This window comes from Hylobates moloch, unplaced genomic scaffold, assembly GCF_009828535.3.
Source record: "Hylobates moloch isolate HMO894 unplaced genomic scaffold, HMol_V3 SCAFFOLD_18, whole genome shotgun sequence".
In the NCBI taxonomy this organism is placed as follows: domain Eukaryota; kingdom Metazoa; phylum Chordata; class Mammalia; order Primates; family Hylobatidae; genus Hylobates; species Hylobates moloch.
The window spans coordinates 16,001,531-16,073,619 of record NW_026652293.1 but is presented as its reverse complement, the minus strand read 5'-3'; the positions used below and the strand labels follow the sequence as shown (position 1 = coordinate 16,073,619).

Below are 72,089 nucleotides of genomic sequence, written 5' to 3'. Positions count from 1 at the left end.
TTTTTTAATGTTTTGAGACTTAAATGTTGTATGTGGTTTGTAAAGAATATATATTCTGCAGCTTTGGGGTACAGTGTTCTAAATATATGTCCATGATCAAATACGATGACTGTGTTGTTGACATCTTCTATTACTGAATTTGCATCTGCTTGACATAATTCAGTTAATGGGAGAAATGAGTTTAAATATCCTAACATGATGGTAGATTTTTCTATTTCAGCCTATAGTTCTTTCAGGTTCTACCTTACACAGTTTGGGGCTGTGTAATAATATACACATCAGTTTATAATTTCTATATCTACCTAATAAATACAACCATTCATCATTATGTTGTTACTTTCTTTACCTCCAGTCGTACTTTTGCCTTAGATTCTAAACAGTTTTCTTCTGAATAGTATTTGTCTGATGTTAGGATATCTCTTTTCATCCTTTTACATTCAAACTTTCTAAACCATCATGTTTCAAATTTATCTAAAATTTTTAGTCTTGGTTTTTAATCTAGTCTGATCATCTTTGGCTCTTACATCAAACCCCTAGACAATTTGCATTTATTAAAACTGTTGATAAATTTAGGCTGGGTGCAGTGGCTCACGCCTGTAATCCCATCACTTTGGGAGGCTAAGGCGGGTAGATTAGTTGAGGCTGGAGTTCAAGCCTGGCTAACTTGGTGAAACCCTGTCTGCTAAAAATACAAAAATTAGCTGGGTATAGTGGGTGGTGCAAGCCTGTAGTCCCAGATAATGAGGAGGCTGAGGCTTCAGAATCACTTGAACCTGGGAGGCAGAGCTTGCAGTGAGCCAAGATCATGCCACTGCATTGCAGCCTGGTTGACAGAGTGAGACACTGTCTAAAAAAAAAAAAAAAGAGAGAGAAAGAGAGAGAAAAATGCTGATAAATTTAAATTTAAATCTATTTCTGCCATCTAATTTTGTACTTCCCGTTTGTTTCTTCTGATCTGTTTTTTTCTTTCACTTTTGCATTCTTTAGGATTACTATTTATGCTTTCATTTCTGCCCCCACCTCTTCTAGTTTGGAAGTTATTTACTCTGTTTCTATTCATTTAGGAGTTATCCTAGAAATTTTAATAGGTACATTTTAACTGATTAAAGCCAGAGTTCACAAGTGTATCCACCCTCTCTCAAACAATACAAGGACCTCTAAAACCCCCTTCAAAACTAAAATCCTCTCCAAAAATGCATTATGAATGTTGTTTTATACAGTCCATGTTTGTTTAGATTTACTCAGAACTTTACTATTCTTTTGTATTTTCATCTTAGATCTTCCATGTAGGATCACTTTCCTTCTGCCTAAAATTCTTTCCCTTTTTGTTTGAGTTGGAATGTATTTATTTATCTCTCATTCTTGAAAAATATTTTCACTGATGAACAATTCAAGTTTACTATTATTTCTTTCCACATATTATCAATATCATTACACTGTCTTCTAAGTTCCCTAGTAACAATTGGAACTTTGAAAGTAATCTTAAAATGTCATGTTTTTTCTCTCTGACTGCATTTATGATTTTTCTTTTTTGTCTTTAGTTTTCTGTAGTTTCACTGTAAAGTATCTAGGTGTAGATTTTTATTCATCCATCTTTCTTGGTTTCTTTAATTTTCTTGTCTCTGGATTGGTGACTTTCATCAGTTCTGGAAAATTCTGGACTCCTTTCTTTCCATTCCTTCTGGGACTCTGATAACACATGTGTTATTCTACCCTCCATGTTTGTCAAACATCTCTTTTATAGTATGACTCTCTTTATCTGTCTATGCTGTATTCTGGAAAATTTCAAAAATATTATCCTGTTCACTAATTCTTTCTTCAGCTTTGTCTCATTTTCTGTCAAAGTCATCCATTTCGTTTTTAATTTATATTATTTTTATTTCTAAAGTTCTGTTTGGTTATTTTCCAAATCTGTATTCTCTTAACTCATATTTTCAGCCTCTCTTTAATTTATTAAAAATATTTAATATACATACTTTAAATTCTATTTCTAAAAATTCCAATATCTGAAGCATTTGTGGGTCGCTTCTACTAACTGATCTTTTTTCTACTTGTTCTTACTTATGGTCTCTTGATTTCTTCTATGTATGTGATTTCTTTTTATGTTATGTGATCCTTAGAACTTTATATATAGAAATTGAGTGACAGCTGAAATGAAAATGAGTTCTCTGGAGAAGATATTAATTTACTGCTGGTAGATGCTTGGGATCACTAGCAATTCAGAAACGTAAATACTAAATTCTCAGCTTGAAATTCTTCAGACCATTCATGTGAGACCTGGTTTGTAGCTATGAATCCTCTGGGAAGCTTTTTTCCCCTTAACTCTGCTCCATTGTTTGAGACAATTGTCCTTGAATACCTTTGGGGTGTATCAGCTTTATGAAGAGTATCCTGTTGGATTTCCCACATTAGGAAGGGTCTGAAGCCCCATAAGACCGTGATAACAGTTCATGGTCTTCCAGTTCATCCAGCTTAGGAAAAACCCTAAAGATGAAGATCAAAGGTGGCTTTTTTTTTTTTTTTTTGAGACGGAGTCTCGCTCTGTCACCAGGCTGGAGTGCAGTGGCACGATCTTGGCTCACTGCAACCTCCACCTCCTGGGTTCAAGCGATTCTCCTGCCGCAGCCTCCTGAGTAGCTGGGACTACAGGCACCTGCCATCATGCCTAGCTAATTTTTGTATGTTTAGTAGAGACAGGGTTTCACCATGTTGGCCAGGATGGTCTCCATCTCTTGACCTCGTGATCCACCCACCTAGGCCTCCCAAAGTGCTGGGATTACAGAGAAAGGTGGCTCTTGTAGCTACTTTTATTTGTCCCCCATCCTCTACCCCTAAGTATTCCCACTTGATTGCCTGCTCTTTAATGCACTGTAAACTTTTAAAAATACTTAATTCTGAATTTTCAGTTGATTTTCATGAAAGTTTTGATCAGACTATAATAAATAATTACTTAGTTCTGACTATAGTGTCATGTAAAATGGACGAATTGCAACTTTTTATCCACCTAATAACGTCCACCTTCCTCAAACCATGTCCAAAAGGTCCCCAACTTACATATCCTTATATATTAGTGGTGTAGAGAAACCCAAGTTCAGGGCTTTTAGTGAGCCAACTGCCCTGATTTCCAGTATACTATGACAACTAGAAAGGTAACTCCTGACTTCCCAACCCCAACCATGTATTCATTGAATCCGTGTAGTAATATGCCTTAAACAAAAGTGAAGAGTTATTGATACCCAGGACTACTAAAGTTGACAGCTCCTTTCCCTTCTGAATGTGAAATAATAAACACTATTATAAATTCTAGAATGGTATTTTTAAAAATAATACTATTAATAATGCTTCAGGTTCAATATAAATTAACTAGACTCATAAGCCTCACCAATATATATGAAGATTTTGAGTTCCAAACAATTAACTTAGAAATGAATTTTTTGAGGCAAGCATCTCATGAGTTATAGCTAACATGTATCCAAAGCAGGCATTTCCTAGACTATAACTCTGCACAACCTCTTATTACTATTCTTAGGTGAAATTTATTAATAGTATTACCACCTTCATTTATTATAGAAGAAAAGTTATAAAGTATTTAACAAACCAAATTTACTGAAGCTCTTAGGAAACTATCTTTAAATTATTTTATCAGGACCTGCCTTTTAATATTGACTGAGATAGTGTTGTTAAGGAAAACATCCTCCTGGCCTCTTGTCCTTTTTATACTTAGCAGCAATATCATGAATTTGAATCTGAAGGTAAAACCTCCCTCAACAAGACATGTGAAATACTTTTAAAATAAAGAGAAGATGGAAGTGAGGATTTGGGAGCAATATCTTCCCTGAAAGTATGCCTTTCTGAGTTGTTTCACACCTCATAGCTCATAGAGTTAGCATTCTATGTTGATTTAAAATCCAATTTAATAAAAATGTTGTCTTCCAGTTTGTGGATAAGAGAACTCAGATAAATTTTGACATCTTTACTACCAAATCTGAACATATCCAAATATTTCTAAAATTCAAGGGGTCAATGATGATATTTGTATATCTTGCTGTTAAAACTTTTAGTAAGAAAATACAGTAAAATTCTCAAAAATAATACAGCACAGCAAAAGATCTTCTTCTGCCTTTTTCAGGTGATTTGCCAAAAATTGTAAATAAATTTTCTTACCTCTGACCAGTTTCTGCTTGTTCTCCCTTATCTTTGTTCCTCAATCTGCCAGACATTGTAGAACTTAAAACAGTCCTTGGAGTTCAGAACAAAGAATAATTGAAGCAGAGTGTCACCAACAGATGGTAATCAGTGGAGTCAAATTTTCTTCAGAGATTCTTTGAGGATTCTCATTTGGACTTCAAGAAAGAGTGCTGTGTTTGTGTAACCCTCTGGCATTGCATGGGAAATAATTTCCCAATCCCACCTACAAGATACTCCACATAAATACAGTCTTCCTTGTATGGCAGCTCTACTCCCACCCATTTAATACTCTCAGGAGAATGAGTAATCACATCCAATGAGCAATGTCATTAGAACTTACTGGAAGGAAATATAAATGATCATCTAACATGATGATAATAGTTCAACAAAATCAGAAGCCCCTATAAGCAACTCTAATCCTAATGTGAATAGAGAGATTATCAAAACAAATTGCTATGTGCCAAGTTCTGCTTTCTTAAAATATGAGAAAATAATTAGGCAAACATTACATGCATTTGTATATGATTGATTCTAGAAGGGGAAAAGTGCAACATTCCAGCAAATAGAATTCAGTCAAATACCAGCTCAAATGGTATAATTCCACAGCAGAAGTTCCTATGAATAATAAACAGAGACTTGTAACTCCAAAATAGATGACAAACTCTCCAGATCTCTTACTATTGCAAATTATAACAAGATAAAAATGAACAAGGACTGAGAGTTCTTCTAGGCTTCAAAAGTATGGACATCATCTTTCCCTTTGCTGTTGTTTCTGATGTCACAGACCCAAGTCTTAGGCAAGTAAGACTTGCCAAAAAATGGTCTGGTAAGACCATTTTTGCTTGTAATCTTCTCTGGGAAAGAAGGAACAGAAAGAAGGATCTGTGAAACTGATCAAGGTCTTCTTAGTTTGGTGAGAACTTATATGTTTCCTTTTAAAAAGGATGCAGTCTCACCTGACTTTCTTCATTCACGGTGCAAAATTCCAGAAGTTTCTTCCCTTCTTCTTGAGACTGCCAATCAGGACAGCTGGGCTTGGCTGGAATGAGAAGGAGGATTTTGGACCCATGATCCTGTCCGTTTGCCTGACCGTATGCATGTGACTTAATAAAATTAGTGCATCAGTGTGTAGTGACTTCTTTCTGCCTGCTGCACAGCTGTTTCCTGGGCCTTCCCTTCACTTCCCTCTTGGACTGAGTTGTGGATCAGGAACATATGACATTAGTATGTATACTGTGCATAGTAATTATACTGTGTTCTCCCTATGGTTACTTAATAAAACCACCAAATAGGTGTTGCTAATTCAGATTCTGTGATGATGTAGGTACAGCCATTGATTACTACACAACCCATTTATATGCCTATCTGATTTTTGACACAAACATGTTGTACTTCCTCTTTAAATAAGCAGGCATTAATTATTACATAATGCATGTGGGAATTCATGAGGAGAGGCTTAATATTAGAATTAGTAGGAAGGTTTTACATCAAGTGGCCTACTATTGAGCTAGAAACAACTCACTCCAGCAAACCAGCTGGCTTAACTACTCCCAGTTTGTGAAAGAAAAAAAAACTTTTAACATTTGAGTCAGTGTATCATTTCATGCACAAAGACTTCATGGGCATACCAGAAAGACAGGTTTTACCACATTTGCATTTATTCTTTTTTATAGTTGTGATTTTCCCAAGTGCTTTATGACCATTTTTTATTAGCTAGGCCTCTCAATAGTGCTGTGAGGTATAGATTAGTAGGTAAAACAGGTACTATAAATGATGAAGCAGGAAGCTAACTCTCCAGGGATATTTTATTACAAGAACACCTGTGTGGAAGAATGCACTTTCCCATGTCTACCAGAGGCACCAGGAAATAAAAGTCAGCCTGCATACTACTGAGTCATTTACAAAAGCCGTTTTCTTCATAAAACACATATGCATCTCTCCTCACTCACTCACTCTTGCTTTCTCTCTCTCAAATCAAAAGCGAGCAAAGCTCAAGTGAGTCTACATATCAATTCAGAAACGTTTATTATCATATGTCATCTCCCTTGTTAATATTGTATTTTTTTAAAATCCTCAGTCAAGGTGATACCTTGTTGATATCTTTAAATATGAATTATAAGCCACAGTAAACACTTCTGTAATCATACCTTTCTTTAATAGTTTTTTGTACAAGTTGCAGGATTAAAAAAGGAATTTATGGGCTGGGCATGGGGGCTCATGCCTGTAATCCCAACACTTTGGGAGGCTGAGGTGGGCAGATCACTTGAGGTCAGGAGTTCTAGACCAGCCTGGCCAACATAGTGAACTCCTACCTCTACTAAAAATACAAAACTTAGCCGGGCACGATGGCATGGGCCTGTAGTCCCAGCTACTCTGGAGGCTGAGGCAGGAGAATCGCTTGAACTTGGGAAGCGGAGGCTGCAGGAAGAAGAGATTGTGCCACTGTGCTCCAGCCTGGGAGCAGAGCAAGACTCTGTCTCAACAACAACAAAAAAGGCATTTATGAAAGCAACTGAAAGAGATATTTGTTTTTTTTAATTACTTGCTGTTACTCTCTAATTTTACAGATAATGAAAGCTTAATGTTGAAAGAAATTTTCTTAATGAAATTAGTCTATAGACAAACTCCATCTTTTAGAGAAATGCTTTGTCTAAAAACTGGATTTTATGATTCTTAAAGATGAAAATAAAAAACTAAAACTAAAGAATAATTCTCTATGGACATTTATACAAATTGAAAATAAATCTGTCATGATTCTGCTAATGAACCTATTGATTATTTTTCATTTTATATTCATTTTATTGGGTATTTGTGGTATGATACTTCACTTAACACACAGTTTTTAACCCTTATGTAAAAAATATATATGAAATAGGGTTTGTTCTTTAATGGAGCATGGGGGCCTAAAGGGAAAAAATGCCAATGAAGATAAGCTATGCACATAGTCAAGATGTATATTATTGAAATGGATTCTAGACCCAGCTGCTAGGGTGGAATTGATTTGGCATTATTTTATGATGGGCTCAATCACTTGCCCTGAATCAGTGTTCAAATCTCATGTTTTTTGGTTTGTTCATTGTGTTTTCTACTTCTTCTCCAAGTTGCCTTCTCTGGTTCTAGGCTATGCTACGTAGTTGCCCTTGACTCATCCAGATCTTGCCCTATTCCTTTGAAGGAACAAAGCCTTCAAAGATAGCTTCCTTTTCTTTTTCAGCTATCTTGCATTTTTTTCTGCATGCCTTCACCTCTCCCAGATGACCGTATGTGTCTTGGCTCCCAAAGCCAAGGAGTAGTTAATACATATTCTTTACATGGTTATAAAACTAATAAATACTCTTTGGTAAAGTTTGGCTTCTTTGCCTAAACTAGTATTATTTTTATCACTAGAGACCATATAGTTTCTGCCCTCATGGAGATTATAGCCTAGTTAATAAAGACCAAATATAGGCCGGGCATGCGGATCACGAGATCAGGAGATCAAGACCGTCCTGGCTAACATGGTGAAACCCCATCTCTACTAAAAATACAAAAAATTAGGCGGGTGTGGTTGCAGGCACCTGTAGTTCCAGCTACTCAGGAGGCTGAGGCAGGAGAATAGCCTGAACCAGGGAGGTGGAGCTTGCAGTGAGCCGAGATCGTGCCACTGCACTCCAGCCTGGGTGACAGAGCGAGACTCCATCTCAAAAAAAAAAAAAATATATATATATATATATATATAAGCATGTAAATATATAAATAATAAAATTTCTGAAAGTAATGAGTGCTAAAACAAAAAAAAAACAGAATAGTGAGATAGAGTGATGGGCAGAAAACTATTTTAGCTAGGATAGACAAAGCAGGCCTCTCTAAGATGAAGATATTTGAACTGCATCTGGAATGATGAGAAGACAGCAGTTGTGTAAGGATTCAGGGAATAAGCCTTCCTGGCAAAGAGAACAGGTTAATCCAAGTCCCTGAGGCTGAAACAAGCTTGGTACATTTAAGGAAAGCTATAGGGCGACAGGCAAAGGTAGTGGGAGATAAGGCCAGAGAGGCAGGCAGAGGCTAGATTGTGAAGAGTTTTTGCAAGCCATGGTGAAGACTCTATTTTATTCTACTTGCTATAGGGAGCTACTAGAAGGAATTAATCATGGGGCAAAGTCAGAGTTTAAGGAAGACTATGAGGCTGCTGCTGTGTAACTCAGGAGAAATAATGATGTTCTGGATTATAGTTGCAGTGCAAATGATAAGAAGTAGACAGATTTCAAATACATGTAGCAATCTACCCATCGGAATTACCAATGGATTGGATGTGGATAGAAGAAGGTGACTATTAGCTTTTGGGCCATTTGATAAGGAATAGAGGTATGGATAGATGTGTGGGTATCGGGTGAGAAAGGAACCAAAAGTTCTACTTTAAACATTAAAATGTGGAGATGTCTATTAGACACCAAAGTAAAGATGTGTCATAGACAGCCTCAGGGACTTGGATTAACCTGTTCCCTTTGCCGGGAAGCCTTATTCTCTGTCTTTAAGCATTAAAATGTTGAGACACCATTAGACACCAAAGTAAAGATGTGTCCTAGACAGTTGTCACTCAAGGAAATCACCCTGCATATTCCATCCTATGAACCTCAGCTAATAGCATTATAATTTTCAGGCATTGTAGGAAGACAACTGAAGTTTTTGAGGCATGCTTTTGGCTTACTGGTACACTAAGAGCCCATTGATTGGTAAGGCTTTCCAGACTCAGGTTATCAGAAAGACAGATGAAATTTTCAGACTTTATCCTCTTCTCTGGGCTTTCTTTAATGATTGACTGCCCCCAGGAGACCGTTTGCAAAAGTGAAAGATAGAACTCCATTATTTTGGTAATATGTACCAAAAAGCTTAAAACACATAGCAATAATAGCATCCATAAATTCAACCAAAAGAAGAGGAAAGTAGTGTCCTTGCACTCACCATGGAGGCATTAAGATGCTCTCTGATTGTCTCACATTCCATGACACTAATTCAGGGGTACTACGGGAGTTATGGGAGCAGGTAGGTGCTTGGCAGCTTAATAAAGCTTGGATAGGATCTATAGAATCACTAAAATGACTTGTAAGAGCACCTCAAAATGTCCTGAAATCAGGCCTTAAGTCCTGTAAACATAAGGGCAGAAGTCCCCCCAGCCAGACACACACACTGCAATGGGCACCTCTGGTTATAAACAGTTCCTATAAGAAGCACAGAGTAGATTAGCCATTGTTGATTCACTCTGCCCTGGGCTGTCCAGTCAGATTCAGGAATGTGCTAATTAGTATGATAGGACAGAAGCTTCTTGAGCTGAAATCTTCCATTTAGATCCTCCATTTAGTTTGCTTGGCAAGCACAGAATCAAGTTCAAGTGGTAAGTTTAAAAACACGATATTAAATGCTACCAAATACTAAGGCCAGCGTAGGTGAAACTCAAATCATCATGACAGAAGGCAGAAATATTTCTATGGAAACTTTACTGTGTCCCTACTCCCACCTTTTAACAAAGAAATCTAAAAAACAACAAAAAAGTGAAATAATAACGAAATGTCAAAAAGTCTCTAATAATTAAACTATTCCTATGTGTTACCTCACTACCTTATGCTACAATGCCCCTAGAAACCCCTCACAGCAAAGGCCCTCAAATGAGTTTACATCTATTGTGTCCCCAAAATTTAATCACTCTAGAATCTAAATATACAGAGATCTGGCCCTTTTATCCCCCAGTTACTGGTCTCCCTAATTTCACAGAGTAGCCAGAAAGTTTGCAAATAAAAAATATAATAGGGAGTGGCATCAGCAAGATGATAGAATAGGACTTTCCAGGGTTTATCCCCTCACAGAAATATCAATTTGAACAACCATACATGCAAGAAAATACCTTCACAAGAACTAAGGTGAGAGATTATGCCACCTGGGTGAAGCATGGAAATAAGATGCATTGAAGAGGGTAGGAAGGACAGTTTCATATTACACCCTTCCCCAAGCTCAGATAGAGCAGCTCAGAGAGAGATACCCTTCACATGAGGGAAGGAGAATGAAGTGAGCACCCAACTTTGCTGCACACCCCAGCACCAGGCCCACCTCAGTGAACCCCAGCACGAGGCTAGACCAAGCCACCAGCCTGGCACCTGCAGACCTGGGCTCCAGGCCCACTCCAGCACCAGGCTGGCCTCCGCTGTCCCAGGTTCCAAGACAGCCCTAGGTTGCAACATTGCAGCCCCTGCTGCCCCAGGCCCCAGGCTCCAGGCTCCAGGCTCACCCACCCCAGCTCCAGGCCAGCTTCTGCAGACTCCAGCTTCAGAACTTCCCTGCAGATATAATCTCCCAGCCTCTAGTCAGGCTCCAGGTCCATGCAGGCCAGGCCAGTCCCTGAAGCGCCAGGTTTCATGCCTGCCCCAGGTTCCAGACCAGCCCAGAGTCAGGTCAGCCCACACAGCCCCAGGCTTTAGGCAAGTCCCCTGGCCTCAGGCCCAAGGCCAGCACCCACTGATACAGGATCCAGGCTTGCCCAATACCAGGCCAGTCCCTGCAGCCCCATCTTCTAAGCTGGCCCCTACAGCCCTATACTACAGCATATCAATGGTCCAGGCTCTCCCAATATACCCTAGTACTGAGCTAGCCCCACAGACTCAGGATCCAGGACTGCCCCAGTGGATCCAAGCTCCAGGCCGGCTCCCATTGCCCCAGTATCCAGGCCAGATCTTGCACCTAACCTCCAGGCCAGCACCCAGACACCCAGACTCCAGGCTGGTCCCATAGCCCCAGGCTCCAGGTCAGCCCCCCATGGCTTCAGGCGTGAGGCCACTATCCACAGTCCTAGGCTCTTAACCAGTCTCACAAACCCAGGCTCCACACCTGCCCCAGCAGCAGGCCAGCCCAAGCTCCCTGACTGGTCCTTGTGGTACTGGGTTCCAGTAGACTCATGGTCAGGCCCGCTCCAGGGAGACTCAGTATCCAGGCCCACCACCATAGTATACCATGGTGCTAGACCAGTCCTGTAACTAACTCAGGACCAACCCCTTGCGGATCTTTTTTTCAAGCCAGCCCCTGTGGACCTAAGACTGGCCTGCCCTCTAAGAATTTAATCTCCAGGCATGCCTTAGCACCAGATAGTTTCCTGTGGGACTCAGGCTGCAGGACCATCCCAGTGGACCCAGATGCCAGGCCAATCCCAGTGCCTGAATGACCCCTGTGGACTCAGACTCAAGGCTCACCCCAGCACCAGGTTAGCTCCTATAGACCTAGGCTTCCAGGCTGAGTCACACATGTCTGGGCTCAGGCCTGCATTCACAGACCTAGACTCTAGGTGGACTCCATGGACTCAATCAACAGGTTCCACCCCAGTGAATTCATGTGCTATGGCCCAACTCCATGGACCTGGGTGCCAGGCCCACCTACCTGTTGGCAAGCACTAGGGCATCCTGCCTAAGAATGAACAGCAAGCCTACCCACAAACCATACCAGACAGCTTGCCAAGAATTTCTGCATAGGCTGGCTGGTGAGGGCTTTTCCCAAACCAAGTCAGTTTTACGAAGACTGGAATAAATCTCTACTTCAAATGTGCAGACACTAACAGCCACAGAGATCAAGCACAATCAAGGGAATTAGGACACCGCAAAGTAACAAATTAAAGCACAGTAACGAATCCTAAAGAAATGGAAATTTATGAACTCTCCAACAAGAATTCAAATTAATTGCCTTAAAGAAGCTCAGCAACTTTTAAGGTGTATAGCATGGTACTTTATTATACATATACATTGTAAAATAATCTACAAAAATCACACTAAATAACATATCCATCAGTTCAAACATTTGGTTTTGTTTGTGTGTCTGTGATACATATACTTAAGATCTATTCTCTTAGCAAATGTAAAGTATACATCACAGTATTATTAACTATAATCACCATGATATATATTAAATCCCTAGAATTTATTCATCTTATGATTGAAAGTTTGCGCTCTTGAAGCAACATTTCTCCATTTCTCCCACACTTCAAACTTTGGTAACAATCCTTTTACTCTCTGTTTATATGAGGTCAAATTTTTTAGATTCCACATATATGTGGGATCATGCAATGTATATTTTTCGGTGTCTAGTTTATTTCATTTAACATAATATGCTCCAGGTTCATTCATGTTATTTCAAATGGCAGAAATTCCTTAAAGCTAAATAATATCCCATTGTATATAAATACATGACTTTTTTTTTTTTTTTTTTTTTTTTTTTTTGAGACAGGGTCTGGCTCTGTTGCCCAGGCTGGAATGCAGTGTCATGATCTTGGCTCACTGCAACCTCTGCCTCCCAGGAACAAGTGATTCTCCCATGTCAATCTTCTGAGTCACTATGGCTACAGGCACGCGCCTGGCTAATTTTTGTTTGTTTGTTTGTTTATTTGTTTTGTAGAGATGCGGTTTCACCATGTTGCCCAGGCTGGTCTTGAACTCCTGAGCTCAAGTGATCTGCCCACCTCAGCCTCCCACAACGCTGGGATTACAGGCATGAGCCACCGCACCCAGCTGACATTTTTTTTTGTCCATTCATCTACTGATGGACACATAGATTGATTTCATATCTTGGCTATTGTGAACAATGCTGGAATGAACATAGAAGTGCAGACATCTCTTTGACATAATGATTTCATTTTCTTTGAATATATACCCAGTGGTGGAATTGTCAAATCATATGGTAGTTGTGATTTTTATTTATCTAGTTTTTTTTTTTTTTTTTTTTTTGAGATGGAGTCTCACTCTGTCACCCAGGCTGGAGTGCAGTGGCATGATCTCAGCTCACTGCAACCTCCACCTCCTGGGTTCATGCCATTCTCCTGCCTCAGCCTCCCAAGTAGCTGGAACTACAGGTGCCTGCCACCATGCCTGGCTAATTTTTTGTACTTTTAGTAGAGACAGGATTTCACCATGTTAGCCAGGATGGTCTCGATATCCTGACCTCGTGATCCACCCGCCTTGGCTTCCCAAAGTGCTGGGATTACAGGCGTGAGCCACCATGCCTGGCCATATTTTATTTTTTGAGGAAACTTCACACTGTTTTTCATAATGGCTATACCAATGTAAAATCCCCCTTCCCCCAATAGTGTACAAGGATTCCCTTCTCTCCACATTTTCACCAATACTTGTAATCTTCTGTCTTTTTGATAACAGCCATCCTAACATGTGTGAGGTGACACCTCATATTGGTTTTGATTTGTGTTTCCCTATTGATTAGTGATGTTGAGCCCTTTCTCATACACTTTTTGATCATTTATAAAAGTGTAGTTTTGTATGCAGTAGAAATTATGTTCTTATCAGCTTAAAATATACTTTTTTAAACTATGAGATATTTATGTAATCCTCATGGTAACCAAAAAGAAAAAAGCTGTAGTAGATACACAAAAGACAAATATAAAGGAATCAAAGCATACCATTAGGGAAAATCATTAAATCGCAAAGGAAGACAGTAAGAGGAGGAAAAGAACAACAAAGCAATACAAAAGCACCTAACAAAAATGCCAATAGCAAATTCTTACCTATCAATAATTATTTTAAATATAAGTAAATTAAATTATCTAATCAAAGATATATAATTCCTGAATGGATTATTAAAAACTATATCTGACCATATGCTGCCTATAAAAGACTCACTTAAGCTTTAAGGACCCACGTACACTGAAAATGATGGAATGGAAGAAAATACTTTAAGCAAATGATAACCAAAAGAGAGCATGGGTGTCTATAATTATACCTGACAATATAGACTTTGGCCGGGCGCAGTGGTTCACGCCTGTAATCCCACCTACTCGGGAGGCTGGAGAATTGCTTGAACCTGGGAGGCGGAGGTTGCAGTGAGCCGAGATTGTACCATTGCACTCCAGCCTAGGCAACAAGAGCGAAACTCCGTCTCAAAAAAAAAAAAAAAAAATAGACTTTAAGCAGAAAACTGTAATGAGACACAAAGAGGGTCATTATATAATGATAAAGGAATCAATTCATTAAGAGAACATAACAATTGTAAATACATATGTACCCAATATCAGAGCACCTAAATATATATAGTAATTAACAGAACTAAAGGGAGAAACAAAGAGCAATATAGTTGTAGTGAAGGATTTCAATATCTCACTTTCAACAATGGATAGAACATCCATACCAAAAAATAAAAATAAAAAATCAATAAGGAAAGAGTGGATGTGAACAACACTGTATACCAAATGGACCTAATGGATACATATAGAACATTCTATTCAACAGTAGCAGAATACACATTCATTTCTAGTGCACATGCAATATTCTGTAGCATAAATCATATGATAGATTACAAAACAAGTTTCAGCAAATTTGAGAAGATTGAAATCATATCAAATATCTTTTCTGACCACAATGATATAAAACTAGAAATCAATAGCATAGAAAATTGGAAAATTTACAAATATGTGGCCATTAACACATGTCTGAAAAGTCAAAGAGGAAATGAAAATAAATTTTAATTGTATTTATTTATTTATTCATTCATTCATTTCTTTTAACTTTTATTTTAGGTTTAGGGGTACATGTGCAGGTTTGTTGTATAGGTAAATTGCATGTTACAGGGATGTGGGATACAAATTATTTCACTACCCAGGTAATAAACATAGTACCCAATAGGTGTTTTTCCTGATCTTCTCTGTCCTCCAATCCTCTGCCCTCAAGTAGTCCCCAGTGTCTGTTGTTCCCCTCTTAGTGTCCATGTGTTCTTGTTGTATTACTCCCACTTACAAGTAAGAGGATGCAGTATTTGGTTTTCTGTTCCTGTGTTAGTTTGCCTAGGATAATGGCCTCCAGCTCCATCCATGTTGCTTCAAAGGACATTATCTCATTCTTTTTTATGACTGTGTAGTATTCCATGGTGTATTTGTAACATATTTTCTTTACACAATCTATTGTTGATGGTTATTTAGGTTGATTCCATGTATTTGCTGTTGTGAATAGTGCTGCAATCAACATATGCATGCATGCATTTTATAGTAGAATAATTTATATTATTTTGGGTATATACCCAGTAGTGGAATTGCCGGATAGAATGGTAATTCTGTTTTAAGTTTTTTGAGGATTGCAACTGTTGTTCACAATGGCTGAACTAATTTACACTCCCACCAGCAATTGATAAGCATTCCCTTTTCTCTGCAATCATGCCAGCATCTATAATTTTTCTTCTACTTTTTAATAACAGCCATTCTGACTGGTATGAGATGATATCTCATTGTGGTTTTGATTTGTACTTCTCTAATAATTAGTAATGTTGAGCATCTTTTCATATGCTTCTTGGCCACATATATGGTTTCTTCTGAAAAGTGTCTGTTGGCCAAGCACAGTGACTTATACCTATAATCCCAGCATTTTGCAGGACTGAGACAGGTGGATCATTTGACCATAGAAGTTTGAGATGAGCCTGGGCAACATGGCAAAACTCCATCTCCACCAAAATTACAAAAGTTAGCTCGGTGTGGTGGTATGTGCCTGTGATCCCAGCTACTCTGGAGGCTGAGATGGGAGGATGGCTTTAGCCCAGCAGGTGGAGATTTCAGTGAGCCAAGCTCCAGCCTGGGCAACAGAGCAAGAGCTTGCCTCAAAAAAAAAAAAAAAAAAAAGAGAGAGAGAGAGAGAGACAGACACAGAGACAGAGGCAGAGAAAGAGACAGAGACAAAGTGTCTGTTCATGTTCTTTGCTCACTTTTAATGGGGTTTTTTTTTGCTTGTAATGTTTAAGTTCCTTATAGATTCTAGACCTTTGCTGGATGCATAGTTGGCAAATACTTTCTCCCACTCTGTAGGTTGTCTATTTACTCTGTTGATAGTTTCTTCTGCTATGCAGAAGCTCTTTATTTTAATTAGATCCCATTTGTCAATTTTTCTATTTGTTGCAATTGCTTTTGGCATCTTCATCATGAAATCTTTCCCTGTACCTATGTTCAGAATGATATTTCCTAGGTTATCTTCCAGGGTTTTTATAGTTTTACATTTTATATTTAAGTATTTAATCCATCTTTCTTTTTTTTTTTTTTTTTTTTTTGAGACAGAGACTCACACTATTGCCCTGGCTGGAGTGCAATGGCGCGATCTCAGCTCACTGCAACCTCCACCTCTGGGGTTCAAGCGATTCTCCTGCCTCAGCCTCCAGCATAGCTGGGATTATAGGTGCCTGCCACCACACCTGGCTAATTTTTTGTATTTTTAGTAGGGACAGGGTTTTACTGTGTTGCCAGGCTGGTCTCAAACTCCTGATCTTGTGATCCGCCTGCCTCAGCTTCCCAAAGTGCTGGGATTATAGGCGTGAGCCACTATGCCTGGCGTAATCCATCTTAAGTTGATTTTTGTATACGGTATAAGGAAGGGGTCAAGTCTTGATCTTCTGCATATGGCTAGCCAGTTATCCCAGCACCAATTATTTAATAGGGAGTCCTTTTCCATTGCTTGTTTTTGTCAGCTTTGTTGAAGATCACATGTCTGTTGGTATGCAGCCTTATTTCTGGGCCCTCTATTCTGTTCCATTGGCCCATGTGTCTGTTTTTGTAGCAGTACCATGCTGTTTTGATTACTATAGCCCTGTAGTATAAATCTGAAGTCAGGTAACATGATGCCTTCAGCTTTATTCCTTTTACTTAGGATTGCCTTGGCTATTTGAGCTCTTTTTTCATTCCATATGAATTTTACAGTTGTTTTTTTCTAATTCTGTGAAGAATGTAATTGATAGGAATAGTACTGAATCTGTAAATTGCTTTGGACAGTATGGCCATTTTAATGACAGTGATTTTTCCTATCCATGAGCATAAAATGTTTTTCCATTTGTTTGTGTCATCACTGACTTTTTTAGCAGTGTTTTGTAATTCTCATTCTCATTTTGTCACCTCATTCTCAGGTGACAGTAGAAATTTGTCACCTCCCTGTTAGCTGTATTTCTAGATTTTTTTATTCTTTTTGTGGCAGCTGTAAATCGAACTGCATTCCTGATTTGATTCTCAGCTTGGATGTTGTTAAGTGTATAAAAACGGTACTAATTTTTGTACATTGATTTTGTACCCTGAAACATTGCTGAAGTTGTTTATTGCTCAAGGAAATTTTGTGCAGAGGCTATGGGGGTTTCTAGATATAGAATCATGTAGTCTACAAACAGAGATTGTTTTGAATTCCTTTCTTCTCATTTGGATGCCTGTCATTTCTTTCTCTTGCCTGATTGCTCTGGCCAGGACTTGCAATCCCATGTTGAACAGGAGTGGTGACCACGGGCATCCTTGTATTATGCCAGTTTTCAAGGGGAATGCTTCCAGCTATTGCCCATTCAGTATGATGTTGGCTACAGGTTTGTCATAGATGGCTCTTATTACTTTGAAGTATATTCCTTGAGTGCCTAGTTTATTGAGGATTTTTAATATGAATGGATGTTGTATTTTATAAAAAGTCTTTTCTGCATCTATTGAGATAATCATGTGGTTTTTGTCTATATAGTTCTGTTTATGTGATGAATCACATTTATGGTTTTGTGTATATTGAACCAACCTTTCATCCCAGGAGTAAAGCCTACTTGATCATGGTGGGTTCCCTTTTTGATGTGCTGCTGGATTCAGTTTGTTAATATTTTGTTGATGAATTTTGCATCAATGTTCATCAAGGATATTGGCCAGATGTTTTTATTTTTGTTGTTGCTTTTCTGTCTAGTTTTGGCATCAGGATGATGCTGGCCTTATAGAATGGGTTGGAGAGGAGTCCTTCCTCCTCGATTTTTTTGGAATAGTTTCAGCAGGAATAGTACCAGCTCCTCTTTATATATCTGGTAGAATTCAGCTGTGAATTCATCTGTTCCTGGACTTTTTTTGTTTGGTATGTGTTTTATTACTGATTCAATTTTTGAACTCTTTATTGGTCTGTTTGGGAATTCAGTTTCTTCCTGGATCAGTCTTGGGAGGTTGTATGTGTCTAGGAATTTATCAATTTCTTCTAGATTTTATAGTTTGTGTGCATAGAGGTTTTCATAGTGGTCTCTGATGGTTATTTGTATTTCTGTGGGGTTGGTAGAAATGTTCTCTTTGTCATTTCTAATTGTATTTATTTGAGTCTTCTCTTTTTTTCTTTATTAGTCTAGCTAATGGTATATCTATCTTTTTATTTTTTTCAAAAAAGCAACTCCTGGATTTATCTTTTGTATTATATTTTTGTGTCTTAATTTCCTTCAGTTCAGCTTTGCTTTTGCTTATTTCTTGTCTTATGCTAGCTTTGGGTTTGGTTTGCTCTTGCTTCTCTAGTTGTTCTAGTTTTGATGTTTAGTTGTTAATTTGGGATCTTTATAACTTTTTGATGTGGGAATTTAGTGCTATAAACTTCCCTCCAAACACTGCCTTCGCTGTGTCCCAGAGATTCTGGTATGTTGTATCTTTTTTCTCATTAGTTTCCAAGAATTTCTTGACTTCTGTCTTAATTCATTATTTATCCAAAAGTCATTCAAGTGCAGGTTGTTTAATTTCCATGTAATTGTATGGTTTAGAATGATTTTCTCAGTATTGATTTCTGTTTTTTGCCATGGTCCAAGAGTACGGTTGGTATGACTTGAGATTTTTTGAATTTGATGAGTATTGTTTTATGTCTGATTGTGTGGTTGATTTTAGAGTATGTGCCATTTGGCAATGAGAAGAAAGTATATTCTGTTGGTTTGGGGTGGAGAGTTCTGTAAATGTATTTTAGGTCCATTTGGTCAAGTGTTCAGGTCCTGGATATCTTGGTTAATTTTCTTACTCAATGATCTGTCTAATACTGTCAGTGGGATGCTGAAATCTCCCACTATTATTGCTTAGGAAACTAAGTTTCTTCATAGGTCTCTAAGAGCCTGCTTTATGAATCCGGGTTCTTCTGTGTGGGGTGCATATATTTAGAATAGTTAGGTCTTCTTGTTGAATTGAACCCTTTACCATTATGTAATGTCCTTCTTTGTCTTTTTTGATCTTTCATGGTTCAAAGTCTGTTTGGTTTGAAGTTTGGATTGCAACCCTTACTTTTTTCTGTTTTCCATTTGCTTGATAGATTTTTCTCCATCCGTTTAATTTGAGCCTATGTGTGTAATTGCATGTGAGATGGGTCTCTTGAAGACAGCATACCATTGGGTCCTCATTCTTTATCCAGCTTGCCACGCTACGCCTTTTCTTTTTTCCCTGAAATAGCCCTCAGGAGAACCTAAGAACATGTGCCCATCACTCTGTCTTTTAATTGGGGCATTTAGCCCATTCACATTCAAGATCAGTGTTGATATGTGTGGGTTTGATCCTGACATGTTGTTAGCTAGTTATTATGCAGCTTTGTTTGTATGGTTGCCTAGAGTGTCACTGGTCTATATACCTGTGTTTTTGTAGTTGCTAGTAACAGTCTTTCCTTTCCATATTTAGTGTTCTTTTAAGGAGCTCTTCTTTCATACATGTCTCACGGTAATGAATTCCCTCAGCATTTGCTTATCTGAAAAGGATCTTATTTCTTCTTCATTTATGAAGCTTATTTTGGCTGGATATGAAATTCTTGGTTGGAAATTTTTTTCCTTAACAACACTGAATATAGGTCTCCAATCTCTTCTGGGTTGTAGGGTTTCTGCTGAAAGATCCACTGCCAGTCTAATGGGGTTCCCTTTGTAGGTGACTTGTCCCTTGTCTCTAGCTGCCTTTAACATTTTTTCTTTCATTTTGACCTTGGAGGATCTTGAGGATGGTCTTCTTGGATAATATTTTGCAGGTGTTCTCTGCATTTCCTGAATTTGACTGTTGGCCTCTGTAGCAAGGTTGGGGAAGTATTCATGGATGATATCCTGAAATATGTTTCCAAGTTGCTTGCTTTCTCCCCATCTTTTTCAGGGATGCCAATCAGTCATATATTTGGTCTCTTTCCATAATCCCATGTTTCTTGGAGATTTTGTTCATTTCTTTTTATTCTTTTTTTTTAAAATTTCTGTATGACTGAGTTGTTTCAGAGAGTCACTCTTCAAGCTCTGAGATCCTTTCCTTTGCTTGGTATATTTTGCTGTTAATATTTGTGATTAAACTATGAAACTCATATAGTGTGTTTTTCAGCTGTCAGATCAGTTTCATTTTTTATGATGGTTATTTTGTCTATCAGCTCCTGTATGGTTTTATTGTGATTCTTAGATTCCTTGGATTGGGTTTTGACATTCTCCTGAATCTCGGTGATCTTCATTCCTATCCATATTTTGAATTCTGTTTCTGTCATTTCAGTCATTTCAGCACAGTTAAGAACCCCTGCTGGGGAACCAGTGCAATCATTTGGAAGAAAGAAGACACTCTGGCTTTCTGAATTGCCAGAATTCTTGCCCTGGTTCTTTCTCATCTGTGTGGGCTGATGTTTCTTTAACTATGGTGTAAATTTGAATACAGTCAGTAGATCTCTTTTCTGGATATTTTCAGAGTCTAGGCTTTGTGTCAGGTCTTTATTTGTAGCTGAATTATTATCCTTGGTTTAACAGTGGTGTTATATTAACAAAGCATTTTTAGTGTTGAAGTTTTGGGCTGTGATCCAGTAAGTGGCGCTTAAGCATAATGGCCAGTAGGTAGGCTCTTACTCAGTCTGTATTTCCTCATGATTGTGGCCATGCTCCCTCTCAATTCTCTGAAGTTGTTGTTCCTCTCCCACTTGAGCGCTGGCTGCAGATCTTGGGTTAGCCCTCCAAGGCTGCACACTGCAGTTCTGGGGTTCCCTCCCAGCTTGGAAGCAGCAGGGGAAGGGGCCTTACTAGTGGTTATGGCAGATGGTCTTTCACTTGTCTCTTGGGGCTCCACCCCACAGAGATGCAAAGCTGCAATCAATCAGTGCAACTGGTCTGGGATGGGGCAGCTGTGCTATTAGCCCAAATCAGGGGATCCCTGCCTGATGATAAGCAGAGGGGTGGGCGGGACTCAGGGGAGACAGACTGGCCTCTTCTCCTTAGAGTAACTGTGGCTTGCTGGAGGTGTGGTTAAAGTACTCAGGGTCTTTGCTCCTTCCCCAGTCTGAGGGCAGCAAGGGCAGCTGCAGTGGTACTGGCAGGGGGGCTTCTGGGAGCTCCACTTCAGAGAAATGCAGAGCTGCTGCTACTCGGAATGTTCAGCCAGGGGTAGTGGCAGCTGAGCTGCTGGCCTGAGCTGGGGACTCCACTTGTTGAGGAGTTGGGGGTCGAGGGCTCACAGGGAAGAGAGACTGGATTCCTCCAAGTATGGTGACTGTGGCATGCTGTAAGTGCAGGTAAAGCCCTCAGGCTCTTGTTTATTCCCCAGACCAAGGGCAGCAGGAGAACTGCTGCTGTGGCTTTAGAGGAGGGACTTTTGGTTGCCTCTGGGAGACCATCCCCAGGGAATCTCAGAGCCACTTCCAGTAAGTGTGCTTAGCTATGTGTGGGGTGACTCATCTGTGGTCCTAAGTTGTGAGCCCTGCCTGGTGAAGAGTTGGAGGTGGGGACTCACAAGAAAGAGAGACTGGACTCCTCTCCATGTGGTAGCTTTGGTGTGCTGGAGGTGCCATCATATCAACTAGGCCCTTTGTCCCTACCCCAGCCTGAGGGTAGTTAGGGCAGTACCACTGCAGCTCCAATGGCAGATGGGTTGTGAGTTGACTCTGGGATTTCCTCTTCAGAGAAATGCAAAGCCACCTCCAACTGAAGTGTTCAGGTGGGGGCAGGGTAGTTGTACTGGAGTCCCAGCCTCATCCAGTGAGAAGTGGGGATGGGGATCTATATGAACAATCTACCACTTTTCCAAGGGGTGGCTGTGTTGTGCTGGGAGTCCATGCCAGTCCCTAATCACCATGCACCCTTCAGAGCCTGAAACAAGAGTGGCAAGGGCTGTAGGACAGCAAAAATGGTGGCCTGCCTCTCCCTCTGAGAACTCTGTCCCAAGGGAGTCCAGAGCTGATGCCAGCCTGAGAGCCCTGGCATGGGGTAAAAACAAATTTTAAAAATCTTGAAACAAAGGAAAATGAGCCCAACATATTAAAACTTATGGGATGCAGTAAAAGCAGTTCTAAGATGGAAGTTTATAGCAATAAACACCCACATTATGAAAAAGAAAGATTTAAAATAAACAGCCTAACATTATATCATAAGAATGAAAAAAGAATAAGTGATTCCCAAAGTCTAGTAGAAGAAAGGAAATAATAAAGATCAGAGCATAAATCAAAGTAATAAAGACTAAAAAAAAAAGAAAATATAAATAAAACTGAGTTGCTTTTTTGAAAGATAAAATTAACAAATGTTTAGCTAGAATAATTTTACAAAAAAAGAGAGAAGAGACTCAAGTAAATAAAATTATAAATGAAAGAGGAGATATGCAACTAATACGACAGAAATATAAAGGATCATAATGATGGCAGTGGTGGGCTGTCCAGAGTACTGGCATCATGTTGGCTGCAGCAGGGAGGCACAGAAGGTGGTGGGAGGAGCAGCAGTGGCAGCGGTGGGACCCATGTGCCCCAGGTCCCCAAGGCAGCCAACAGTGCTGCCCCCACCCTTGCAGGACTGGGCAGGTCTTGCTCCCAGGCCTGAAGCCTCTGCCACAATCTCAACTTTGCTCTTTGCTGCATCTTGGGAGCCTGTGAGCACCTGGCTGAAGGTGCAGCCAGGACTCATGGGGCCAGCCCTGAGAGTGTCGGGTTCATTTGTGCAGGGTTGGCCAGGGACACCACACCACCTTCATTTTGCCTGCCACCACTGCAGGGAAAATGTGGAGAGGAGGCAAGCAGTCCCTGGAGCCTGCCCCTGGGAGCAACTGTGATGGGGATGGACAAAGTTGCCCACCAGCAAGGGAGCCACTGCAATGGGGCCAGGCTGAGTCACCCACTGGTGGAGGAGCAGCGTGATCAGGCATGGAGGGGCAGGCATACAGGGGCCCTGAGGTGGAGCTGGTCTTGGGACAGTGCCACACTCCATGAAGTCAGCAGAGCTGCAGGTAGATAGAAGCCTCACCCTCCCAGGCACAGCTGCAGCTGCCCAAGTTGCAACTGCGAACTCAGGAATCTCTGCACTCTTGGGGGCCCAGGAAGACTTCCCCTTTCCAATGCAGGCTTGTCTGCTCCCACTGCCTACCTTCTCCCCCCTCCCAGTGCCCACTCTGATCTCAGAGCAAGGTTGGGGCTGAGCCTGGGTGCTGTCAGAGCCTGGCTGGATGTGTGCACACTCAGGGCAGTACTGACATGCCAGCCCTCTACTGCCTTGGCTCCCTCCAGACTTTGGGCACCAATGAACACGGGAGGGAGGCCAGAGGGTGCTGAAAGCAGCTCAGTGCTGGCCTGCAGGCACTCCTTTGCATGAACAGCCTGGGTGACATGAATGGTGGCAGGAGGCAGACAGGCTCCTGGGCAGAGAGGGATGAGTCTCCAGTGAAACCCCACCCAGGGAGGGCCTGAAGCCTGGGGGCTGGGCTGGCAGTCCTGTGGACCAGAGTGGGAACTAGTGTTGCTTTTTCTGGGCCCACCTATGGCCACCCATGGACCAATCAGCACACACTTCCTCCCCACTGAGACCCATAAAAGCCCTGGACTCAGCTAGACCTGAAGGAACGATGGAACAACCAGCTACAGAGGGCCAAGTGGGCAGAACAGGGCCAAGTGGGCAGAACTGGCATTCTCCAGTGTCAGCCATGGAAGGTGCTTGTGGTATGCCTGGTCCTGGTCCAGCCACAGCCTCACAGGGAGCCAGTGCCCATACTATTGCCTGGAGCTGCCTATGCTGCTGCAGCCGGCATGCCTGGCTGTGTGTAGTGACAGGATCCCACGCTCACTCACACACCCCTTGCTGCTCCGTGCCTGGCTCACCTTTGGCAGGCATGGGATCCAGGCCAGTAGCACAAGCTGAGTGCAGCCTGCCAGTCCAAGTGTGCAGAACGAGCCCAGTGGGCCTGAGCAAAACTTGGGCAAAGGCGCCACTGCTCACAGAGATTTCTGGCTGGCAAAGCGACACCCCAAGAATCCTGTAACAAGAGACCACTATGAATAATTATATTTCCCCAAATTGGATAACCTAGATGAGATGGATAAATTCCTGAAAACTTACAACCTACCAAAATTGAATCACAAAGATATAAAAGTCTAAACACATCGACAATGAGCAAAGATAATAAATTTATAATTTAAAAAAATCTGCTATCAAAGAAAAGCCCAGTACCTAATGGCTTTACCTGTGAATTCTACCAAACAATTAAAAATTAATGTCGATCATTCTCAAACTATTCCAAAAAATTAAGGAGGAGGGAACACTTTTAAGCTCATTTTATGAGACCAGAATTTATCCTGATACCAAAGCCAGACTTGGGACATTTTAAGAAAATAAAATTATAGCCAGGCGCAGTGGCTCATGCCTGTAATCCCAGCACTTTGGGAGTCTGAGGCAGGCAGATCATGAGGTCAAGAGATCGAGACCATCCTGGCCAACATGGTGAAACCCCGTCTCTACTAAAAGTACGAAGATTAGCTGGGCATGGTGGCACACGCCTGTAATCCCAGCTACTCGGGAGTCTGAAGCAGGGGAATTGCTTGAACCTGAGAGGTGGAGGTTGCAGTGAGCCGAGATCGTGCCACTGCACTCCAGCCTAGTGAAAGAGCGAGACTCTGTCAAAAATAAAATAAAATAAAATAAAATAAAATAAAATAAAATAAAATAAAAATAAAATAAAATAAAACAAAACTCCAATATTCATGATGAACATTGATGCAAAAATCATCCTAAAAGCCACTCAACAAAATACTAGCAAAACAATTTCAACAGCACATTAAAAGTATCATATACCATGATCAAGTGGGATTTATCCCCAGGATGCAAGTGTGATACATAAATCGGTAAATGTGATATACCACATCAACACAATGAAGCACAAAAATCATATTATTATCTAAATAGATGGGGAGAAGAATTTGACTAAACTCCACATCCTTTTATGATTAAAAAAAAAACTCTCAACAAATTAGGTATAGAAGGATTGCACCTCAACATAATAAATGCCATATGTGACAAGCCCATAGCTACCAACATATTCAGTGATGGAAAGCTGAAAGCTTTTCCTCTAAGATCAGGAACAAGACAAGCATGTCCACTCTTGTCATTTCTATTTGATATAGTGCTGTAAGTCCTAGGCAGAGCAATTAGGCAAGAAAAAGAAATAAAAGGCACCCAAATCAGAACAGAAGTAAAATTAACTCTGTTTGCCAATGACATAATCTTATATATGGAAAATCCTAAAGACTCCACTATATCCATCTTTTCCTGCTGCTATAACAAAATATGACAAACTGGGTAATTGATAAATAATATAAATTTCTTTTTTATTTTTTGAGTCAGAGTTTCACTCTTGTTGCCCAGGCTGGAGTGCGAGTGCAATGGCACGATCTCGGCTCACTGCAACCTCTACATCCCAGGTTTAAGCAATTCTCCTGCCTCAACTTCCTTAGTAGCTGGGATTACAGCTCCTGTTGTGTCCTCACATGGCAGCAGGTGGAATATCAAAAAAGATTAGGATGCTCCCTTTAAACTCTTATAAAGTCACTAATTCCCTTTATGAGAGCTTCACTCTTATGACCTAATCATCTCCTAAAGGTCCATCTCTTAATATTACCACATTGGCAATTAAGTTTCAACATATGATTTGGGGGACACATTCAGATGGTAGCATGTACCAAAAAATGGTTAGAACTAAGAAGCATATTTAGCAAAGTTGCATGATATATAATCAGCATGCAAAAATCAATGGCATTTCTTTCTTTTTTTTTGTCCTTCCAGGAGTGTAATCACATTTGTAGAGAAAAGTCATGTTTGGAGGGGATGTTTAGAGATATATTGACAAATTGCAGAAGGCACTGAACCCGTTAGCTTCTATAATGGATTTCCCTTTCAGTCTCAAAACATTTCCACAGGTTGGTAATTTCTTCATTGATTTTTTCTTTTCTTTTTCTTTTTTTTTTTTTTTTTTTTTTTTTTTTTTTTTTTTTTTTTTTTTTTTTTTTTTTTTTTTTTTTTTGAGACAGAGTTTCGCTCTTGTTGCCCAGACTGGAATGCAGTTGTGCAACCTTGACTCACTGCAATCTCCACTTCCCGGGTACAAGTGATTCTCCTGTCTCAGCCTCCGAAGTAAGTCAGATTACAGGCATGCACCACCATGCCTGGCTAATTTTTTTGTATTTAGTAGAGACAGGGTTTCGTCGTGTTAGTCAGGCTGGTCTCGAACTCCTGACCTCAGGTAATCCACCCATCTTGGCCTCTCAAAGTGCTGGGATTACAGGCGTGCTCCACTGTGCCCGGCCTTGACTCGATTTTTTTTCTCAAATAAAATCAATTAACATCCATTATAAAAACTTTAAATCTATAGTAGGGTAAAAATAAAACATATAAACACTTCTTTGCATTCCCCTTATTTAGTTCTACTCCACGGAATCAATGACTGTTAATATTTTCTTGTTTATCCTTTCAGAACTCCATTTATTGTTGAGAATGGTGTCATGTAAAATGTCTTAGCCAGTGCGATGGCTCATGCTTGTAATCACAGCATTTCTGGAGGCCAAAGTGGGAAGATCACTTGAGGGCAGGAGTTCAAGACCAGCCTTAGCAACACAGAGACCTCCATCTCGTGTGTTTTCTCTTATGCTTTCTCTTGGACATTTCTTTATTATATTTCTTCCTCGTTTTACAAAACCATTGACTTATCTGTTTATGTGTCATGTCAAATTCAAATGAGAGTGATAAACTCTCTTGTATAGTGGGGCACCTGTTAAACTTTGCCCAGAGAGTGTCCATGAGGGATTTGCTGACTAATCTTTTCTCAGGATACTGTTTCTCTTTCTCATTTTCTCTTTTCCTTTTTTTTTCCCTGTTCATCTTGCAGCTCCTTTTCATTTTTTTCTTCTTTTTCTCGTTCTCTCTTTCTGCCTGCTTCTCCTCCTCCTTCTATTTCTGCTTTCCGTTTTGTTCATCTTCACTGTAATTTCCAGTTGATTGTTCTGGATTTTGATCCCAAGGCATAGCTGGTTGTTTTTGAATGATCAGGGGCTTCTGAAGTATCGGGATCTCTCTCCACATTGAAAAAGTTTATTCTCCCACTTCCTGAACACCATCCTTTCCTGGGGCTTCCTCAAAGTCAATGGCTGCTCTTTCAAAGCTTTCATTGTTGCTCCTCTTTCCCCATCAGTGGCATTTCTATACCCTAACAATGAACTCTCTGAAAAAGAAAGAAAACTATCTCATCAGGGAAATACAAAGCAAAACCACAATGAGATATCACCTCACACTTGTTAGAATGGCTATCATCAAAAAGACAAAAAATAACAAATGTTGGTGAGGATGTGGACAAAAATGAAGACTTGTACACTGTTGGTGAGAATGTAAATTGGTACAGCCTTTTTGGAAAATGGTGTGGAGGTTCCTCAAAAAATTAAAAATACAGCTATAATATAATCCAGCAATTAATTGCACCACTAGGTATATATCAAAAATAAATGAAATTAGTAAGTTCAAGAGATGTATGCACTTCTATATTCATTGCAGCATTATTCCCATACTGATGGGAGCTTCTTTAATCACTAATTAAGTATCTTTGGCACACCTGCTGCAGGCACAAAACATAAAGACTCAAATTAGTCTCCGAAAAATAATGCCACCTATCTATTTACTGAAGCAGCATTTCTCCTCATGTATTAATAGCCTGGTACTTTCAATCAGTTACTTGCTGTGAGAGTCACACCTCACTTTGGCTTCTAATGGGGGAAGTAAGTAGCAAGCGTCAGCATTGTTTTTCTTCCAGCTTCCATGCCTGTGTTCCTGCTGACCCATCCCATTTGTATGACCCTTCCTCTCCCTCCTACCCATCCTTCCGGGTCCAGCTCAGATCTTCTCTCCTCCATAAAAACTCCTTCCGCTAGTTTCAGTCAATAGTAGTATGTCTCTCCTTCGTGTTCCTATGGCACTTTTAGCCAATTTTTAGCTGCTCAATATTTAACTGCTCCTTGCTTTATTATATATACAACAATTTAAGCACTTCCAACTATAAATACCTTAGGAGCAGGAACTATGATACCTACTTTGTGTGTGTGTTCCCCCCTCTTTGGGGGCCATTTGATGTTCAGTAAATGTTTACTGGTTGATTAATAAACTAGTGTGACAACCACCAGGAAAGGAAAGGAAGAATGATAAACTGTTGCATGGTAGACACACCTGACAGTGATAACTTGACTTGGGCACACCCTGAGAATGACCCTGTATAGCAGATGCACCTGAATGTATGTTCGGAGTTCTGAGCTAAGGGAATCCAGAAGTGGCAAATCCACAGATCCATTCCTTATCTATGAGGAGCCATACAGCCCTCCACTCCCCATTTCCCCATGGAACACTGGCCATACAGAAACTTAAGGCCCTGAATTTTGCATTACATAAAGGTTGCCAGGTGGAAGTTGTTAGGGAAAGAGTGTTAAGTGAAAATGCTATATAAACTGCATGCCTTTTGCAAGAAGTTGCTGTTCTCCTGCCAAGCCTGCCACCACTGGGTTCTCTTCCATGTGTGTAAAAATAAAAGCCCATGTTTCATTTCCTGGCTCTAGGTTTCTTCTTCAGCCTCTTGAACGTGGTGCCATGCTCACTGAAGTCAATAGGGATTTGGCACAACTATTATTGTTATTCTGAAACTTTTAAGACTCTGGATTTTACTGTTTCCAGGATGGGGTTTATTTGCAAAACTTTGTTTCTAGAGTTTGATAAAAGGCATTCAGCTCAATGCATGAAATTATGCTTGAATGAATTAAAAAGCTAAAAGCTGAAATGAAAAATGAAAATAAATATTAATTGAATATGAATTTTTCTGTAAAAAGATTTTAATCCATGAAATCAAAATGGCTTAGCATATGAATGCTTAATTATTTTATTGTTCTAATAGTTTGAGGATGGGGAGAATAGGAGCATTCCTCAGCAAGTAATAAGGATACATCAGTCAATTAAAGTTTAGAGATTTCTCACAAAGGCACCAGATTAACCTTATCGAACATAAGTTTCTGTACCTTCCAGACTTTTCTGCTTCTCCTTTCCCCTAAATTTTACCAAACCTACTTAGCATTTCATTCATTGGTCTCTTTTTGAGTACTATTTTTTAGTACTCATTTTCCTAGCTTCTAGGTATTTAAAAATCATAGTGACTGAGCTGCACAACCCTAGTATTTGTTGTTAGAAAGCAGTTGAGTTTTGTTTGAAAAATGTGTCTTCTGTACTTCCATAGAGCAATGAGTTGTGAACCTCTCACAGTTGTAGATCATGTTGGTGCTGCCCCTTAGTCACACCTCGCCTTTCAGGCTGATGAAGTATTTTGCAGCAGATGTGGCAAATGTAGAGGTGCAGCTGTTACGAGCATTTTCTGCTTTAAGTGGTAAGGGTTTCCCCTGCTGTTCCCCTTGGCCGACTGGCTCCTCTCAGGGTGTTGTTGATGAAATTTGGTCTCTTGTCACATCATCTTCCCAGCTTTGCAGCAGCTACTCCCTCATGGTTTCTCATGGATGATCATGAATTTATGGATAGAGTAGCTCGGCTGTGACGTTAAAACCTCCAGTTAACTGAGACATTCCTTAATAGAACTTTGACCAACATGACCAACAGCTATCAGCTTTGCTTTCACATAAATAGTGCTTTGTTCTTTAGGCACACAGAAAAGCTTACTTTTCTTTTGATAACAAGTGTACCAAAAGCTTACTTTTTCTTCAAGCATTTCACTGTCAGAATCTTTGCAGTTGCATTTAAACCTATATTCCCTCTGCAGCACCACGTGAAACGTACAATAATCATGATCTCTCACCATGCATTTACACTAGCAGGGCCATCAATTAACACGTTTCCAGCACACCTGTTACCTGCAGTGCTTGGTATCTACATTCAAAACCTTTGCCTGATATATTCTAGTGAACAACATCTATGTAACTAGTCCATGGTGTTTTATATTCACAAATTGACAGGAAAAATACAGTCTTCTATCCTACCATCAGGCACGTTAACCATGCAAAAATAAATATCTCAGCTATCTGGTGTATTCCTATCAGTGGTTCTTTAAAATATCACCCCTAAAAATCATTATTTCTATCAGTGACTGAACTTACAATTTCTAGAATGAAAATAATCTATTTTAATGCCAACTTTTTTCTCTTAAATATTTTGTTTTTAGATTTTAATAATTACCAAGTATATAATTTTTAAATAAATTTAATTTAAATAAAACAGCTATGATATAGAATAGCCTAGAAAGGAAATTTGACATCATTTTTATGGCACAGGCTAACTTTGAAAATTGACTTAAATAACTTGTGAGTCCATAAAAATTTTACCGTTGATCTCACTTAAACTGCCTTGAACCTTACTTTTTTGTGATCCCCTATTACTGTCTCACATTTCTAACAAGCCTTTGCCTAATGACCAATTTACACATAGATTTGCTTCAATATTGTGTTAGAATCTCAGACTACATGATGTAATTTATGTGAATCAATGTGGATGCAGTCTCCCCTCTTAGCCCCTAAGAAGGTGGCATATGTAGAAACAGGGGGAAAGACTTCCTCATTGGAATCCTATACATCCTCAAGAATAGAGGCTTCTCTTTGTTCTTTTAGTCCTTTCACATCAATCAATCTGCAAAATATGTACTTAGCCAATGCCAACAAAATAGAAGGGTATCCATTTAGTTTAGTCGTTAGGCATGAGGGTGTGAAAGAAGAGTCATTAAAACACTAAATTCACATGTTAGTAACTTGGATCCCTCAGTCATGGACCCAGAGGCAAGAAAAAAACCAAGAAAAACCAGTCCTCGGCGGGGCGCAGTGGCTCATGCCTGTAATCCCAGCACTTTGGGAGGCCGAGGCAGACGGATCACGAGGTCAGGAGTTCAAGAACAGCCTGGCCAACATGGTGAAACCCTGTCTCTACTAAAAATACAAAAAATAGCCGGGCATGGTGGCAGGCACCTGTAATCCCAGCTACTGGGGAGGCTGAGACAGGATAATTGCTTGAAGCCGGAAGGCGGAGGTTGCAGTGAGCTGAGATTGCGCCACTGCAGTCCAGCCCGGCCAACAAGAGGGGAACTCAGTCTCAAAAAAAAAAAAAGGAAAGAAAGAAGAAAGAAAACCAGTCCTCTCTCCAACCTGTAGTACATCAGTCCCGAAGGCACACAGCCCAAGTTGTTTACAACCATTCAGAATCAAGTTGTTTACAACCATTCAGAATGTCGACATTTTATATCCTGTTTGAAAGTTCAGGTGTAGCCCCAGCTATATTTCCCAACAAAATTACAAAGCAAGAGGAGATGCTATTTGCATGATAAGAAGGGGTGAGTAGGCTACAAGGAGAGTGTCCTGTAAATGAGGAGCCTCGAAAGAGCAATCTCCTTTGGAGAGGGAGAAAGGCAGCTGGAGAAGATACTGCAAGGAGGGAGTCAGAGGAAGAAATACCTTGTTCATTTCCCCTTCTTTCTTGAATCTCCTGTTGCAGCTTTCCTTAGGTTGGATCCAACAACAACAACAACAACAACAACAACAACAAAAAACACAGCTGGTATAAGAACTTATCCAGTCCAGGTGCTGTGGCTCATGCCTGTAATCCCAGCACTTTGGGAGGCCAAGGTGGGCAGATCACCTGAGGTCAGGAGTTTGAGACCAGCCTGACCAACATGGTGAAACACTGTCTCTACTAAAAATACAAAATTAGCCAGGCATGGTTGTGCATGCCTGTAATCTCAGCTACTTGGGAGGCCGAGGCAGGATAATTGTTTGAAACCGGAAGGTGGAGGTTGCAGTGAGCTGAGATCGTGCCATTGCACTACAGCCTGGGCAATAAAAGCAAAACTTCATCTCAAACAACAACAACAACAACAACAAACTTATCCAAGTCAGTCTCCCAGAGCAGAAAGCAGAGTAAAGAAGACTAGAGGAGTCATCTAGAGGGGCAAATAGAAGATATTCAGCCCATGGTTCATTTTGTATTATTTAACATATTAAACTACTTCTACCCTTTTGAAGTAAGTCAGTCATAAATTCTAGATTCACAACTGATGTATACTAAAATAGCAGCATGAATGCATTTGCTTGTTTAACTTCATTTTTTTTTTTTCATCCAGCATTCAAATAGGCATTGAGGGTAAAACATTGAAAAGGAGAAAAAAAATCTTGATGACACGCTTATCCAATTTGTTTCTTCTTTTTTTTTTTTTTTTTTTTCTGGAGTGCAGTGGCGCGATCTCGGCTCACTGTAAGCTCCACCTCCCGGGTTCACGCCATTCTCCTGCCTCAGCCTCTCCGAGTAGCTGGGACTACAGGCGCCCGCCACCGTGCCTGGCTAATTTTTTGTATTTTTAGTAGAGACGGGGTGTCACCGTGGTCTCGATCTCCTGACCTCGTGATTCGCCCGCCTCGGCCTCCCAAAGTGCTGGGATTACAAGCGTGAGCCACCACGCCCGGGCCTGTTTCTTCTTTCTCTCAGACTGGTTAAAGGCCAAAACTTGCCCTTCCTATTTGTGTCTTCATGTTCTATGTATTTATTTGAATCATCCAAAGAATGTTAAGTATCATGCTCTCCTCCTATCCTGTATTTTCTTACCTCTGGGCCTCCTTGGGTAACAATTAACTCACACTGAATTGTACTATATGACCAGGCTGTTCATGAAGTCTCAGTGACCATTCTTTTAAATGAAAATGATACTCTTTATAATGTCCTTGAACATGAAGCTAAAAGAATGAGCCTCACATACTCGCCCTCAGACTGTCATTTAAAATGGAAAAAAAGGGAGACATAAGAGAGACTATCATTGAAATATAGAGAACAAAAACGTATTTCCACTCCCTCCTCAAACCCTGCTACAAGGATTGCAAAGAGGAAAAATGGCAAACATAGACATAAACTTGAAAATACAATATATGCCAGCATACAAAAGATAAAATCTTGAAACAGAAAAGGGAATTGACTTAGGAGTCCAAAAGAAAGCTGAAATTTAAGCATCTATGTCCGAAAGATGAAAATCAGTTCCCATTGCAGAATTGTGGAAAGACAAAGGAATTGGAGGCAATGGGTACTTCACAAGACAGTGTTGTGGATGAGACTGAAAAGAAGAAGACATGAAAGTCTTTTAAAGTAAGTGGAATTTTAACCCTGATCTCTCCTACCTCATACGACGAGACAAATACGACTTCCTAACAGAAGATGCATTTAGTCTCTAGAGCAGTCAAACCATAGGAGTTTAAGTGCATCTGGCAGAGCTAATGTGGTTGGGGGGGTTGGGGGGAGGGTAAAGTAAAAGGGAGACACCCCAGACTTAAAATGATAATTAGTAAAACCTAACATACTAAAAGTTGCAATCTCTGGCTCCCTTTTCCCAAAACACTAGCAGCCAGGTCTGGACATGGTGGCTCACACCCATAATCCCAGCACTTTGGGAGGCCAAGGTGGGAAGATTGCTTGAGCCCAGGAGTTCAAGACCAGCCTGGGTAACAAAGCAAGACCTCATCTCTGTTTAAAATAATAATAATATACATTGCTTCTACCAGCATCCCTGGAAGTTGGAAGATAATGGAAAAATGCCTTTAAAATTCTAAGGAATTTAAAATTCTATACCCAACCAAACTATTAGTCAAATATGAGACTAGAATAAAGACATTTTCAGAAATAGAAGCTCTTAAAATTTACCTCCCATGATCTCTTTTCCAGAAAGCTATTAGAAAATGTGCTCCAATAAAACCAAGAAAGACAAAGATATGGGATTCAGGAAACAAGGGATACAACTTAGGGAAAATGTAAAAGGAATTTGCAGAATGGTGGAGAACAGAAATACCAAGATAACAGCAGTCAGCAGACATAGAAAAAGACCAGAATAGAGCAGGACAGAGGCCTCTAAGAGCAATGTCTCTAAGACGAATATAAAACTGATTGAGTATAGCTAATATTTACGAACATGTTTAGAGGAGAATTAGTTCTAATATTGAAATGAGATAATTGGTATAAAAGCTAAGGAAATAAAAATATGAGGCAACAGTTTGCATCAAGTAAAAAAAGTATATGAAATAAAATATAGAGTAAACTATGACTCGGCCATGAATATTATACTGTGATTATATTGCATGTTGATTTATCTAAAAATGTCACTATCACTACATAAAGAAGGTGAAATGAGGGGAAGCTGAGATAGAGACAGAGGATAGAGAAGTGCTGTGCAAAATAGAAAAATCCTCATCTACCATAGCAGAAAGTCAGTGGGTAATGCCCCATATTGAATTTCCCAAAAGCAGACTCTGAGATGGAGATCGACACGCTAGAAGTTTATTGGGGAATGTTCTTTGGAAGGAGAAAAAAAGCAGAATTGGGCAGAAGGAGCAGCTGGGCTGTAGTAGAGTCTCAAAGAAGGCCTCTGCTAATTCTACAGGAAACTGTGATGCTGGATAGTTCCACAAAGTTGTTTGGCCCAAGTTGGGGCAAGGGGACTAGTCATTTATGCTCCTGTATATATAACTTCACTGAAAGTAGGCCTCCCTGGCAAGAGGTTGTGGGGGCGGAGGGGGCAAAGGCATTTCTCTTCAGATGCAGACGCCTGAAAACTTAGGGTTGTCTGACAGAAGCACTCACAGCAGCTAGGGGGTAAGTCTTTTTATTCCTAAAGGTGCAGCTCATCACAGCATCCTCAATCAGTATATCAAAAAAGCTAAAATCCAGAAGTTGCAGACTAGGCATACTTTTTAAAATTACAGAAATATATAAAATAAAAGAACTAAAAAAAATGAAGGTGCTAAATGGAATGGGAAGAGAGAGTGGGGACGAATGGGGCAGGTACTGACTGCTGTTTTTCATTGTGAGGCTAGTACCATAGGACTTTAAAAGCTTGAAGGTCAGAGCTTTGGCCTTTTTTTTCTCTTTCTTTTTTTTTTTTAATTTTTAAGTGTAGCTAAGGAAGTAGCCATTGAGATGAATGTCACTGTAATGATCATGGCCCTTAATCCTATTAGAACTAGAGGTCACAGTGTAGAAAGGGATAGTGGTAGAGTTTGGGAAAGGAGGAACATAAATAACTTAAAGCATTCTGCATAATAATGTGGAAGGTTAACTCCATTGAACATGAGCAATTTAAACATTTTGCATAGTAATGTAAAAGCTAACTGTGGAAGGCAGGGGTAGATAGCCTTGCAAAGGAAGAAGTTAGGAAAGTGATTATCTTTCTCCTTAAGGGTCTAAAAAGTGTATACTCTTAGAACTAACATCTGTCTTGATTCAGAGATTACTATTTGGCGGGCGCTGCACTCAGCCTCATGAGATAAAGGCAAAAGGTATTTCAAATGCACTTCTCCACTTTGGCTTTTTGATGAGATTTGGAGGGCCAAAGCCTATCCCGGACTGGTCTGCTGAAGTTATTAAAACTGAATACCAGCTGGGCTCGGTGGCTCAGGCCTGTAATCCCAGCATTTTGGGAGGCTGAGGCGGGTGGATCACTTGAGGTCAGGAGTTCAAGACTAGCCTGGCCAACATGGCGAAACCCTGTCTCTACTAAAAATACAAAAATTAGTCGGGCATGGTAGCGCATGCCTGTAATCCCAGCTAGTCAGGAAGCAGAGGCAGGAGAATCGCTTGAACCCGGGAGGCAGAAGTTGCAGTGAGCTGAGATCGCACTGCTGCACTCCAGCCTGGGCTACAAAGCAAGACTCCATCTCAAAAAACAACAACAACAAAAAAAAACCCTGAATACCCAGGTTTAGGGATATTAACTATAAGACAAAAGAGGCTGGATCCTGGGATAATAAACTCTGGTAAGTATGCAGTTATGAATTCTCCAGAGACAAGTAAAAATTTTGCACAGAATTTAAAGGAAACAAACCCCCTGGAGGGGGACAGGGACATAAAACACAAGTTAGAAACTGAGATCATCTTCAGGATAATTCTAGGTAAACTCATCAACTTCTTTGGTGTTAGAACATGAGAAATAGTGTTTGAACTTTTGTGTCCCTTAAGCATGGGGAAGTTATAGCTAAGGAATCTTTTGTCTATTTATTTTATTTGGTTATTTTTTCCTTCAAACCTTTATGTCCCAGTAATGTAAGGAATCGTTTTACATTGTTTCCTTCCTCTGCTGTTATTCCTTTTATTTTCCCTGATCTTCAGTAAAATTAAACATGTCTACCCTGTTGTCAGGAATCTCCTTCTAGACCATATGGCCCTTCTGTGGTCTTTGCCATCACTTCAGAGTCTGCCATGACCCTGAGGGATACTGTGTAGTCTGCCCATCCAGCAAGGCCTCCACAATACCCAGCGGTCTTCCAAATTTAGACAATTCTTATGCTTGTTCATTCTGGTGTAGCAGCGGATGATGGGATAGGAAACCAACAGAATGGCCCTGTGCCTCTGTATCTCTCATCCATACCCAATTTGAGCTCCTTGGCTCCAAAACATGTTTGGAGTTACTCTCCTGAGGGAATTTGGGCATAGCCAGTAATCTCTAAATTGAGTTATCAGTTGGGGGTCTCAAACAGGAAGCAGATGGCACTCTCAAATTGGGATCAAATTCAAGGAGGGTTGATTTACAGAGGGACTAATTGAGAAGGTGTGGCAGTGTTGGAAAGCCACAAAATAACTTGGGCTAACAACAGCAGAACTATCCTACCTCTAGGGCCAAAAGGCTGAAGGCAGAGATTATCAAAACCCAGGAGAGAAAATTAGATTGAGCAGAGCAGTGACCTTTAGAAGAGGGACATCGCCAGCTCGAGGGAGCCCCTCAGGAGAAAAGGCAGGGTTATTGATACCCTGTCCTCATTCTCTTGCTTCCTGCCAGGGATTCCCAGTGATTAAACCCTACTGCTAGTCAGAGGGCAGAGGCTCCTATTGATTTAATCCATTAAAGTTGAGCCTCACAGAGTAAGAAGCAAGGTGAAGGGTGATGAGTGGTAACAAGGGGCAAATGGAAGATACCCAGCACACCATAAAACCATTCAGATTCTGATAATTGACTGAAGTTATTAATAGCTCAAATTATGAATGATAACATGTTTTAATACAGAATTTCTCAAACGAAGGTTAAAGAACACACATGTGTTCCCACATGTAAATGCTTTCCAAGAGGTATACAGGCAGGGATAATTGTAAAAGAATCAATTTCCAGATGTTCAACTTTCATATGTGTACATTTTTAAAATGTTCAGCTTGAAAATGAGCCTCTCATTTTGCAAAGGCAAGTACTATATTTTACTTATCCAAAATCTTAAAAAAAGATATTTTACAAGGATATATAAAACTCCTTGGGCTCCAAATAAAGGGAGAGCATTTCTTAATGAGAAAGCCCCATAAATCTCTGGAGCTTCCTGCCTCTTCCATTCTCACATTTATTTCTGTAAATGTGAAGCCTGTTAAAAACAGGGTATTTTGGACCATATTGGGATATCATTAATTTAAATATATGAAAGAATGGATTGTTAAAGTGGTAACAAGTTTTGTTATATGATTTTGCCTCTTCCTGTGTTTAAAATGAAAAATAATTCTTTTTGGCCATTATCAACATTCATCCATATTACATAGTTACTTGAAAATTACAGTTACAATGTCATTAGTTAAAAAGTCAGGTACTTTTGGACAGTTGAAGAACTGTAGGTTCATGATAACTCTTTAAAATATAACAGAAATACTTCTTGTGTTAAGAAAACTTATCCACATTATGAAAATAAGGCAAAATGATAATTATGTGCCTTTTAAAGTCATTCTGAAACACTGTCTTGTCTTACAGACCAACCTAAAGAATGCCTAATTCTCTCAGGGAATGTACCTTCATAATTTTTTTTTAATGTTTATCTTTTTATAAAAGAGACAGTAGTCTCACTATGTTGCCCAACCTGGTCTTGAACTCCTGGCCTTGAGTGATCCTCTGGCCTTGACCTCCCAAAATGTTGGAATTACAGGCATGAGCCACCATACCCAGCCATGAATGCACATTTGACTTGCAACTTACTAATGTTTATGGCTCAAATTAGGTAAAGTTAAATGTTCACCTGTAGAACATTGATACAAATAACTTTTGTTTAGCAGAAATGAAAATAACTTGTTGGTCCAGGCGCAGTGGCTCATGCCTGTAAACCCAGCACTTTGAGAGGTAGAAGCCAACAGATCACTTGAGGTCAGGAGTTCGAAACCAGCCTGGTCAACATGGTGAAACCCCATCTCTACTAAAAATACAAAAATTAGCTGGGTGTGGTGGTGCACACCTGTAATCCCAGCTACTTAGGAAGCTGAGGTGGGATAATCGCTTAAACCTGGGAGGTGGAGGTTGCAGTGAGCTGTGATCGCACCACTGCACTCCAGCCTGGGCAACAGAGTAAGATTCCGTCTCAAAAAAAAGAAAATAACTTGTTCCAGGCAGAATGATAACCCCCAAATTACAGTTGTATTGTCTGAAGATCATTTAGTCAACTTTACACTGAAATTCTGCATTCTTATGCTAGCGTTATTTTTCTTGCATTGACTATATATTCTCCAGTCTATCCTATATTCCTTTAAACCAGGTTGCCCATATTTTGGTTCCTTCATTATTAAAATAAGTACATGTTTAATGTGTGGTCACTACTTGAAATATGGGACTATCAAAAATGTCAAGATACATTAGATAAAACAGAAAAATAAATATTTTATCATGGTATGTTATTCAGTTGGGTAATAAAACCTTCTTTACAAATTATATTATGAAATATTTATTTTCTTTATAGTCAATTCTCATCTTATAAAATGTTTATTATCTCCTTTGTCATATTAACAGAAAAATAAAATCTTATGATAGCTGCTGGACCAGTAAGTTTTAACAGTGTGTATATTTTCTCTTCCATGAAATACATAAGAAATGTTTGATTATAATATTCAGATAAAGTAATGGAGCTATTCTTGATTTTTATATCTAATTGTCATCTAATGATTCCAAAAATTCAAACATTGAAGTTTGATGTACTAGATACATGCATACCCATACACATTAACTGAAGGAAAGATAGACTTTATTTTCCTTTTCATAAATTAATAAAAAATTTTATCTATATTTCATATTATTATTAAGTAAAGAGAAGGGACATTTTTATTTATTACTTTAGTAATCTACAAGATTGATAAATTACTTTTGTTTTTGTAGAGACAGGGTCTTTCTATGTTGTCTAGTTCCAACCTCCTGGCCTCAAGCAATCCTTCTGCCTTGGCCTCCCAAAGTACTGGAATTATAAGCACGAGCCACCATGCCCAGCCAATAAATAATGTTAAATACACATTTTAATCTTGACTGCTTTAATAACTTATTTATTTATTTATTTATTTATTTATTTATTTATTTATTTATTTATTTTGAGACGGAGTCTCACTCTGTCGCCCTGGCTGGAGTGCAGTGGCGCAATCTCGGCTCACTGCAACCTCCGCCTCCCGGGTTCAAGCAATTCTCCTGCCTCAGACTCCCAAGTAGCTGGGATTACAGGCACCTGCCACCATGCCCGGCTAATTTTTGTACTTTTAATAGAGACAGGGTTTCGCCATGTTGGCCAGGCTGATCTCGAACGCCTGACCTTGTGAGCTGCCCGCCTCGGCCTCCCAAAGTGCTGGGATTACAAGCGTAAGCCACCACGCCCAGCCAATAACATACTTTTAAAGCATGTTTGGCAATATATTCCTGAGAGTTTTTTTTTGAAGTGCATTGAAATTCATACTACACATTTACTTGAAAAATATAGGTAGACACTTCACAACATATTTGGCTATAAGATCTGGCTTTGGGAGGCAAAGTATCAGAGATGAGGGTAAAGGAAGATGACCCAATAGAAGCCTCCAGCAATCATTCCCTGCTGCAGGAACACCAAATTGAATGACTATCCACACCAAAAAGCACCTTCATAAGAATCAAAAATCATGTGAGCAATCACAGTACCTGGTTTTAACATCAATATTAAGGAAAGAGGCACTGAAGAGGGTAGGAAAGACAGTCTTGAATTGTCTACACCACCTCTCCCCCCACCCTCCAGCAGTGGCTGCATGGCACAAAGAGAATCTGTGCTTTGCGGGGATGGACAGCATAGTGATTGTGGGACTTTACATTGGAACTCAGTGCTACCCTGTCACAGCAGAAAGCATCGTAGGGCAGAATTTAGCTAGAGCCTGTGGAGGGGGCATTTAGACCAGCCCTAGCCAGAGGTGATTCGACAATCCCAGCCATCAAAACCTAAGTTCCAGCAAGTCCTGCCACCATGAAGGAAAGTGCTCTGGGCAAGTCCTGGTGCTGTGCTGGGCTCACAGCCAGTGGACCTGGGGGACATGTGACCTAGCCTGGGCGGCTAAAGGAGTACTTGCATGACCCCTCTTCCAAGTCCAGGCAATACAGGTCACAGCTCCAGGGGAGAGTCCTTCCTTCTGTTGAGGAGAGCAAAGGGGAGAGGAAAGAGAACTTTCTCTTGCAACTTGGAGACCAGCTCAGCCATAGTGGAACAGGGCACCAGGCAGAGTCCTGAGGCCCCCATTCCAGGACTTAGCTCCTGGTGACATTTCTAGACACACCCACAGCCAGTAGGGAAACCTCTGCCTTGAAGGGAAGGACTCAGTCCTAGCAGGATTCACCACCTGCTGAATAAAGAGCCCCAGGGCCCTGAATAATCGTGAGTGGTGGCCAGGCAGTACTCACCGTGGGCCTTGAGTGAAACTCAGAGCAGTGCTTGCTTTAGGTGTGACCCATGATGTTTTCACTTACTGTGGCTACAGGAGAGCCTCCTTTTGCTTGAGGAAAGGAGAGGGAAGAATAAAGGAGACTTTGTCTTTCAGCTTGGCCACAGGGAAGTAGAGCACCAAGCTAGCTCCTGGGGTTGCCAATTGCAGGCGTTGGCTCCTGGATGGCATTTCTGGACCTGCCCTGGGCCAGAGGGGTACCCACTGCTCTGAAGGGAGAGACCCAGGCCTGACAGCATGCACCACAGCTGACTGAAGAGCCCTTGGGCCTTGAGTGAACATCAGTGGTAGCCAGACAGTACTTGTTGTGGGCCTAAGGCAGTGGTGCCCATGAGGAGAGACTCCTCTGCTTGAGGAAAGGGAAGAGAAGAGTAGAAAGGACTGTGCCTTGAGGCTTGGGTGCCAGCTCAGCTGTACTAGAATAGAGCACCAGGTAGGTTCCTATGGTTCTGAACTGCGGCCCTGACACCCAGACAGCATCTCCGGATCTGCCTAGGGCCAGGGGAACCTCACCACCCTTAAGGGAAGAACAGAAGCCTGGCTGGATTCACTCCCTGCTCTTGGGCCTTGAATGAACATTAATGGTAGCCAGGCAGTGGTCACTGTGTGCCTTGGGCAAAACCCAGTGCTTTGCTTGCTTTGAGTCTAACCTAGCACAGTCCCAGTGGTGGTAGCCACAGGGGGCTTGTATCACTTCTCCCTCAGCTCCAGGAAGCTCAGCCCAGAGAGAGACTCCATTTGTTTGGGGGAAAATAAGGGAAGAGAACAAGAGTCTCTGCTTGGTTATCAAGGAAATTCTCCCGGATTTTACCCAAGACTACCAAGGTGGTACCTCTGTAAGTCTGTAAGAGCCACAGCATGACTCAGCTTTGGGTGCCCCCTAATGCAGATATGGATGCAATGATTAAAGACTTAGATCACAACATCTAAGTCCTTTAGGATATTTGGAAAGCCTCTTCAAGAAGGACAGGTATAAACAAGCCCAGACTGTGAAGACTACAATAGATACCTAACTCTTTAATGCCCAGACACCAACAAACAAGCATCAGGACCATCAGCAAAATATGACCTCACCACACAAACTAAATAAAGGACAGTGGCCAATCCCAGAGAGACAGAGATATGTGACCTTTCAGACAGATAATTCAAAATAGCTGTTTTGAGGAAGCCCAGTGAAATTAAAGATAAGACAGAATCCTATCAGATAAATTTAACAAAGAGATTAAAATAATTACAAAGAATCAAGCAGAAATTATGGAGCTGAAAAATGCAATTTACATACTGAAGAAGTACGAAGAGTATCTTAGCAGAATTGATCCAGCAGAAGAAAGAATTAGTGAGTCTGAATACAGGCTATTTGAAAATACAGTCAGAGGAAACAAAAGAAAAAAAAATAACAAAGAATGAAGCACACCTACAATATCCAGAAAATAGACTCAAAAGGGCAGATCTATGAGTTCTTGTCCTTAAAGATGAGGTAGAAAGATCAGGGTAGAAAATTTATTCATAGGGATAATAGAGAACTTCATAAACCTAGAGAAAGATATCGATATTCAAGTACAAGAAGGTTATGGAAAGCCAAATTTAATAAAGAAAATGTGGTACATATACACAATGGGACACTATTCAGCCACAAAGAAGAATGAGATCCTGTAATTTGCAATAACATGGATGGAACTGGAGGACATTAAGTGAAATAAGCCAGGCACGGAAAGATGAACTTCATATCTTCTCATTTATTTGTGGTAGCTAAAAATTAAAACAATTGAACTCATGAGACAGAGAGTAGAATGATAGTTACCAGAGGCTGAGAAGGGTAGTATGGGGTAGGGGGAGTGAGGATGGTTAATGGGTACAAAAATAAAGTTAGATAGAATGAATAAGATCTAGCATGTGATAGCACAACAGGGTGACTGCAGTCAACAATAATGTATTGTACATTTAAAAATAACTAAGAGAATATCATTGGATTGTTTGTAACACAAAGAAAGATAAATGCTTGAAGTGATAGACACCCCATTTACCCTGATGTGATTATTATGAATTGCATGCGTGTATCAAAATATCTCATGTACCCCATAAATATATACACCTAGTATGTACCCACAAAAAAAGATCTGGCTTTGCCAGTTAGGTTACATAAAAGCACTTTTTGTAAACTGAATAAGACAAATATGCAGCTGTAGTGTTTTGTAATAAGATACATTTTATTATATTAAAGAAAACAAAAAACCCAAAAGTTTCATGAGATTAAACATTTCTATTTTCTGAAACTTTTCTTAATATATAAAAATAAACAATATGTCCCTAAGTGAAAGGGTAACTAGTACAATTAACGGGTATCTACTTCTTGGTAACAACTATTTGGTGTATATTCCAAAAATAGAAAAATGACTCTAATAACTAGTAATAAATCACCTTATACATAAGATGTTTTCCAGTTCATTGCTCTTAAAAAGGCAAAATTGAAAAAATAAGATCCAATACAATTGTTAGCTGTTATATTATTAAAATAATTTTATTCTTAAATTAACAAATAAAAATTGTATATATTTATGGTATACAACATGATGTTAGAAATATGAACACATTGTAGAATGGCCTAATGAAGCTATTATAATTCGTATATGCATTGCCTCATGTACTTTCTTTTGTGGTAAGAACACTTGAAATCTCTTAGCAGCTTTCGAATATACAATATATTTATAAAATAATTTTAAATGATAGATCAGTTTTTGATTTTTGATGTATAACTTGAAAGACAGTCAAATAATTGAGTGACACTGCTACAACAAAACTTCTTTTCCCACCTATGTATTTGCGTGGGCAATTAATATTTCAGCACTTCCATCTATAAAAACTGTTCAGGCTGAAACTATGACAAATTCAGGTTTAATTTTGTTTTATATTAGCAAAAAGTTATATTTATCCACAGAGACATATGCTATCCTTAAAGCCTATTAATTTTGTTAAAAGTTGCATTTCCATTAAAAATTTACTCATTTAACAGCATATTTATTTTTAAACTTAAAGAATTAAAACATTCACATTTAAATATTAATATTACCATTCATAGCAAGTATTTATATTACATTTTAATCCTTTTGTACTAATCAAAATTCAGTCCAGAAAAAAAGTTTAACACTATGTCTAATACATGCAGCAGTTAAAATAAAATTTTAATATCAAATAAATATTTGAAAATATTAATATTTCATGTTGAAAATATGAATTTACACACATTTTTGTGAACAGAAGTATAATAGAGTGTTCAATAAAGACTAAAGCATAAAAAATATTACATTGTGATAAAATGTAAATATGAATTTAAGGCAAAAAAGGGAAGAAGTTAAATTTCCATATGTGGAAGTGAAGCTTGTTCATATGTTTGTTAATTAGATGAAAGTAGGGATCAAATTGTCAAACATTTGTATTCCAATTAATACATTTATGAAAGTGAAGTAAACAGGTTTTTCTGGTGGTTGTTGTTGGTCGTGCTATGTTGCCCAGGCTGGTCTCAAACTCCTGGGCTCAAGAGATTTTATTAAAATTAAGAAATATTTTTATTAAAAGAGATTAAAAAGTCAAGGTACAGATTGGAGAAAAGTATATATGTGTGTGTATATTCTCTGATATACAGATATTTGACATAGCTATATCTGGTCTATATAAAAAAATATGGCTAACAGGCTGAGTGCAGTGGCTCATGCCTATAATCCCAGCACTTTGGGAGGCCGGGTGGGTGGATCATCTGAGGTCAAGAGTTCAAGACCAGCCTGGGGAACATGGTGAAACCCCTTTTCTACTAAAAACACAAAAATTAGCCAGGCGTGGTGGCGGCCGCCTGTAATCCCAGCCACTCGGGGGGCTGAGGCACAAGAATCACTTGAACCTGGGAGGTAGAGGTTGCAGTGAGCCAAGATTGTGCCATTAAACTCCAGCCATGGCAACAGAGCGAGACTCTGTCTCAAAAAAAAAAAAAAAAGCTAACATATATATACATATATGTCTTCACCTGACATATATACAATTAAACCCAACATATATATTTTGGTATCTTACAAATGGCTCATATTCAAAATGTTTCAAAATCTCCTACTAACCAATAAAAAAGCAACTCAATAAAATGGGCAAAAGACTTGGTCACTTTGTAAAAGAAGATATCCAAATGAATAATAAGCACATTAAAAAACTGCTCAACATTGCTAGTCATCAGGGAAATGTAAATTAAAACCAAAGAAATCTTACAGTATATTTTTCATAAGACTAAAATTATAAAAACATTGATAATACCAACTGTTGGCAAGGATTTGGAACAACTGGAACTCCTATACATTTTGAGTGGGAATGTAACATGCTACAACCACCTGGAAAAAGTCTTTGGCAGTATCTATGGCAATGTGACATGTACAATACCCTACAACATGAAAAATTCCACTTCTAGGTGTACACCCAAGAGAAAGAAGTATACATATCCACCAAAAGACATGTCCGAGAATGTTCATAGCAACTCCATATATAAGAGCCAAAACCTGAAAACAACTCAAATGTCTATCCATAGGAACTTATAGAAATAAATTTGAATATATTCATATAACAGAATACTACTCAGCAATACAAAGAATGTACCTTTTCTATATGCAACAACATGAATGATTCTCACAGAAATAATATTGAGCAAAAGGAGGTAGTCACAAGAGTATATTCTGTATGATTCTATTCATACAAAGCTGAAGAATAGGGAAATTTAATCTATAATGATAGAAGTACTAACAGACATTGTCTGTAGAGAGAGTATTCACTGGGAGGAGGAATGAGGGAAGCTTTTTAAGTGATGGAAATGTTCTAATCTAGATCTAAGTGGTGGTTACTTGGTATATATATATATATGTGAGAATTTATTGAACTGTTTTCTTAATATTCATATACTTTACAGTATATAAGTAATGCCTCAGTTAAAAGGTTAAAAGAAGATTATCAAGTATAAATTCTTGTTTTCCTCTTTTCTGTCACAAAGTTAACATTTTCCACATTCCCAAATTACCATACAGAGGTACACTATTTAAGATGACAGAAGATCTCAGTTTATAATGGCAGATGTATTCTAAAAGTCATAGCCTCTTAAAGATAGAAAAGGCCTAACATTAAAGGATGATATCATAAAAGTACAATGGTATATAAATCAGTGAAGAGGAAATCTTGGCCCATCATACATACACAGTGGTACCTAACAATTGTACATTCATAGGTTTAGCAATAAGTCATTCAAAATGAAAGGATGAGGTACACTGTGGAGGAAAGATGATGGAGAAATCCAGAGCAGCCAGTTAGGGTTCAAAGAGGAGTCTATTTTTGGAACTGTTCCTTAATGAGCAGGCTCACCCCAGTCTGTGGGGAGAGGCCAGTGAATTGCAGAGTATTAACATCCTTTCTATTCTCATTCTGGATTGGAATTCTTAGAATGATCATATGGGACACATGAACAATTGTAGCTATAGGCTGAGGCCATTTCTGCAATCCCCAGCCGAATTGCCCAGACTTTGAAGAGAATGAGCATCTATGACTTCCTAGGCCAACGTTACTTCTAAGCAACAATAAAGATGACTGGACCAGGCAAAATATATTCATATTCAATCACAGGATTTATTATCTACACTTAGCCAAAGTCTCCAACATCCCACAGGCACTTGAGCATGCAGGCTTTATTTTACCTTTTTAACCTATAACTTCACTTCTTTTCTTCATGATTTAATCTTTTTTCTGTAGCACCACCACATCCCAGACTAACCCCCCTTAGACATGTGTTACTCAGTTATAATTACTATTTGCTTAATTTGCATGCATCTTCTTTCATTTTAATGTCTTTAGCATGGGGAAGAGGCTTCTGCAAAGGCAACTAGGAATGCAGTATTTTTCATTCAACCTTTACTAAAACCCTGAATCTACTTGGGTACCTGGCTCTACTTGGGTACTTATCTCTGTGGTTCAAAGAAAGTAAATACTCCAGAGTTTCGTTTCCTGGTGTTGTCTGTTTCTCTCCCAGCCTTGGTAACCTACTTATACTACCCTGAATTCATACATTTTCTTTCTAGTCACTAACCCTGATACAATATCCTCTCCTTCCGACCAAGACTACCAGTTCAACAAAGGGCATCTGCAGCAGGCTATCTCAGGGCTAAGAACTCTAACTAGTGCACAGCAATGAATTGCACAGTTCACTTCTGACCAGCCCTTAATGAGACAAGACTGCAAACCCAGGATGGGGAGAAACAGGAAGAGATTAAAAAATATTATTCACCAATTATGTAAGAATCATATGTTAAATGTGAGTTACTTTCTATGAATCCTTTTACAAAACAAAATTTTATATACACACACATACATATACACACATACATACGTATATACTTATATACACACATACATATACACATACATACATAGGTATAATCACTCTCTAATTTATCTTTTTTATATGATGTTTTCCAACTTTATGACTCATCTATACAGCTGATACATTATGCCTAGAACTGCCAATACTATAGTGGCCAACTTTCTACTTTAAGACAGGGTTAAAGGATTTCCCCTCTAATCTGTACCAAGAAAACCCCACGATATCTATAATTTTAAGAAATCTTGCCATTTGAGTCTTTGTTGCAACTTAGACATTGCCTCAGAGTCCCTAAAGAGGATCTGATTTCCCTGAGATTTATTTCAACACAAAACCCTAGAATCAGATAATCCCCACCCAGATGCTACCATGCTGCTGCCTTGGGGTTTGGGATTTAGCCTTGGGGGCTGTGGCAATATTCTAATTTCCAGAAATACATGTTGAGAACCAAAAATTTCCTGGACTTACCATTAATTATCATGCTTTTCTTTATATCGAGTCCTTATCCATGTGTTAATTATTTCTTTGCTGGGTTAAAGAGGGGCTATGTTCTAGTGAAAAAGAAAAGGTGCGAGAACATAGATGAAAACATTTAGGGAGATCAGGTGAAGACAGAGTTTAAAGAATATTAATAGGTTCTGTGTTTATTTTTCTTGTCTTTTCCGGCTGATCAAATTAATCTTGTCCAAACTTAGATCAAAAACAAGTTTAATTAAGATAGAGTTCAAAGAAGTTAATAATACAGTGATTTTTTACAATCTAAAATTCTCTGTGTTCTGTGCCCACCAATTCATTTACTAAACCATATTTTAGAAATATAACTAAATGAGGCCCACGAATTATTGTTTTCCTAAATTTCAGCACAAAAAGTTGCTCTTCTGTATCTGATGTTGAGAGTGGCAAACTTTTGCCACTTCCAAGAAAGTGTGGTCTTGGAATATAAACTGAACTATAGAGAGTTTTAAAAAATGACAGGTGCCAAAACAAAGTAGAGAAAAATGAGTACGTGGGAAAATAAAGCTATGGAAGAAAAGCTAAAAAATACATATGGTATCACTAAAATAAATGTAATATTTTCAAAGTAGCTTTCAAAAGTATTTAGTTGAAATACCGGGCGTGGTGGCTCACACCTGTAATCCCAGGTACTTGGGAGGCTGAGGTAGAAGAATTGCTCGAATCCAGGAGGTGGAGGCTGCAGTGAGCTGAGATCATGCCACTGCACTCCAGCCTGAGTGACAGAGTGAGACTCCATCTCAAAAAATACACAATAAATAAATAAATAAAAGTACTTGGTTGAAATTAACCTATGTTTATTCAATATTATGCTGTAGAATTTAACATACAAAAGATGAGTTATCATTAGTGTTAAAATGAAACTATATTAAAGTGAAATAGGGATTTCATTAAGAAATAAACATTTAAGTAGAGCTTAAAATAGCTGATTATTAAAGGATCACATTTGATATTGCCTTATTTCCTATGGCTGCTGTAACAAATTACCACAAACTCAGTGGCTTAAAACAATGCAAATGTATTCTCTCACAGTTCTGGAGGTTAGAAATCTGAAATGGTTTATGGGGTCAAAATCAAGATTGGCAAGGCTGTGTGTCTTCTGGAGGCTCTTGGGGGAGATTAGGTTCCCTTGCTGATGACCCTTATAGGAAGAATCTGTTCCCTTTCTCTTCCAGCTTCTAGAGATCACCTGTGTTCTTTGGCTCATGGCCCCTTTCTCCGTCTTCAAAGCCAGTGGTGTAGAATCTTCAAATCTCTTTCTCTCTCTCTCTCTGACCTCTGCTTTTCTGTCATTGTATCTCCTTCTCCATCCCTGATCTTCCTGCCGCCTATTAAAAGGACTCTTTAAGTTATATTATCCCCACCTGGCTAATCCAGGATATCCTCCCCTTTTCAAGACAATTTAATCATATCTTCAAAGACTCTTTTGCCATGCAAGGTAACATTTTCACAAATTCCAGGGGTTAGGAAGTGGACACCTATGAGAAGATGGGAGAGACATTATTCTGCCCACCACAGGTATATTCATATTCTTAAACGAAATACAGTATACTATGTTTTTATTAAACACTGCACATTTGAAAAACATTTAATTTTAGCTTTGTTGGACAATCAATAGAATTCCAACATAGTTTTAAAAACAGATTATACCATAAAATTACACATGCTCTATGACACAACCATTCTACTCCTAGATATACAGCCAACACATCATGTATGTTATGTTCATCAAAATCATGTACTCCAATCTTTAGAGCAGCATTGTCCAAATATCTGCAAACTAGAAACTATCTGAATTCCCACCAACAATTGAACAAATAAATAAGTTGTGGCATATTCATGTATGGGAATATTATGTAGCAATGAAAAAAATACCTAAATCTACACAAAATTATGAATGAATCTCAGAAACATAAGGTTGAGTAAAATAATCCAAACATAAGAAATTAAATAGTTCAAAAACAGGCAAATTAGTCAGAAGGGTGATTACCCTTGGTAGGAGGTAGTGACTAAAAGAAGGCATGGCAGAAACTACTGAAGTTCTGATAACATCCTATTTCTTAATCTGGATGAAGGTAAACTGAATGTGTTCATTTTGGAAAAGTTATACAGATGCACACCTATGATTGATGCATTGTTCTGTAGCTGCATTTTATTTCAATAAAGAGTTTAATAATATAAAAAGTATTGCTCTCATTTTTCTTTTCTTTTTTTTTTTTTGAGATGAAGTCTCTCTCGTCGCCCAGGCTGGAATGCAATGGTGCAATCTCGGCTCACTGCAACCTCCGCCTCCCGGGTTCAAGTGATTCTCCTGCCTCAGCCTCCTGAGTAGCTGGGATTACAGGTGCCTGCCACCACACCAGGCTAATGTTTGTATTTTTAGTAGAGAGGGGGTTTCACCATTTTAGCCAGGCGGGTCTAGAACTCCTGACCTCAGGCGATCTGCCTGCCTCGGCCTCCTAAAGTGCTGGGATTATAGGCATGAGCCACCGTGCCTGGCTGCTCTCATTTTCTTAAAATATAAACAAATACGAATAGAGACTTATTTCAAGTTGTAAAACTTAATGCCAAAACTTACTGCTAAGATTTTTTTAATGTATACATTGTACCAAGAAAGATAAGCAAGTTAGCTCTTACAGATTCGTACTTGTCACAAATAAGGCTGCAATTGAAATACTATCTCATACATGGCATTTATGAAAAGTCTAAGAAATATCTGCTAATATTCAAAAATATTAGGAAATAAAATTGGAAAGCAGGTCTCTTTTTCTGATGCAGATATTGACAATTGTAATATTTGTATTAGCAAAGTAGAACCAAGCAAACAGCTTTTATACAACTATATCCAAAAGGATTTGATTGAGTCTATTTATTGAGCAAATAATTATTGACTTAAAAAAATCTACTAAGGCACTGTGCTAAGCACTGGGGATAAAATGAACAAGAAAGATGAGTCTTTGTCCTCACAAAATTTATATTACTGTGGGTGAAACCAAAAAGTACATGAACAAGTGACAACAAGGAAGTGATAATGAAAGGTTTCTATCGAGCCATGAAAAGACATACCTGCATCTTAAATGCATATTGCTAAGTGAAAGAAGCCAGTCTGAAAAGAATCTATACTATTTAATTTCATTTATATGACATTCTGGAAACAGCACAATTACAGGGATGGTAAATAGATCAGTGGTTGCCAGAGGCTCAAGTGAGAGGCTTCTGTAGGTGATGTGGTTTGGTTTTGTGTCACCACCCAAATCTCATCTCAAATTGTAATCCCCATGTGTGGAGGGAGGGACCTGGGCAGGGCAATCAGGCAAGAGAAAGAAATAAAGGGTATTCAAATAGGAAGACAGGAAGTGAAATTGTCTCTGTTTGCAGATGACATGATTGTACGTTTAGAAAACCCCATCATCTCAGCCCCAAATCTCCTCAAGCTGATAAGCAACTTCAGCAAAGTCTCAGGATACAAAATCAATGTGCAAAAATCACAAGCATTCCTATACACCAATAATAGCCAAACCATGAGTAAACTCCAATTCACAATTGCTACAAGGAGAATAAAATACCTAGGAATAGAACTTAGAAGGGATGTGAAGGACCTCTTCAAGGAGAACTACAAACCACTACTCAAGGAAATAAGAGAGGACACAAACAAATGGAAGAATGTTCCATGCTCATGGATAGGAAGGATCAATATCGTGAAAATGACCGTACTGCCCAAAGTAATTTATAGATTCAGTGCTATCCCCATCAATCTACCATTGGCTTTCTTTACAGAATTAGAATAAACTGCTTTAAATTTCATATGGAATCAAAAAAGAGCCCACATAGCCAAGACAATCCTACACAAAAAGAACAAAGCTGGAGGCATCACACTACCTGACTTCAAACTATACCACAAGTCTACAATAACCAAAACAGCATGGCACTGGTACCAACTCAGATATATAGACCAATGGAACAGAACAGAGGCCTCAGAAATAATGCCACACATCTACAACCACCTGATCTTTGACAAACCTGACAAAAACAAGTAATGGGGAAAGGATTCCCTATTTCATAAATGGTCTTGGGAAAACTGGCTGGTGACATGCAGAAAACTGAAACTGGACCCCTTCCTTACACCTTATACAAAAAGTAACTCAAGATGGATTAAAGACTTAAATGTTAGACCTAAAACCATAAAAACCCTAGAAGAAAACCTACACAATACCATTCAGGATATAGGCATGGGCAAAGACTTCATGACTAAAACACCAAAAACAATGGCAACAAATGCCAAAATTGACAAATGGTATTTAATTAAACTAAAGAGCTTCTGCACAGCAAAAGAAACTATCATTATAGTGAACAGGCAACCTACAAATTGGGAGAAAATTTTTGCAATCCATCCATCTGACAAAGGGCTAATATCCGGAATCTACAAAGAACGGAAACAAATTTACAAGAAAAAAAAAAAAAAACCATCAAAAAGTGGGTGAAGGATATGAACAGATACTTTTCAAAAGAAGACATTTACGCGGCCAACAAACATACGAAAAAAAAACTCATCATCACTGGTCATTAGAGAAATGCAAATCAAAACCACATTGAGATACCATCTCACGCCAGTTAGAATGGTGATCATTAAAAAGTCAGGAACCAACAGATTCTGGAGACAATGTGGAGAAATAGGAATGCTTTTACACTGTTGGTGGGAGTGTAAATTAATTCAACCATTGTGGAAGACAGTGTGGCGATTCCTCAAGGATCTAGAACCAGAAATACCATTTGACCCAGCAATCCCAATACTGGGTATATACCCTAAAGGATTATAAACCATTCTACTATAAGGACACATGCACACGTATGTTTATTGCAGCACTATTCACAATAGCAAAGGCTTGGAACCAAAAATGCCCATCAATAATAGAGTGGATTAAGAAAATGTGGCACATATACACCATGGAATACTATGCAGCCATAAAAAAGGATGAGTTCATGTCTTTTGCAGGGATATGGATGAAGCTAGAAATCATCATTCTCAGTAAACTAACACAGGAACAGAAAACCAAACACTGCATGTTCTCATGCATAAGTGGGAGTTGAACAATGAGAACACATGGACACAGTGAGGGGAACATCACATACTGGGGCCTGTCAAGGGGTAGGGGAGTAGGGGAGGGATAGCATTAGGATAAATACCTAATGTAGATGATGGGTTGATGGGTGCAGCAAACCACCATGGCATGTGTATAGCTATGTAACAAACCTGCATGTTCTGCACATGTATCCCAGATCTTAAAGTATAACTTAAAAAAAAATGAACTAGATATACTCTTAATAATTCCTGTCAATCAAACTGATGCCCAGTATTTAAAAATTGAGAATTCATATATTGGATCTTTTAAGATGTTCTCCTCTCCGCACACTAACCTTTTGCTAGGTCCATATAAATTAGTTGTATATTAGTGATGCCTGCCAGAAATTGAGACTAGTGAACTGAAATAACTCATCCATAGCCAACCAGGTATTCCCACAACCTAGTCCTCAGAGAGGTGTAGAATTCTAACTCATAAAATTTAAAGGCCCATGAAACTTGATTTTGATCCAGACTAGCGTGGATATCCAAAAACTACAATGGGTGGCTTTCCAAGGAGGAGAAGATTCTTGTCATCAGGTGGGTCTCAGAGTTACCATCCCATAGAAATCTGTCTTCACTGGTGCAAGAGCAAATCAATACTTGGAGGATCCTGAAATTACCATCTAAAACTGGGATGAGGGAAACTGAATTCTGGTCAAACTGAGAGAGTAAGAATTGTGGTTCACAGTGAGGCTACTAGACCAAAAGAGACCTGAATTTAAATCAGAAATAAGGAAAAGAGTTATTGAAATTTGACACATAAAATGGCCATTATATAGAGATGTTTAGGATCAATGCTTCCCCTGTTGCTCAGGGAGATAAAGTATATAGTGGTAATAATAAAATTAAAAATAAAGACATATGATAGTAGCTAATATATATTGATCAATTATATAATAATAATCATAATCACTTATTGGGTGCTTTCTAAATGCCAGGTACTATTCTAAGTGTTTTACTTAAGTTAATTTAACCCCCCTAATCTATGGGATAGATAGTATGTATTACTCCTATATTGCAGATGAGGAAACTGAGACATAAAGAATATAATCAACTTGCCTAAACTCAAATGGACAACAGTTAGCAGAGGTAGAATTCAAACTCAGGCATTTTGGCTCCAAAGTCTGCTTTTAACTAGTTTGTTGTGTGTTACTTCATTTAATCTTCACAGCAACCCTCTAGGTTAGTTACTATCATTAATCACATTTTCTAAATGAAGGAATTGAAACTTAGAAAGGTTAATTTTCTCAACATCATACAGCAGGATGCATAATCCAAAGAAAAGTCCTTTTGATGACAAAGCCCACACTCTTAACTATTACAGTGTGGTACCTTCTATGGCACATTTGAGGAAGGACTTACAAATACACTGACAAGACCAGCTTTCATTAGCCCTGGGTGTTGGGCAAGGAGTAAACAGAGCCTATGGATGACATCATCATGGGCTCTGAACAAAGCTAGGGTAGACAGGATTTGTGTCATTAGATAAGAATCTGAATGTTAAATTTTAATTTATCAATCCTACAGCTTGTATTACTTATTTTGGCCCAATTTTCCAATCTGTAAAATTTTTAAAATCATGTTAGCTCGCTGCTCTGCCTATGCAGTAGCCATTCTTTAGTCCTTTACTTTCTTAATAAACTTGCTTTCACTTAAAAAAATCATGTTATCCCTTCCAAAGTTTGATCTTCTGAACATTTAACTTATCAGTGTTTTGGAATTTTCATTCAAAAACAGTCAAAGAAACAATCAGGGCGGCTCATGCCTGTAATCCCAGCACTTTGGGAGGCTGAGGTGGGTGGATCGTTTGAGCCCAGGAGTTTGAGATCAGCCTGGGAAACATGGCAAAACCCCTTCTCTACTAAAATTACAAAAATTATCTAGGCATGGTGGCACACCCTATAGTCCCAGTTACTCATAGGGGCTGAGGTGGGAGCATCACTTGAGCCCAGGAAGTCAAGGCCACAGTGAGCTGTGGCACCACTGCACTCCAGCCTGGGCAACAGGAGTGAGACCCTGTTTCAAGAAAAAAAAAAAAAAAAGAAGGAGAAGAGGAAGAAGAAAGAAAGAGAAAAGAAATAAAGAAAAACTTTCCCAGATGTTGTAGCTTTCATTAAAATTTCTATAAAGTTATTCCCAGCCACTCTAAATTAATATGGAAGAAGCAATCCTTTTAAAATTTCTCTCCTTCAGCTTCCTTCTTTCTCCCCTCTTTCTCTATGGACTTCATTTCTCTTCCCATCCCCCTCTTTATTTTGCCATTTCTCCTCATCATACTACTGACTCCTGAAGCTGAATCCTGTGAGTCAGAGACATGTACTTCTGGCCTTACTTCTGACTAATAACATTTCCTTGAGGACGTAACTTCCTCCTTTTTTTTGTTTTGGTTTCTTGATCTTAAAGATGGCCACAACAATACAAGATATCCTAAATATCTCAAGCAATGATATAAAAAACAGAACCACTGCATTACTAACAGCAGTATTTTTCCTCATAAAATTTAGATTTAGAGTTCATCAGGTGAGCCATTATGACACTTCCTGGGTTGCCTCCTGGGGCTATAATATTCCTTATTTTGCCTTGCAGCAAAATAATCATTTAATTTAATGAGTGCTAGTAGAACAAGGCTCTATTCAATTATCAGGTCAGATTCCTCCTACTTTTTTTCCTCATAGAAATGTGGTAAAATGCACAAAATTGAATTAAATTTATTTCTATTAAATATATTACCCAATGGCACCTGAGTCATTGCTTCATATTTTAAGCTTCTTTCTAAGGAAAAGAAAATCACTTGTCAAAGGATTTAAGTTTTGGGTAACACACCAAAGCAGTATGGGGGAACACACACACACACACACACACACACACACACACAGAGAACAAAAAAGCCACTTACATGAATTCCTTAAGATTTATTTATACCCAAGAGATATACTAAATTTGAGTCCTTGAAATATTTTCTACCTCTCCTCAAGGTAAAGCACATGCTACATGAAATTCTTCACTTTTCTTCTGTCAGCTCCCTGAATGAGAAGATTGCTATCAGTTTTCTGGTAGGCAAGGAAACTAAAATAGCAATCAGAGAACTTTGGTACTGGGGTGATATAGTTTGGCTGTGTCCCCACCCAAATCTCATCTTGAATTGTAGCTCCCATAATTCCTGCGTGTTGTGGGAGGGACCTGCTGGGAGATACTTGAATCATGGGGGGGACAGTTTTCCCCATACTGTTCTCTTGGTAGTGAATAAGTCTCATGAGATCTGATGTTTTTATAAGGGGAAACCCCTTTCGCTTGGCTCTCCTTCTCTCTTGTCTGCCATTAAGTAAGATGTGACTTTTGCCTCCTGCCATGATTGTGAGGCCTCCCCAGCCATGTGGAACTGTGAGTCCATTAAACTTATTTTTCTTTATAAATTACCCAGTCTTGGGTATGTCTTTATCAGCAGCATGAAAACGGATTAATACATGGAGTTTTGTTTTGTGTTTTGCCAGTTTATCCATTAGCCAAGTAGCATATTTTCGGATTCAGCTTGCGTTTATTGAACCTACTATGTGCCAGGCACATTTTGTCATTTAGGACCCACAAGAGCAAGCTTGGGATCCTCTGTTACGAGGAATCAGTGTCTGCTGTACTGTTCCCTCTTGGCACTCATCAAAACTATAACCAACTCATTATTAATGCAATTGTTTGTTTAGTATCTATTTTCCTCCATAGGCCATAAGCTTCACAAAGGCAGAATCTGTGTGTAAATTGTTCATTTCTATAACTTCAGTGCCTAACTCAGAGCACAGAGTAAATATTGCTTGAATAAATGAGTTGACAAAAACAAACAAAAAAACAAAAACTGAAGCTCAGAGGTTAAAACTGTACAAGACCATACTGTTTTGTTTGTTGTCATTGTTGTTGTTTTGAGATGGAGTCTCGCTCTGTCGCCCAGGCTGGAGTGCAGTGGCGCGATCTCGGCTCACTGCAAACTCTGCCTCCCGGGTTCATGCCATTCTCCTGCCTCAGCCTCCCAAGTAGCTGGGACTACAGGTGCCCGCCACAATGCCCGGCTAATTTTTTTGTATTTTTAGTAGAAATGGAGTTTCACCGTGTTAGCCAGGATGGTCTCGATGTCCTGACCTTGTGATCCACCCGCCTTGGCCTCCCAAAGTGCTGGGATTATAGGTGTGAGCCACCGTGCTCAGCCACAAGACCATACTGTTAAATGGCAGAGCTGTGTCTAGAACTCAGAGCTTTACTCCAAGAGGAGTGCCCGTTCTCATGTTATTTTCACTTATGTTTATCAGCTGCTCTTCAGAGATTAAGAGAATACAAGAAGGAACATGGAGGCAAAAGATGGCATCCCTGGCTTAACAAAGCAGTATAGAGGGTGTTTTATTCTCCCTGATTGCCCAAACTCCAGGTCACAAGTCCTTTGTAGACTGTTATTTATTATTTTATTTTTATTTATTTATTTATCATTTATTTTTAGAGACAGGGTCTCACTCTGTCATCCAGGCTTGAGTGCAGTGGTACGAGCATAGCTCACTGAAACCTCAAACTCCTGGGCTCAGATAATTCTCCCACCTCAGCCTCCTGAGTAGCTGAGACTACAGCAAATGCCACCCATCTAATTTTATGTGTTGTAGAGAGGGGTGTCTCACTTTGTTGCCCAGGATGGTCTCAAACTCCTGGCGTCAGGTGATCCTGCTGCCTCAGCCTCCCAAGGCACTGGGATTACAGGCTTTAGCCACTACACGTGGCCTTTTCTAGACTTTTAAAGAATACTATTTCTGCAGAGAAAGACCTTTGGACTTGAACACTCTACTTACTATAGAATAAGGTGGAATTCATCAGGTTCCCTACTGTACACTGCCAAAAGAAATCAATTAGGAAAATGGCAAAAGTGTTTCACTTGTAATTTGTCTCTTTTCTGCTGTGGGGTCCTAATTACAGGAGGTTCTAGGTTAGCCTGACTTGCTACAACAAGTTTAATACTTGAAAATGGAAATGTTTAAACCATAAACATTAGTAGATTCTAAATATATTGTTTTTTATTTTAAAGCATTTCACAGAAATACATTTATAACATTCTTCAGAAGAAAAATCTTCATAGTGAGAAAAAGAATTTAAAGTTTTAATAGCACACAATAAAGTCTGAAATTGTTTTAGAGCATAAAATCCTTCAAAGTAATTCAGGAATAAACAATCATTTTTCCTGCAAGTGTGAGTCAGGGATAAACATTACAGTAAAACATACTGTAGAGGAGTTTGTGGGACAAAGTCTGCTACTTTGTTCTGGGTTAAGATTCTGAAGTACTCTCATTCACAGTAATGATTGCCAAAATATGGGGTCACTTTCCAAGAAATTTATGTTTCTTGGACTTTCTGCCCAGCTGGTGTATTGACTTCACAGTGTTCTGTTCCAAATCTCAGTTCCAGCTCATCACCAATTCAATCCTGTGGTGATCACAAAGGATAGTGGTACAGGATCTTGAGCATGTGGAGGAGGGAAGAGGAAGGGAGGTGAAATCCATCTTAACTTTGAAAAGCCCAGTGTTGATCTGCATTTTTTAGGGTGATATAGTCATTTAGACATGCTGATTGACTACAGATCCTCCCTGCTTCTGTTTTTTTTTTCCATGCAAGAGAAGACAGGCTGTTTTCACAATAACCTTTCTCATTTCTGCCCACACTGGTGACTCCACTCCATGCTTTAAATCATTGTGTTCATAAGGTTTAAGTAAACCTCCTTCCAAAGCTCTTCAATTCAGTGGCATATTGTAAATCACCTGCTGACTTTTTCAATTGCCTGGGTATTATTTTGAGGGTCTATGACTATTTCTTTTTAAGCAGCAGATTTGTGGCAAAAGCTTGGCTGAATTTTCTTTATCATTCGTCCGATTTTAAATTTTAACCACAGAATTTCCATTAATCTCAGTCATAGTTTAATGGATGTGCTCTCTCTCATGTTCACTAAATAATTATTTCATTTCACTAATTATGACATTGTTCTTCAGACACTTCTCGGGGGCTTATAATGCCTCACAATGACTCCTAATCAGGTTCAAACTTTTCATGTGTTCTTCTAAAGCCTAGCATTATGAAATCAAATGGTCACCAAGCTTACCTCCCACTCCTGCAAAATTACTTTCACCCTTTCAGGGCCACCGTCCTCCACATACAACATGCCACTGCTACTTTCATGCTTTTTCCTCCTAGTCTCTACAGCTTCCTAGTATGCTGCCCCCATCCTCTAGTTCCATTCAGATGCCACTACTGGGACGTCCCATGTTGGATTCCAACTCAGATTTCTCTTTCTTCCTATTCTTCCCTTTATTGTCCACAAACATTTTAGATATCCATTGTGTATCAGCTTGGGCACCAGACAGACCTAGGTTGAAGTACATGTTCTACCCTTATCAATGTGACCTTCTTCACATTATTTCATACCTCTCACCTTTGCCCAGAATCTTTATCTATGAAATGAGAACAGTAATAGATTATTATGAGGATTATATGTGTATATTGAGCAAAATGCCTAGCTCACATTATGTACTAAATACGCGAATCCCATTCCTTTTTGCCCTATAATTTAATTGTTTTATGTGTCTAAGTCCTGGTATTTCAATGGAATCCCCCAAAAGAGTATTATATACACTTTTTTTTGCAACCTACAAAAAGCCTATTTTATATTGAGGCATATAGGACATGAGGACAAAATAATAAACTGGAATAGAAATTGATCTGCTTCCCAAAAACAAATAAATGAAGAGTGTTCAAAGCCTGTGAACACTGGGCTATGAGCTCTTATGGTAGGAGAGGTCCCTAGTGAAGGTTGCTAATTCTAGTAGGGGTTGCTCAAGACTCTGGAGCCACACTGCCTGCCTGACTCAATGCTGACTCTGCCACTGACTAGCTGTCTGCCCTTGGGCAGTGGCCCTGTGCCTCAGTTTCCTCTTTTGTGAAATAAGGGTAATGATGGTACCGACCTTATATGTGTGTTGTATTAAATGAATTTAGATATATCTAAACATTGTGTGGCACATAAATGCCATGTAAGTGTTTGCTGCTATTACAACATTGCTATTGTTGCTGTTGTTATTGAAACTGGATAAAAAGGGGTAGCTGTGGTTAATTTGAGAAGCAATGTAACATAGTGGAAAGAGAATAGAGTTTAGAATCAGATAGACTTGGGTTCTAGAAGGCCTTATTTCTTACAAGTTAAAGTCTCCTGGTCTCAGTTTTCTAATACATAAGGTACCACTGATCCTCATACGTTTTTGTGAAGATTACTTAAGATACTAATTGTAAAGTACTTAGCACAGTGACTAGTACAAATAAGGTTCTCAAAAATGCAGCTATTTTTGTCATGAATATTGCGTTATTTTTCCTAATCTATTATAAAATGAACCATTCTTTTGTTTCCCACCAAGAACAAAAGGAAATATTTCCAACTAAATAATGATGGGCCATCAAGGTAAATTTCATTTCACATGAATAAAAATGTGAAAAAATATTAAAATAGATGAAATGTACTAGTTTTGCTAAGTGAGGGATCACAATACAGCCAATTTCAGAGGCGCCATGGATTAGGAGGTTTAGGAAATAGAGATAGTGCGAAGAAATGTGTAAAGGGCAGTCCCTTGCCTTGTCAGGGGTTTCAAGGCCTGAATTCTTAGGTTTCTAGCCTGAGTTTGTGACTGTACATCATGTTCACGGCCATATGCACTGTAGAAAGCTACTAGGAACTCATGACTTTGCACGCATTCTTTTTTCTTTCCCAAATATCTGGCCATAAGAGTTTCAACTAAGTAAACACCACTAAACTAAACTCTCTATGAAATATTTTATTATTGTCTCTTCTCAGGCATCTTCACTTTAAATTCAAAAATAGCCCAAACACAGAAATTGCATAGAGGATTTCTTAGTTTTCGAGGTTTTTCTTTTTAATTACAGCTGCACAAGATTTTCATTCCATTTCCTCTGAGTGACCATGAGAAAAGGCTCTCCTTTGTCTTTTTCTGGTTCTAAGACCCTAGAGAATAAATTGAGTTTTTGGGACATTGCCAGATATGTGATAGGTCTACAAGGAAAACAATAAGCAATCTTTTCTGTTTGGAAAGACTAAATTCAGAGACTACTGCCCTGACAGGTTAGACATAAAACTAGTCCTCTCTCCTCTCCTCCAGCTCCTCTTCTGATTAGCTTTCCTTTGAAGGTTGACGGAGATGAGTTGGAGTATCTTTTCTAATTCAGCTCCAGTGGGTGTGGGGGCATTACAATTTACACACAGAACTAAAAACTTTGCAATGCCAGATTCTAAATCATCACTATCACTGAGTTTAGTCTAGTGCCACTGGCCTCATCAGACACATATTTCTCTCTGTCATAAGGGATTTTTGGTCAGCTTATTTTAAAGTTTTAGAACACAACTATTTCCTTTTCATTCCTACACATTCTTCATTCAATATTAATCTAAATCGCTTTTTAAAAACTGTACCTTATTTTATTGCCTAGAAATGCTGCAATGTTCATTCCTATTCCTATTTCTAAACATATGGCACTCATCTTCTTGCCACTATAGGGAAGGGAGGAAAGGGCTGATTATCGGAGATCAGGAAAGGGATTTCAGAACAGTAACGTGTGTGGTAGAAACAGAAGAGCACTCCACGCGTATTTGCACAGCCTTTCTATTTATAGATGCAGCAACACTTAGATGCTGACCCCAGCAAACGGGGACACGGCTGATGTAGACAGCAGAGTCCCAGCTAACTAGCTAAGTATTGGAAGAAATTTTCCCATTCACATAACAGTCATTTCCTAGTGCCATTTTGAAGTAATGTGAGAAAGATTCTGTGTCACCAATAAAGAATGATTTCTCCCCTTAAGTAAATCTAGGGATGGTCATTTTCTAGAGGTAATGGTGTTAGCATGTAAAACTGGAAATAAAAAGTTTCTCAGCAAAGCTAATTTGATCAAACCAAATAAGACAGAATACAATCAATTGGTCAAAACACTCCTACGAAGTATCTCTCTCCTTGATTCTAGTTTGTAAGATTCTTAATAGCAAGGACAATTTTACTTGTATTTGAATCCCCTTACTGTTTTAGAATGATATCTGGAAACTTGTGAGTTCTCAACAAATGTTTGTTGAATTGAATAGAATTAATGTTCAAACTCCCAGCCATTGTTATAAACACCCATCCTAAAGAAACATACTTTTTAAAACAACTCGCATAAAAGTAGAATAAGTTAATTATAGATCAATGATAAAATACAGATAAGTAAACAAAAATTTCAGCCACAATTTTACCAATCAAAGCAACTTCTTTCTTTTCTTTTTCTTCCTTTCTTTTTCTTCCTTTTTTTCCTTTCTTTCTCCTTTCCTTTCTTTCTCCTTTCCTTTCCTTTCTTTTTCCTTTCCTTTCTTTTTCCCTTCCCTTCCCTTCCCTTCCTCTCCCTTCCCCTCCCCTCCCCTCCCCTCCCCTCCCCTCCCTTCCCCTTCCCTCCCCTCCCCTCCCTTGCCTTCCCTTCCTTTCTTTGTGAGACATGGTTTCACTCTACCTCCCAAGCTGGAGTACAGTGAGGCCATCATGGCTCACTACAGCCCTGACCTCCCCGGCTCAGGCGGTCCTCCCACCTCAGCCTGTGTAGCTAGGACCACATATGCATGCCACCATGACCAGCTAATTTTTTGTATATTTTGTAGAGATGGGTCTCACCATGTTGCCCAGCCTAGCCTCAAACTCCTGGGCTCAAGAGATCCACCTGTCTTGGCCTCCCAAAGTGCTGGGATTACAGGCTTGAGCCACTGCGCCCAGCCCTGACAACTGCACCTAATATTTCAGCAAATAATTGCTTTTAGAATCGAGTCTGAATTCAGTGTTCAGAATTCCAAACTCAGTGGAATTGTATGCAATCCCTACCATAACATGATCATGATCAGCAATTCCAACAAAAATGCAATGGACTCATGTCATAGAACTTTTTAAATAATAAAGGAAAAAATCCTGTTCTAACTCAAAGTCATAAAGATTAGTGAAGGTGGGGTTCCCCAGGAAGCAGACCCTGAGATGAAGTCAGGTGTGCAAAAATCTTACTGGGGCTGAACATCTAAGAATGAAAAAAAGAGAGAGCAGGACTGGGCTGCCAAACCAAAAGCAGATTTGACACATTTCTACGAGCCCAGGAGGGACTCCAGAGCAAAGACTGCCTATCCAAGGAATCCCGTGTTGGGTGGAAATGGCTTGAACATTGACTACCATCTTGCTCACTCATTGTCTGGTGGCATCCACAGGAACAGCATGAACGTGAGCTAAAAGCTGACGTGGATCCAGACAAAGCTAACAGCTAGAGGCTGACAGCTTTCCACACTTATTGCAGCTGACCAATGAGACCTTTACTGAAAATGGATCTGGGTGATACCTCCTTGTTGGCCACATAGATATTCTCTTACATTTTCTTTCAGAAGAAAAATGTGGGCTGGGCACAGTGGCTCATGCTCGTAATCTCAGCACTTTGGGAGGCCAAGCGGGGAGAATGGCTTGAGCTTAGAAGTTTGAGATGAGCCTAGGCAATATGGTGAAACCCCGACTCTACAAAAATCTGAAAAAAATAGCCAGCCATGATGGCAAGCGCCTGTGTTCCCAGTTACTTGGGGGATGGGGGGGCGTTGCCGAGGTGGGAGAATCTCTTGAGCCTAGGAGGTCGAGGCTGTAGTGAGCCATGTTCATGCCACTGCACTCCAGCCTGGGCGGCAGAGTAAGACCTTGCCTCAAAACAAAAAAAAAAAAAAAAAAAAAACCCAAAAAAAAAAAAAAAAAAAAAAAAAAAGAAAAGAAAAGAAAGGAGTGGGGGAGAGAGAGAAAGAGAGAGAAAAAAAGTGGAAACGTGGGATTTCAAGACCAACCAACCTGGGCAACATGATGAGACCCCATCTCTACAGTAAAATATATTTTTTAAATGCATTGTCCTTTGATATCTTTAATCAAATATTGGAAGAATATATCCTCAATTTTTTAATGCTATTTGCAATCAACGTAATGGCTATAGACATGAAACACTTTTTTTATTATTATTATTATTTTGAGATAAGGTCTTGCTCTGTCAACCAGGTTGGAGTGCAGTGGTGTGATCATAGTTCACTGCAGCCTGAAATTCCTGGGTTCAAGTGACTTTCCCACCCCAGCCTCCACAGTAGCCAGGACTACAGGCCTGTGCCATCACACCCAACTAATTTTATTGTATTTTATTTTATTTTGTAGAGATGGGGTCTTGCTTTTTTGCTGAGTCTAGTCTTGAATTCCTGGCTTCAAGCGATCCACCTGCCTTGGCCCCCTAAAGTGCTGGGATTACAAATGTGAGCCATCATGCCCAGCATGGCATGATAGACTTTAAAAATTAATCTGCATTATTAACATTTTCCCCTCACTTTCTCAAATGTAGACCACCAACAAAACAATAAATTAAGTGCTGATTTGTATTATAGAGGTGTCCAATTTCTGTGGTGTAAATACTCCCATCATGCTAATTTCAAGCTACGAATGTGATGCCACTCAGCTCAGAGTTGGGAAGAGATGAGTGATAGCATGCTGTTATATAGTATTTCCTCCATGCAGATTTACAATAGATGTACATAACCCCAAGAGCACAGATAATTGTAGTATGTACAATAGGAACATTGTAAATTGGAGTAAAATATTTAGCAAGTGACGAATTTTAGGTATTTATTACTTTTGTTCTTAATATAATTTGCATAATTATAAGTTTATATAATTTAATTTTTAGTAATTTTTATTTTTAATAACCACCTTACAGAATTTTGACAATTTATTAGGCTCCTATGAGACAGCATGAGTTAACTCCAGCACACAACTGCAACTCAGAAATTTCCCTTTTAAGTACCTACCCTGGAGTAACTTGAGTCCATATGCACAAGGACTCAGGCACAAGAATATTCATGGCAGTGCTATTTATAATAGGAAAAAGTGAAACTGACATACTTGTCCAAAAGTAAAGACATTGATAAAATAAAGTGGGATTCATTCATATAATGCAATATTAAACTATAGTTTTAAAAGATGAATTACATTCTCATATATTGACATAGATCAAACCCAAAAGAAAGCTGTAAGTGCCTTCATGCAATGTGATAACAAATGTGTAAAATTTTTCAACATAAAAACACTTTTTTTTTCAGATAGGGTCTGGCCCTGTTGCCCAGCTGGAGTGCCACGGCATAATCGTGGCTCACTGCAGCCTCAACCTCCCAGGCTCAAGTGATCCTCCTACCTCAGCCTACCAAGTAGCTGAGACTACAGGCATGCATCACCACTCCTGGCTAATTTTTTTATTTTAATTTTTGTAGAGACAGAGTCTCACTATGTTACTCAGGCTGGTCTCAAACTCCTGGGCTCAAGTGATCCTACTGCCTCGGACTCCCAAAGTGCTGGGATTACAAGAGCGAACCATTGCATCTTACTGTAAACACACTTTAAATCTAGTTTATAAAAATCTGCATATATAGCCCAGGTGTAAAAACATGTATGAACACAAAACATACAAAGTTCAGAATAGTATTTACCTCTAGAGAGGGAAAGAAGGTAGGATAGGACTTTAATGGTATCTATAACATTTTACTTCTTTAAAGAGAGGATGATAAAAGAGAAAATGCTCAGATGATCTTAGCAGTAATCATAAGAGGAAGACAAAATCAACATTATATGCCCCAAATAGAAGTACACAAGGTATTTATGAAATATTCTTGCTCAAAAAAAGAGAGCTTATCTCCACATAAACATCTAGATTCAACCCCCAATTTTCTGAAAAATAGGGAACACAGAAAAGTGTTAAATGGGGCTATTGGGATGCAATCAGAAAAATTTAGAGTGTGTAAATTATGAGAGCTAAGCAATCTATCAACTAATTGCAATGTACGGACATCACTTTGGTTCCGATTCAAACAAACTTATAAATTATGAAAAACACAGGAATTGTTGAATACTGAGTGAATACTCAAGGATGTTAAGGAATTACTATTAATTATTTAGGTGATATATGGTAATGTAGATCTATTTTTAAATTAATCCTTTTATTTTAAAGATTCATGTTTAAAAATGTATGGATGAAGTGATAATGATGTCTAGGACTTGCTACCAAATAATCTAAGGAGATGGAGAAGTGGGTAGGTATATAGATGAAACAAGATTGTTGTTTCTTCTTTTATATATTTGAAATGTCATATTAATACTTTTTTTAAAAAAGGAGGAGGAGAAGAAAGAAAAATGGATGCAAGCAAGAAAAATGTAAACATCTATTACAACCAAGTGGTTAAACATGTATCATATCTAAGTGAGTGTCATTTTATTTTTTGTATATTTGGTGAGTTTGAAATATTACATAATTTAATTTATTAAAGATTTAAATTTGTATAAATACCTCCATAGTGTCACAAACATAAAATATACTCTGACTATATTTTAAATACCATGATCCAGCCTCAATGCAGGGAGACAGATATGTTATCAGCAGTCAAACAAGGGCTTCCCACAGCCTGCTGCCCATGTACACCAGACACTTTTGATTTACCCTCCTACCGGATTCCCCCGGCCCCTCCTCAGATAGTGAACCACCACTATCTAGTGCCATGAACCAGAAATTAACCCTTCACATCTACCTAAACAAAAAAGCCTTAGTTCTAGCTGAGTAGCTTGACTGTCTCCTTCAGTTAAATATACCTTCAAATTATTTACACTTTGCTCCCCGGTGAATGTCAAAGTTACAAGATTAGTTCATCAAAGACAGTGTTTTGTCCCCAGAGTGCAACGTGCCTTGTTCTTGTGTATGTGAAGAAGGTATTTTCATGTTCTGTTGTGTTTGCTGCAGTGTTTATAATTTAGGTATTTGAGTTGACCATAATGGACCCCCATCAGAAGTTTTCTATAAATTATTCACATATTTCTAAGTCTGTCCAGCCATCTAGGATGAGAACAGAACATTAAAACATCTGGTATGTTACTCTGAAGTGTTATCAGGCCACTTAATTGTTGCTGAATAGTTTCAAACTCTAAAGAATGATTTAAACATTCCCTATGCAACAGATACTCTCATATTCATTAGGACATATTAAAGACTATAAGATAATCTCCTTCATAGCTATTCATGAAGAGAATAAGTAAGGCATCTTCAAAATTAAATTAATTTAAAAAAATGCTGATCAGAGGCAGAGAATAGCTTCCACATCCTTCCGAAGACATTATGCTTGACTTTTTTTTTTTTTTTAATGTAAAAACCGTCTTTCTGAGCTTGGAATCATCAGAACCTTGCTAATCTAATTTTGTAGTAAAAACAAAGAATTTTCCCTTAATCTGCAGATATATAGAGGTGCCTGAATGCATCTCCATGTGAAAAACCGAAAGGTACAGAGGTCACTGGGTCAGGCTGCTCTGTGATAAATGATTCACTGGAGAGGCAATATGGAGTTATTCAGAGTGCAGATTTAGAAACCAGAATGCTTGTGTTCAAATTCCATCTGCATCATTACTAGTTAATTGACTTGGGAAAGCTTCCAAACTTTCTTGTGTCTCACTTTCCCTTCTTTATAATATGGGGATAATAAAGTTAATATATGTAACGTACTTAAAACAATGCTTGTCAATGCTACATAAGCATTAGCTATTGTCATTTAATTCTCCAAACGACCAGCACCATTTTACAGATAAAGTAACTAACTTGTTCAAGATTAAAAATTTAATAGTCGCAGAACAAGGGTTTGAATCCAGGTTCTGTCCAAAGCCTGTGTTTTCTTCACTGCACATCCTGTCTTCCATGTCTTTCTGAGTACATACCAAGCTCCTGTGTCAACAGGAGAGCCATGCTTATAATATGACATGACATTTAACCTAAAACTTAAGTGACTTTGAAATATTTTAGAATAAGGGAACTGAAAATGACAAAACTTAATTGTTCAATTAATAGATTGAGAGATTCTGATCAGACATTGAGAGAGATTTGGAAGAGAGTTTGGGTATCAGATGATGAACACTTTGATGTAAATGTTCAGAATATTTAAACTATTTCATGTTGCAAGACTTTTAGTGAAGAAGTTGTATTTCACACACTAGCAATAAATATTAATGGTTCCAGAATTAAATATGAGACAATTATGAGTCATAATAATTCCCTCCAATTCATCATCAAAAGAAAGATGCATAGTGAAAGAAATGACAAGTTTGAAAACAAATGAGAAAATATAAGAAACATAAGAGACACAAGGGAAAATACTGTGTGAAGAAAGAGGCAGAAATTGGGTGCATCAGCAAGCCAAAGATCATCAAGGATTCCAGACAACCACCAGAAGCTAGAGAAGAAACATGGACAGATCTCTTTCAGAACCTTCCGAAGGAACCACCCCTGCTGACGCCTGGACTTTGGACGTCTAACCCCTAGAACTGTGAGAGAATAAATCTCTGTTGCTTAAAGCCACCCAGCCTGTGGCATTTTGTTAGGGAACTCCTAGGAACCTAATGCACATATATACATAGGCGAATTCAATGACCGCTACCAATAAATGATCAACGATTTAATAGAAGTTTTCTGCACGGAGAATGCTCTTCTTTAACACACTATTTTTAGCTGTTCTCATTTGAAGTGTGTCAGAACAGTTTAAAAAACACAAATGAACATATACATAAAAAAACTGTACTTGAAAACCTAAGAGATGACAGAAGTATGATTTGGCATTAAAGACTATCTAATATTAAACACATTAAACATGCACCATTCATCAAATAAGTAAACGAGTATGCTGATAAGAACAGTGCAATCATAAGCACTTTTTTTTTTTTTTTTTGAGACGGAGTCTTGCTCTGTCGCCCAGGCTGGAGTGCAGTGGCGCAATCTCGGCTCACTGCAAGCTCCGCCTCCGGGTTCACGCCATTCTCCTACCTCAGCCTCTCCGAGTAGCTGGGACTACAGGCGCCCGCCACCACGCCCGGCTAATTTTTTGTATTTTTAGTAGAGACAGGGTTTCACCGTGGTCTCGATCTCCTGACCTCGTGATCCGCCCGCCTCGGCCTCCCAAAGTGCTGGGATTACAAGCGTGAGCCACCGCGCCCGGCCAGCACATTTTTTAAAAAAGACCAAAAAAAGCCTGCTGACAGAATATGTGCAATTACTTGAAGATGCCTTTAAAAACAAAGGCTTTAGGGTGTGGTGGCGGGCGCCTGTAGTCCCAGCTAGTCGGGAAGCTGAGGCAGGAGAATGGCATGAACCCAGGGGGTGGAGCTTGCAGTGAGTGGAGATCGCGCCACTGCACTCCAGCCTGGGCGTCATAGCAAGACTCCATCTCACAAAAAAAAAAAAAAAAAAAAAAAAAAGGCTTTAATTATCCTTACTTTAAAAAATCTTATAAAAACATAAATAAACACTGAAGGAATAACTTGAACCTAAAGCATAAAGATTTTATCAAGTTACCTTCTATAGAGTACCATCTTAAGTCTTTTAGTAAACAATTTGATAAATTCCTGACAATTTGCTTGCTGCCTAGGACAAAAAGAAAGATAAATAAGTATCTTTAAGGGGCATCGCACAGATTAGATTAATACTTTGTTTCCTGTGCTCTCTGCACCTAAGCTATATCCAGAGCATCTTTAAATATAAGTAAACAAATACATACATCATTTCTTTGTCTGCTTGTTTATATACATTACTTAAAGATGCATATGGCTACTCGCAGTGAACATAAATATGGAAAACATAAATGTTGTAAACATAAAAATTATACTTGAGGTTTGCTTTTAGACTTGTTTTTGTATTTGCTGTGTTTTTCTTTGAATTAATTATTTATTTCCTTATCGACAAGCCAGTGATATAACATGTTTAAGATTTTCACTGAAGAAATAGAAAACTCATAAAAGGGAAAAAAATTTAAACAGTATCTTAGGGATTCAAATCCAATTATAAGTATGGAGATGTTGGGTTCATGAATTCTGAAAGACAGAAGAACATGAATCCAAAATCTATACGATTTTCTTTTCAGCAGATGCTACGATGTCAGGAGAAAAGAGATGCAGATAAATCTCTTGTGCAACCTCAGAAATCAGGCATTTCAACACGTCAAACATATTCTGTTCAAGAAAATGATATGAGAAAACATTATACAAATGGTCCCACTGAAATGGCAATGAAAAATCGAAAATACATAAACTTAGTTTTTCTTCCATTAAAAAATTAAGCAATATGAAGCAGAATTAGAGTTATATAATTAATTCTGTAAAAAGTTTTCACAGCATTTCAACACATTTAATTTCATCTGCTATACTTTGTAGCATTTGCATCAGACTTAGTGAATCTTTAAATATATATACAGTTTACCCTTGAACAACTGCAGGGGTTGGAAGTACCAACACTTGGGTAGTCAAAAATTGGTGTATAAATTTAACTCCCGAAAACTTAACTACTAATAGTCTGCAGCTGAACAGAAGCCTTACTAATAATATAGTCAATAAACACATTTTATGTGTTATATGTATTATATACTGTATTCTTATAATGAAGTAACCTAGAAGAAGAAATGTTATTAAGAAAATCATGAGGAAGAGAAAATGTATTTACTATTTACTAAATGGAAGTGGATCATCATAGAAGTCTTCATCCTAGTCTTCACGTTGAGTAGGGGTGGCAGAGATGGAAGAAAATCCAAGTATAAGTGGACCCGTGCAGCTCAAACCCATGTTGTTCAAGGGTTAACTGTTCCTGGAGTAGTGAGTTTACATAGAGCTGACACTACATTGGGTCCTCTAAGAAGCAGATACTGGTATAGCGTTAGGAGAGCCAGCAGTTTATTCAGAAATAACACCAGTGAACGATTAAAAAGAGGAGGCTGAAGAATTGGGCAGGGAAAGCCTTCAGACCATGTTGCTCATGTGAAAGGAAAGGGAGAAAGGAAGAATGTGGTTCTAACCAGGAGGCATCTCTGGTAAAGTCTCAAGCAACCCAATGGATAGCTTGGAAAAAATATTGCCTGTTAGAAGAGTCCCATGTTGGACAGAAATGACAAGGTCTTATTACTTCTTTAGTGTTCAGTTACTGGTTGGAAGCTGCCCAGGAAGAGCATCTCCTCAGCCCCAAAGCTAAGATGTATCCTGAAGGCACTGCAACTGGAAGCTAGCAGCTAGCTGTACTCCTTTTAGCTAAATTGCCTTTATTCTTGAAGGTAGAGCTGAGTAATGCCTGGCTGCTACACACAGAAAACCTTGCATCTCTCCTTCCCACACCACCGGAGACTTGATCTCACACCCTGTCCTGCATCGCCTTTACAGCCCTACTCCCAATACTCTCACTCCTCTCAGCCCTCTATAAATGTTACCATTTGTACTGTCTATTAGAGAGAACCCACTTTTCAGACACCCTAAACCTCTCCTTATATACACGTCACTCATATACACGTTGAGAACGATTGAAGACCACACAGGCTCTCAAGAATTGGAAGTTGTATTACGGCCAACTACTTATGGGCTAAAAAGGCTTTTGCCAGATGGCCTAGCATTGCACTTTAGGTAAAGATGTAGTTCAATCTTTTAACAAGTAACAATTTCATACTCTGCCTACTTGCAGGTAAGTTAGAGAGAAAAAGAACTTCTTATTTCCTATCTCATTTCTTTGTTTGACATATATCTATTCATATCATCATCAAAATAACTCTATATTTTCAAATAAATTGAATTAACTTTCTATTTTTTAAAGAAGAGCTCTGCAACATCACTGATCATTAGAGAAATGCAAATAAAAACCACAATGAGATACCATCTCACACCAGTCAGGACTGCTATTACTAAAAAGTAAAAAATAGCAAATGTTGGTGAGGTTGTGGAGAAAAAGGAACACATACACTGTTGTTGAGAGTGTAAATTAGTTCAATCATTGTGGAAAGAAGTGTGGCAATTCCTCAAAGACCTGAATACAGAAATATCATTTGACCCAGCAATCCCATTCCTGGGTATACACCCAAAGGAATATAAATCATTCTATTATAAAGACACGTGCATGCATATGTTCATTGCAACACTATTCATGATAACAAAGACATAGATTCAACCTAAATGCCCATCAATGGTAGACTGGATAAATAAAATGAGGTACATGTACACCACGGAATACTATGCAGCCATAAAAAAGAACGAGATCACATCCTTT

The 72,089-nt window shown here is 38.9% G+C and overlaps 1 pseudogene; it reads right to left on the bottom strand.

Annotated features, from left to right (window-relative positions):
- Positions 1 to 26,736: 26,736 nt before the first annotated feature.
- Positions 26,737 to 59,302, bottom strand: LOC116457977 (NANOG neighbor homeobox-like; annotated as a pseudogene).
- Between the last annotated feature and the right edge of the window lie 12,787 nt (positions 59,303 to 72,089).